General features: G+C 38.2%; 5 protein-coding genes across 15 annotated transcripts; 2 read left to right on the top strand and 3 right to left on the bottom strand.

Moving 5' to 3' along the window:
- Positions 1-664: 664 nt before the first annotated feature.
- tpte (transmembrane phosphatase with tensin homology) lies at positions 665-8,225 on the bottom strand. Of its 6 annotated transcripts, none has more exons than XM_017489080.3 (20): positions 7,898-8,225; positions 7,666-7,758; positions 7,461-7,543; positions 6,649-6,726; positions 6,490-6,537; positions 6,159-6,323; positions 5,441-5,560; positions 4,478-4,577; positions 4,307-4,370; positions 4,135-4,199; positions 3,955-4,015; positions 3,783-3,864; positions 3,604-3,692; positions 3,401-3,462; positions 3,204-3,284; positions 3,005-3,110; positions 2,816-2,913; positions 1,777-1,872; positions 1,605-1,675; positions 665-1,324 (listed from the first exon to the last, which is right to left on the bottom strand). In XM_017489080.3, exons 3-20 carry the CDS (start codon positions 7,508-7,510, stop codon positions 1,222-1,224), a joined length of 1,539 nt encoding a protein of 512 aa, XP_017344569.1. In that variant the 5' UTR covers positions 7,511-7,543; positions 7,666-7,758; positions 7,898-8,225; the 3' UTR covers positions 665-1,221. The 6 variants fall into 6 exon arrangements, with proteins under 6 accessions (XP_017344569.1, XP_017344570.1, XP_017344571.1 ...); XM_017489081.3 differs by having other exon boundaries at positions 8,066-8,225; XM_017489082.3 differs by lacking the exon at positions 7,461-7,543.
- A 6,439-nt stretch (positions 8,226-14,664) lies between these two features.
- On the top strand, positions 14,665-20,023 carry fgl1b (fibrinogen like 1B). The gene is made up of 7 exons (XM_017489091.3): positions 14,665-14,936; positions 16,159-16,360; positions 16,994-17,153; positions 17,683-17,780; positions 17,863-17,951; positions 18,081-18,271; positions 18,437-20,023. Exons 1-7 carry the CDS (start codon positions 14,877-14,879, stop codon positions 18,618-18,620), a joined length of 984 nt encoding a protein of 327 aa, XP_017344580.1. The 5' UTR covers positions 14,665-14,876; the 3' UTR covers positions 18,621-20,023.
- LOC108276938 (thrombospondin type-1 domain-containing protein 1) lies at positions 19,304-26,021 on the bottom strand. 4 transcript variants are annotated; one of them, XM_017489088.3, is made up of 6 exons: positions 25,654-26,020; positions 24,708-24,969; positions 24,296-24,457; positions 22,207-23,166; positions 21,871-22,032; positions 19,304-21,581 (listed from the first exon to the last, which is right to left on the bottom strand). In XM_017489088.3, exons 3-6 carry the CDS (start codon positions 24,354-24,356, stop codon positions 20,122-20,124), a joined length of 2,643 nt encoding a protein of 880 aa, XP_017344577.1. In that variant the 5' UTR covers positions 24,357-24,457; positions 24,708-24,969; positions 25,654-26,020; the 3' UTR covers positions 19,304-20,121. The 4 variants fall into 4 exon arrangements, with proteins under 4 accessions (XP_017344577.1, XP_017344579.1, XP_047016789.1 ...); XM_017489090.3 differs by having other exon boundaries at positions 21,871-22,029; positions 24,296-24,969; positions 25,654-26,021; XM_047160833.2 differs by having other exon boundaries at positions 22,207-24,969.
- Positions 26,022-27,006: 985 nt separating this feature from the next.
- On the bottom strand, positions 27,007-38,227 carry vps36 (vacuolar protein sorting 36 homolog). Its single transcript, XM_017489673.2, has 14 exons — positions 37,649-38,227; positions 37,154-37,222; positions 36,955-37,025; positions 35,551-35,665; positions 35,307-35,393; positions 34,324-34,410; positions 33,643-33,675; positions 33,479-33,556; positions 31,608-31,742; positions 31,229-31,294; positions 29,744-29,808; positions 29,373-29,457; positions 28,265-28,341; positions 27,007-28,161 (listed from the first exon to the last, which is right to left on the bottom strand). The coding sequence occupies exons 1-14, from the start codon at positions 37,742-37,744 to the stop codon at positions 28,080-28,082; spliced, it is 1,146 nt and encodes a 381-aa protein (XP_017345162.1). The 5' UTR covers positions 37,745-38,227; the 3' UTR covers positions 27,007-28,079.
- Positions 38,228-38,264: 37 nt separating this feature from the next.
- Positions 38,265-51,506, top strand: proser1 (proline and serine rich 1). Of its 3 annotated transcripts, none has more exons than XM_017489669.3 (12): positions 38,266-38,836; positions 38,975-39,040; positions 41,235-41,303; positions 41,398-41,492; positions 41,601-41,694; positions 43,309-43,437; positions 43,522-43,605; positions 43,733-43,811; positions 44,615-44,707; positions 47,548-48,835; positions 49,502-49,643; positions 49,846-51,506. In XM_017489669.3, the coding sequence occupies exons 1-12, from the start codon at positions 38,792-38,794 to the stop codon at positions 49,990-49,992; spliced, it is 2,331 nt and encodes a 776-aa protein (XP_017345158.1). In that variant the 5' UTR covers positions 38,266-38,791; the 3' UTR covers positions 49,993-51,506. The 3 variants fall into 3 exon arrangements, with proteins under 3 accessions (XP_017345160.1, XP_017345158.1, XP_017345159.1); XM_017489670.3 differs by having other exon boundaries at positions 38,267-38,836; positions 43,309-43,419; XM_017489671.3 differs by lacking the exon at positions 44,615-44,707 and having other exon boundaries at positions 38,265-38,836.
- Positions 51,507-55,088: the final 3,582 nt, after the last annotated feature.

Raw genomic sequence — 55,088 nt, 5'->3', positions numbered from 1 at the left:
TACAACATCAGTGGCTGACCTCAATCATGCACTTGTGGCTGAATGGGCAAATCTTCACAGCCATATTCCAAAATCTAGTGGAAAGCCTTCACAGAAAAATGGAGGTTATTACAGCAAAGGGGGACTAAATCTGGAATGGGATGTTCAAAATGCACATATGGGTATGAATGGTCAGGCATCCATAAACATTTGGCCACATAGTGTATCAATAGGGATAGTGACTGAAGGGACATCTGTATTTAGTTCACTGGGAAGGACAGTGTTGGGAATTCTGGTTGTGGCAGCCCAGCACCTTAAAAGGGCAATTTTTAAATAGTCTTTTTACCCCCAATGTCACCCATTTTCATCTGCACTAAGGGATTAGTTAACTAATATTAGAGGGTTCATTAATTCTTGATTGCCGGTTATGGTATCAAAGATAATTGATACAGTGAGTATTGCTGATGTGTATCTATACACATTTTAACTATTGCCTTAAATCATTGTCTCTTTTTTTTTTTTTAATTTCAATCAAATTGCAAGGGTGTTCAACTCCACTCTGTGTACACATAAACCCAATTTAACCCCTGTTTACAAAGTCCTTTTTTCAGATGTTTGCATTACAACAGCACATCTTCAGCTTTGCATATTCTCAATGTGGAAAAAATGAAGTCTGGAAGCAGGATTTATTTCCTCAGTTACTTTAATTTCTTTGTTACATCCAACATCCCTTTCCCCATGCTCTACCTCCTCCAGTGATATCAATCAATAATTTATTTAAATATCACTTCCATAGTGGATAAGGAGTGTTAACTGTTAGCTGAATTACACCATGTACACACCTAATGTAAAGTTTTACTACTTCACTGAAAACCCACAATGCTTAGTGAAACTTTGTATATTATACATACTGGAGCCTAATTTTTGGCTCAGACAAAATTCAATCTGAAACATAACATTGTGAAACTGGAGAGACAAATCCGATTCAAGTTCATAATTCTGCCAGTCAAGTACACACAGTGAGAACATTACAACATTTTGGAAACTTCTGTTCTGCCAAATAATCTTCCAGTCTGTGCTGCCAAATACTGTACCATTTTCTAAACTTTTCCCCTTTTACTTACATTTCCCCCTATTGAACAAGGAGTAAGCAGAACACACAACATTCTGGCCTAAATCCTAGGTATGGCTCAGTGACGATTCAGAGTAGGGGTACAGGAATGAGGTTAGTGTTAAATCTCTTCAGGGGTCACTGAATGACACCGTCACCCCAAAGTCCTCTTTATAGATGTCCCAGGTCTTGGATTTGTGTGGGTTGTCCAGCTCCTCCCTCGACAGGTACAGCCTGTATTGAGATCAGAACTTTAGAACTTATGAAGAAAACAACATCTTTAATAATAATAATAATAATAATAATAATAATAAACTTTATTTTTAATATCAAGAAAATAAAAAACAAAACATAAAAAAAAAAAAAAAAGACGAATACAAAATGGTAAAAGCCAATAAGAAAATGCTACGCTAAAATTTAAAAAAAATTTGTGGGGTTTAAACAGTTGTAATGCCTGAGAGCATCCAGTGGCAGAGGATTCTCATTTGTTTAGACTCTAGTGTAAATGTCCTACCTGTTGTTCTCTATAAATGAAGTGTTGAACCAGAAGAAAAATGGACAGTCTTCATATCCCTTTGGAAGGCCCTGGGCAGAGAGGAAAGTGACAAGCATGGTTAAATCTAAAAAAAAAAAAAAAAAAAAACATTTATTTTTACATATCTCATCAAAATTGACAGCTGACTTACAGCACTAGATTCAAACATAACTTTCACATCGCCACAAACCAGTGGGCCGTCCTGTAAACTGATCACCACTGTATTGTTTCCAACGTCAGGGAACAGCTGGGAAAATATATGAACGTCATATACAAATGACAAATCTGAAATAAAAAATACATTTGAAATATATCCAGTGCTAAAAAAAGAAAAGATTTTCCACAGCTGTAAAAGTGTAAAAGACTGATGCGTGTATGCGTCAAGTGAGCGACATCCAAAAAGGATTGGTAGATGTAGTGAATTGTAGAATTTGTTATCATTACTGCTTTCCATCTGACATTTCCTCACTGTCTGAGTTACCTACTCAAGGGTAGTCATAAATTCATTTTGATATTATTCAAGTTTTATTACAAACATTAAAAAGAAGGCCTCAAAAAGAAAGAGAACATGATGAAGTTGGAGACAGCATTATATTTAGAACTGTCTCAGGGTCACAGATAAGAGAAAAGGTCTATAATAAAACTAGCGTTAATGTTAGCATACAGAAGTAATCCCGAAAAGGCCAATCCCATGGCTTTAATAAATAAAAATATGTTGAGGTTTTGATCATAGGCCAGCAATTTAAAATTTATCTGACAAAATCCTCCCAATATGGCCAAACGTTTTTAATTAATTGTCTGTGTATTTTACAAAACAACAATTAAAAGATTAAAAACAAGTAACATTAAAACGAACGTTATAAATCAATAAATGTAAGGATTAACACTTTTTAGCAGTATCAATATGGACATTTTATTACAATGCTACAATATTTTCATTTGTGTGAATATATTTTAATTTAAGCTAAAACACATCTTTTCTAGCACCAGTACTACCTGATCAAACTGTAGCACTGTAAACATCTGAACGTGAACAAAGTGATCTTATTTGTGTCTAACATTTCTTAGACCATTTCTTGCACAGATAACAAGCGATTCCTATCAATCTGGCACACAGCTAGGAAAAATACCAAAACCCTTCACACCCAGAGCAATTTTTTAAATGCCATTCCTTTAGGGGGTTTTATTACCGCACAGTTCTCCTGTTTGGCACAGATGCACTGGAACACCTGCTCCTTCTTCACTATGATGCGTACTTTCAGATCACTGCCATTGCCCTTTCCAACACCTGCACAGCAAACACACAAGTACTACTAACTAATCTGGACTAAATCAAACATAAGGTCACATATGAGGAAATATAAATATCTAATGATTACCTGCGATTGAGTGAATGCGCAGACTCTTGATTTTCAAGGTTTTTGGTGGGGGCAGCTGACGGTTGTATTTGCTCTTCATGATCTCATAGTATCCAACATAACGGCTCTACAAAAAGTTACAAAAAGGCAGCCATTTAAACTAACTGCACTGTGAAAACAGTCTCAGCATGTACACAATGCTTGGCAAGGACCGACTGACCTGAGACGGAGTTTCGACACCCTGGAATTTTGAGCTCATGCTTTTATCCGTGCGCCTTTCACCAAAGAAGTCCAGGCTGTCCTGCCAAAACATGAAAGCAAGACGAAATTAAAGACACATTTTTAAAATTCCAAATAAACTTACTTTATATATAAAAAAAAAAAAAAAAAAAAAAAAAAAAAAAAAGAGTACGGTACCTGTGCACTTTCAAACTGATCACTGTCAATTAGCCACGTGCACACCATTGTCCCCGTACGCCCTGTCACAGCAGAAAAGACTACTCAACCTGACCTGCTACAACCACTCCATACATCATCAAGTACTAAATAAGATTGCTATCTCATATTATAGAGTTTTGTGATAGACTTAATGAAATGGACCACACAAAGTGTAGTGTCACCTTTCCCCCCTTTGCAATGGATAGCAATGGTGTTGCGTGAGTCTGCAGCCATCCACTCCCTAACACTGGCGGTGTATCTCAGCATGTCCCTGAGAACCACATAATACACACCAATTACCTCAAATGGTAGCTCCTCAAAGCAACAGGAGACATTTTAAACATCATGACTGAGTACTCACTCTAATGATGGCACGTTATGGTCATCAATCATTACACGTTCTACTCTGTAATGGAAATGTTTTGGATCGTAACCTTTCTCACCTGGAATAAGACAAACATTAGGCTTAATGTTGTTCATCACCACCCTTTAGTAAAATTTATATGCACAGTAGATTAATAAAACTCACTCACTGCAGAGATTGTAAACTTTGTAGTGATCCAGATGTTTAGTGTCCAGGAATCGGACAACTTCCTAAATGGTGCAGCCATGCCATTGATTAATTGGTATTTATGATACAACAATTTGCTCTATACCTTAACATCAGTCTATTATTTACTACTTTCATTACTTTCCTTCAACATTTTACTTACTCGGATGGGATTCCTGTACAGGGCTTGTTTTCCGGATGAGGGGAAGGACATAGCAATGACTCTGTCTGAAAAAGCAAAGAGCAAACATTATGAATGTTGGCAGACAAAAGCATAAATGGATCCAGTCTTTAAAAAAAATAATAAAAAATTACAGAAATAAATGAACATAAACCTGTGACGTATGTGAGATCCAAATCAAATCCATCCTTTTGGTACCGTCTTTTGTTCTCTGATACCTGAGAGGTTAACAAATATAAATGTTAGTTCACGCCGAACAGAGATCAGCTTGACAAAGTCTGAGCATGTGAATGAAAAACAGGCCTTTGCTAATTTAGATTCTCACCATTCTTCTAGTGACCTTCTCCATCTCTTTCTTCTGGGAGGCCAGTCGGAAGATACGCACTAGGATAATTATTCTCAAAGACCTCAGGAATGTCACTAACCTGTTGATAGTTGGCAGAGTGCAACACATTCATCAACATGCTCAACAGACTAACACAGCATTGTTGAATTCTTGAAACTGATGGGTCAGAAGGTGTGGATTAATTGTCTCTAACAGCAGCTCTGATAGTAGTGCCTGCTGCAAGATATATAATAATGCTCTTGTTCTAATACATTACTATTTCTATGGAAACAGCTAATTCACAGGGACCTGTAAGGTGAATATAAGTCAAAACAGCAAGTCAAAACAACTGTAAACAGGTTTAAAAACATGTTCTTACTTAGAGAAAAACATAATTGTTAATATGATTTAAGTTTTCTCTGAGACGTTTATTTAACATTTATGGAAGGACTCTCCAGTGTCAGAACTTTGTAACAGTCAGAGGTGGAGCTGTTCCACCACAGGAAATGGATCTCTGTAATATGACAAGCTAGATTATTTTGCCTTATTAACTTCAAGACAGAGCAAAAAGGAATGCTGATGAGGGAGTGACTGTTTACAGCTGTTAAGTGCAGCTGTATGTGATAACAGGAACTTGTTTTACAGATGTTCAAATTGCTGACAAATTACTGTGGTAAGAAAAATAAAACACTTTGGGGTGTGTTGTTATTGGAAAATAATACTTTTTATGGTGGTAACAACCACCCATTTCACACCACCCTGTCACTGATTATTTTCCAATAACTGCACACCCCAAAGCACTGACAAACTCACAAAAAACTTACACTGTACAGTACACAAATCATCAAGACATGAAAATCAAACTGATCCCTGGTAAATGTGACAGTCTCAATTGTCAAAGTCAGGACTCAAAAAGGTTCTGATAAAAATAAAACAGCAGAGTCTTTTTTTTTTTTTATGTACCTGGGAATAAGGCTTGCTCCTGAGAAATCAGAGAATGTGTAGATCATAGTGACAACCAGAGTGATGAGAACAATGCAGGCATCCATGATGTTCAGCTTGGAACTGAAGTACACCTTAAATCTGAAACATGAAGAGTAGTGCTTGAACACACATTAAAACTACGGCTGCTCCTAACGCCATACAGACTTCATATAAATCCATAATGAACTTTTTCACACTAACTGTTGTTACCCAGATGAGGATGGGTTCCCTTCTGAGTCGGGTTCCTCTCAAGGTTTCTTCCTCTTAAAACATCTTAGTAAGTTTTTCCTTGCCACCGTCGCCACTCAGTGGCTTGCTCAGTTGGGATAAATTCGCACCTTTAATATCTGTATACCATGTTGATATTTCTATAAAGCTGCTTTGAGACAATGTCTATTGTAAAAAGCGCTATACAAATAAAATTGAATTGAATTGAATTAAACTTGTATTTAAATTAAAATAGATTTGTAGTGATGAAAATGCTTTAACATTTCCCAACCTACTGCATAACCAGAGTCAGCAACGGACAGAGTTTCTTTCCGCATGATTTACTACAGTCAGGCAGGAAACAGCTGCCACAACACTTCCGGACTCCTTCTGACTTATCAGCACTCTTTTCTTTTCCTGAGATATCTTCATATGTGGAAAGTATTATGTAAAGCTAAGATATTTTCCCAGTTTGCTGTCACATACTAACCCTTCTACATAAATTCGCAGAAGCACATCAATGAGGAAGAAGAAGGAGATGACAAGTGAAATGGCCTCCAAAGTAGTCCCCACACTCTTACGGCTCTCAGGTGACAGTGAAAGGTCAACAATGACCAGAATAATGTCCACAAGGATGAGCACCAGGCCAAAGACACTAGAAACATCCACATTACAAAAGTGACATGAACAACATACAGTGAAAATAAGATTTTTAATAGCACAGTCAATTTCATAAAATGGTGGTGGATTTAAAATAGTACAAGGAGTTTGTCTGCAAAGTAGGGATACAGTGATGATATAAGAAGAATATAATCACTCACCGAAAACCAAAAGACATCACAAAAGGAGCTGTCGTTTTCCTACCACGGCTGCAAGACAATGAGCATACAGTGAGAAGCCAATGAGCAAAAGTAACAGAATCACACTCATTAGTCATCATTTTCTTCTTTGAACTGTATGATGGCAGGATAGGTTCTTACTAGTACATGGTGTTTGGTTCCTCACTCTCCTCTTTTCCGTCATCGATTTGAACCGCTGCCTCCTCCATCCCACTGTTCCTAACCAAAGAAAGAAACACAAACAGCAAGAGAGACTGTTACTAAACCATTAAATCCAACTTGTTACAGGTGGATCAGCACTGTGTTTCAGCACCGTTTATGATTTTCTGTGAAAAATCCCCTTAATTTAGTACTTGCATGAGTGTAATGTAGCACCTCAGTAACATGATTGACCCATAACTGTGTATTAGGGCTGCACAATATATCAGTTCTGCATCAACAATATTGTCCTTTGCAATACAAATACAAATTTGTAGCATGCAAATGACCCATTTAATAAACCACAATATTTTGTTGTGTGCTTGGGACACGACCTGACCAATCTCTCCAGATGAGAGCTCAAAATAATTCAGGACAATCTTTAACCCGGTTACATTAGGGGTTCATTTCAAAGCACACCAGAATTACTGATTGGAAAATATGACTGCAAAATTCTGTGCAGATTATGCAGCCCTATTGCGATTATAAAAGCTTTCAATTAAGGTTCAGCATTAGCCAGCTGGACTCTTAAAGTTAAGTGCACAGTGCATAGTGTTTACGTGGTCATTTAAGATCCCATTCCTGTGGCATCACTGATTGGGCTACATTACATTTTGTAATCACACTTTGTGCTGAGCAAAAACTTAGATTTAGAAGCGTGAAGTGTATTGGGTTTGAAAATGAGATGAGGGGAAGAGTAAAGGTCCAGTGTGGTGGTTAGGTTCAAGTTATTTCACTAAATGTTGTTCACTCACCCATTAACATCTTTGGAATCCAACCCGGGATTAAAATGCACAGATGTCATTTTTAAGAGATTTTTAAAAACGTGTCCCCTGTTCTGTTCCATAAGAAGAAACCAGTTGCATTTAAGTATGGGATAAGGTGTTATATTTAATACATTTTGAAGAAGCTATTACTGAAGAGAGGAAAACTTTGGGCAAACAAATACAAGACATTCACCTCAAAATGTGACCAGGTTGTCTTTCAAGAGCTCAGCAATACTGAGATTTAATAACCATGCATGCTCCCTCTTTACACTTGAATCTTTCAGGCCTATTCCAAAAGCAACAACAGATGGAAACAATTGAAGAGTTTAGCAAGTAAAACATCTCAAGTATGGCAGTAAACTTCTGATTTATATTCTAAAGGCATTTAAAAAAGCGGTGTAAATTCTAAAGTTGCTCTTTCTTACCAATTCAATTTCGATTCGTCAACAAAATTGGCAAAGCAAACAAATCCAAACCAAAGAGAAGCTGAAGGTTCCTCTTCGCTCCTTTTTGCTTTCTCTGCAATCCTCCTGGTTCTACTTCCCAAATTGCTGTAAAAGTAAAGCACAAAACCTTGGTGCTTGATGTCCTACCTTTTTGATGTTTTTCTTTACGGTGGCCTGACTATCCCGTGACAGAGGAAACGGTCCAAAGGTTTTTCCTTCCTCCAGTCCACATATTCCCATTTATCCGCCCATATTCTGTGCAAACACAGCGGAGAAACGTTCCCATACCTATGATGATGTGTCATTTGCAAACGAGTCGACTCCTCGAATCGACTCCTTTAGGTCAACGCTGGGAGATGACTCGCATTTCTAAAGAGCTGTTGTGGGTTTTTTTTTGTTTTTTTTTTTTTTTTTGGAAATAAGGACGAAATAAAAGCTTGTGACTTTCTCGCTAAGAATCAGTATTTTGAAAGCTAAGAAGATTTCATTGGAATGAGAATATAAAATATGTGTAAACAGGGTTCCCCCCCCTTGTGCAGTCATTCTCATAGGTTGTGTCAAAAACTTCACATTGTTAGTCACAGACTGGAATAAAGTTGGTTGGACGTTCGATATTCGCGGAAATGCGGAAATTAAGGGACCGTCTCTAAAGTTACATACGACATTCTTATACATTCTTATATAGCGTTTGAAGGGAATGATGTGCAGTCACAAAATTAACTGGAAAGTGTTCATTTAGGTGTCAGGTATGAGAAAAACCTTTTAGATTTTTGATATTTATCAAAATAAACTATTAAATCACATTTAAATTAGACATGAATTTCACTGGAGAATGGGCCCATACACAAAATATACCATTTTTTAAAGCTCAATAGCATTTGAAGGGAATGACATACAGTCACACAACCAACTGTAAAGTGTTCATCTAGGTGTCAGGTATGAGACACACCTTTTAGATTTTTGATATTAAACCCTACAATGCATGAACCAAAAAAACCCCCCCGTGAATGCATTAAGGGGGTTAAAATGACCTGTAATGAATTGAATGGTTTTCTTCAAAAAAAATAGATGTCTTATTAATGAAATAATTAAAAGAAATGATGATCAACAAATGTTTTAATATTTCAAACATTTTTATTTGTTTTCTTTTAATTTATTCATGTACATGTTTGAAGGAGTAAGCGGTAGAAGGTGGATGGATGGATGGATGGATGTTTAGATTGTGGATGGGAGCCAAAGGAATTCAAAATTATTTACATAGGCAGCACTTCCAGTCAACCTTTTGAGCCCTTTTGAACTGCTTCTCTGACATAGAAAGACATGCCACATGAAACCACCTGTTGCAGCAGTGACATTCAATGTGAAAAATGATCATAGTAATCTTATCAAATTGCTCAGTAATCAATTAGTTTCTCTCTCATTCTCTCACCCTCTCTCTCAGTCTCTCGCTTTCATTCACTCACTCTCTTACACACTCAACACACACTTTTAAACAAAATGGTGTGCCCATAAAAATGTTATAACCATTGCTACATTACCCACCCAAAATGTTTTTGCACCACCACCTGGAGATTTTGAGGCAGCACATAATGAGCAGTAATGTCCCCTCTTGAATACTGAAAACATGCAATTATATGTTAGCTCTGTTGGCAAATGGTACATACTGTAAATAGCATTACCATATGTTTACTACTTAATACTAATTCTTAGTATGATGTTACAACATGTGTGGTTTTTCTGTGATAAAAATCTATTCTTTATGCCATAGTCTAAATGACAGGCATTTTTGTTCAAGTAATAAATTACCTGAGGTTTTCAGAAGTTCCATTGCCATTTGTCAGTCGCAGATGTTCCATGCGCTCCTTGGATGAATTTATAGTCAAATGGCAAGGGATATTTGGAAATGCACCAACAAAACTTCTTTTGCCATCTACCTAAAACAAGATAAGGTAATGTTTTTTTATTGTCCATGGGAGATTGTTTCACCACAGCAGCCATACATACAAACAAACAAAACACATACATCTAAATCCATTAATCATATTCAATACACTATTTGCATAATCTACATTGAACAAACATTGAAGAGCCTGAACCTGAAATTACCCACTCCATTCTGGTTTGTTGTCTAGGTACACTCCAGGGTTCTTACAAGACTGAAGTAAATCATCATTCTGCTGCACAAATTCATAAGAACTGTGTCAGAGTTTATTATGAGATAAACTCTTTGTTTTTCTTTATGTCAAACAATTTAATGAGGAAATCCAACCTGCATGACAAACACTCCACATCTGTACCAGTCCTGTTTTGTGGAATGGTTAATTTGTCCTCCATTCCATTTTATGTCCACCCAGTCACATTTACTGAGACAGTTTCTTCTCATCTTGAAGTACTCTCTAGGCAGTGTAAATAAAGAAAATCATGGCCATTCTTCATGTAAAAACCTATTTATTTGTTAAATCTTTGTTGAGTCTAAATGTAGAGAAAGGTGACAAATCAATTGCTTCTCTCTTACTGTTAAGGGTTCGTTTCCCAGCTCATAGGGTATTTTCCCGATCACTCCCCCACTCTTCTATCCTATATTGCCTTGTCAATTCTCTACTATCCCTACCCCAATAAAGCAAAAAAGGCCCCAAAACCAATAAAAACACATTCTTGTGATTTAAACTACTTTAAGGTTCATCTTTTTAACCATATTTTTACCAAATGTTAGTACAAAATCCAAACACTAAAGGTTGTTGTGAATCTTTTTTTTATTTAAGAGACCCACTTTGTTAGTCAATTTAAACGAATGTTCTGTATTGTGCTCTCCATTCTCTTTACAGGCCATATACATTAAGGATATTATTAGAAAGGCAACATTATCCATTTTCCTTACGTGCTTAAAACACAAAATGTTTGGAAAAAAGTGTGTTAAGCGAATCAGAATGATTGACAGGATAACATTAAGCATTAAAACATTATTACTATTACTACTAATTTTCTATATATGTAGTATATGGTAATTATTGTGTTTACATATCTCACTCACGTGACACTAAAAGTTAATAAGTAAAATCATTGTAAGGATTTGACAGCATTTTTTACAAAAAAAAAAACCTTATGAGAAGACTAGTATACTTACACAATGTAAAAGACTTGAAGCTTGTCATTTTATTCTTATGAAAATAATTGTTAAGGATCCAGAGATCTGCAAGAGCTATGCCAAGTCTCTGGAACACCAACAGGAGGGATAGAACATAATTTTTTCAAAATATATTTCTAAATTTTTACAATTTCAAGATGATACTGGAGAGCGATGACAGTTTGGTCCAAAATCAAATTTTTTGTTTAATTTACTAAATATCCAGTGATAGAAAAGGACACAAGGACACAGCATATCATTCACTGTTCAATACCCTGTGACAAGAAAACACATCAAAAAGAAGTAGGCCTTTTCTCACAGTCAGGCTTTTTTTTTTTCTAATTTGTAACTCATCTTTGTAAGTACAGTATATAACAAGCTAAAAATATTACTGAAATCTAGTGGCTGCATGCATGGATTTTGCTTCTTCATCATGTCCCTCTGGGTCTACCATAAACACCTGGCTGGATGCTGCATGGAGATACTGTGCAAGATAAAATATATATATATATATATATATATATATATATATATATATATATATATATATATATATATAGATGAAACTAGAATGAAACTACAAAACAAAGTTTTGTAGAAAAACTTTGAGGTTGGTTTGGAAAAGTCTGGCCTGAAAGTTAAAATTATGTATTGATTGATGGATTAATGAATTCATTCATTCATACATTCAACTATTCCAGACCCTTGTGTGTGGTGTAGACACAGTGAAAAGCATATGGCCTTGTATGGGTTAGTCCATCCATCCATCCATCCATCTTCTATACTGCTTTATCCTTTTCAGGGTCATGGGAAACCTGGAGCCTCTCCCAGGGAGCATGGGGCACAAGGCGGGGTACACCCTGGACAGGGTACCAATCCATCACAGGGCACACTCACATACACATTCACACACCCATTCATACACTACGGACACTTTGGACATGCCAATCAGCCTACCATGCATGTCTCTGGACTGGGGCAGGAAACCGGAATACCCGGAGGAAACCCCCGCAGCTACGGGTTAGTTTTTTTTTTGAATTTTGATGGCTGGTGTTTGAATAGTCTTGGCTCATCTGAACATTTATTCAATGTGATTTTTCAAGACAACCAAATTATGAACATCCTTTATAGAATAGAGTAATATAACAGTGTCTCATGTATATTAAAAAAGTACTATAAAATGTGTTCACCTAAAATATAGAATGATTCCCGTTGACATTCAGGAAACTTATCATTCCCTCGTAGTCATCAAAGTCCACCTGAAATAAAATAAAAAAAATTAATAAAATAAAACACTTATGACATTTCGTTGTTATGTAACTGCCTTAAACTATTATGGATAAATTCACACACTTAAAATCTGTATGCTGTGTTTGTTTCTGTAAAGCTGCTTTGAGACACTGTCCATTGTTAAAAGCGCTATACAAATAAAATTTAATTCAATTCAATTATTAAAGATAATTAAAGATAATCTTTACCTTTGAGAGACTGTTTCTCCGTACTTCATCTCGTTCTCCATGAAGTATAACACTTGCTGTGTAGTGATCTAGTATAAAAATCTTGTGTCCCTGGTCTCTGTTATTCACCACCACTTGTAAATAGCATTGGATTGTCTAAGAACAAAAGATAAAAAATAAATTATAATGACCTCACCCAGTGTTTCATTAACATTTATTCAATATACTCAACAATGGCTTAATATTGTCATTTTTACATAAGTTAATATATTCCTCTATGTTCACAGATTATTTTTCAATTGTCATAAGAGCAATGCATTTCCCAAAGGTATGAATTTTTTTTTTCTTACTTCCCCCACCAGCCATTTATGTGGATGGAGTGTTTTCAGCTCTGAATGATGCAGGATATAAGACCTTTTTTGTCCTTTGACTGTGTGACGGCAATGATTATCTCACATGCTTTCTTAGACCACAGAGCTTGGATCTGCAATGGGATATTTGAATATAATATAAAAGGTGGTATAAATTAATGTGAACAAAAGCTTTATGACATGATTGCATAATACCTGGGCTGATGTGTCCTCAGAATGATCCTCAGATATTTGCTTTGTCTTGTGTCTTTTTGGTTGGGGCACTGCTTTTAGTGGATCAAAATACTTTGAACGATGCTTTGCTGGTCTTTGAGTTTGTGATCTCTTGGCCTATTGCTCTTCTTGTTAATTTTGTGACTGTAAGTCATTCCCTTCAAATGCTATTGAGCTTTTAAAAATGGTATATTTTGTGTATGGGCCCATTCTGCAGTGAAATTCAAGTCTAATTTACACATGACAAAAATATAAAAGGTGTGTCTCATACCTGACACCTAGATGAACACTTTTCAGTTGGTTTTGTGACTGTATGTCATTCCCTTCAAATGCTATTGAGCTTTAAAATATGGTATATTTTGTGTATGGGCCCATGCAGTGTTAAAATACATGACAAATTTATATATGATCTAATAGTATATTTTGATAAATATCAAAAATCTAAGAGGTGCGCATTATAGCTGACACCTAGATGAACACTTTACAGTTGGTTATATGACTGTAAGACATTCCCTTCGAATGCTATTGAAGTTAGAATCGTGTTTAACAATCTCGTATGTAACTTTAGAGACGGTCCCTTAATTTCCGCATTTCCGCGAATATCGAACGTCCAACCAACTTTATTACAGTTTTTTTTTTTTACATTGCTTACATTTTTATTACTGATTGTAGCTATCAAACATTGACCAGGTATAGTCCCACAAGCACCTTCACTCCTGACTTTAAAAAAAACAAAAACAAAACTGCTCATTGTCCAAACCACAGTACCATGCACATTTTGGTAGGATTTGCAGTTCATATAAGTCCTCAAAAGCCTCTCCATAGAAATGATAGGTGAAGGGGGTTAATTATGAGTATGTTATCAGTATAAATACGATTTGATGTAAACTCCAGATATAGTTCATTAATGTTTATTTAGATACGTAATGCATGCAAACCAAACAGTATGTTTTGAGTTGTTAGCAGGCGTATAGCTAGACATTTTACAGTGGGTTGACCAAGTTAAACCTAAAGTCTTTATTGGGGTGGCAGTCTAGGGTTGGGCCAAAATATTAATCTGCATCCATAGAAAAGGACAAAATGACTAGCCCTACTTGTGCATGGCCTGAATAGGTTCACCATCAGACATAAAAGTTGTACACCCTAACAACATGTGTTTGTCATCTCTAGCAAATTACTAGAAGGTCGTAGCATATCATAACTAGCATATCATATCATGCTAGGAAGTTATGACACATGCTAGCACAACAAATCCAACATTATTCGCCAACGGTAGTGCTATGTAAGCAAAATTGAATTTAATTGAATTGAAAACACAAATTAACAGAACTCGTGAAATATATGTGCGTTTTTTCAGAATGTGAATCTTCGTACTTATATTTTAAAAACTATTTCAGTGACTGTAATAGTAATAGAATTTGACAATTCAAATTCATAAGTTCACAGTATCCATTTTAGTTTGTTTTTCAGAGAAAAAAGGGCCAGTGGAATGTAAGGAATGGAAAAGTGGTGTAACACTTTCTCTGGATTTAATGTAGACCATGCGGAACGAACCGATCCTATAAATAATAGAAATAAAAGCGTGGAAGGTCTTCACTCCTGAGGAATCAGCATGTGGAGTACAGCTCCTGGAAATGAAGCTAGCAGTACGCATATTAAAAACAGTCTACTGTTTCTACTGCCATTGGAGTCTTGACTATCTTAAAGGAACTACATTTAACCTTTTAAAAAACCATTAAAATTGTGGCAGAACTTCCTTAGTTTTGAAATTGGAGTTTTCTGATTTCGTGGTCATGTCAGCTGTGATTCTCCTTTTGATGGTGTTCTTTGGAACTCTTCCATCAGGTGGCTCGGTAAGAAATATTGTTTTTTGGTTGCTGCTTTTGCTCTGACAAAATGGCTATATCAAGTGTTATTCCAAAAGGGTAAAATTAGGTAAATTGGACTATTTTTTGCCAATCATCTATGACTTTCAAATGTATGTTGATATTAAGCTGGGTCTATGCTGAAAATAGTTAATAACATAAATTTAAATAAATTTAAACACTAAATCTAATTTTAGAATCATAGATGATATCACAGTCCAGGACAAGCCTACTATGATCTAGTAAAATGGGCCATCTGTTCAGTGACAAATCCATCATTCTGAATAATGCAACGCATATTCTTTATTTCTTTATTTTTTAGTTTGAGTTGACATTAACATAACAAGAAATTGTGTTTAAATGAAATATACTTGTGGTGCTTTATATGAATGAAGAATGTGGATTTGGGGGGAGTTAAAACCATTCAACAGAATCACCTATAAACAAGTGAATAGAAATAAAATTAGACAGCCATTATATTAAAACCAATAAAAACTAAATATAACCTAAATAAAATAATTTGACATATCCAGGTTTGTATTTTTAATGTTTTAATATTTGAATAAGTCTTAATAACAAGAACCATAAAAATACATACCAACTAACTTAAGTGAGGTGGCTAATCTTAGCTCAAACAAATACATCTATCATATGTTTATTTTTTTATTTTTATCAGTATACTTTTTCATCAATATATCAGTCATATAACTAAGAAATAGCCTAATATTTGAATAGTTTTACTAACATTAAGTGAGATGGCTCATCTTATCTAAAACGAATATACTGGTAAGTATGTGTATATATATTTTTTTATCTGGGCTATTTTACTTGATGGCCCAATTTACATGACTTCACTCTAGACATATGCAGAAACTAATGTTTCTGCCATGAGGAAAACTAAACAAGGTTTCCCCAATGATTCTTTGTATAGTTAAGGGTTCCAGGCTTCCCAATAGGGATCTCTTTGGCACCCTCTATAAAAAGAAAACTCTCTGTTTAATATTTAGCATAGAACCTTTAAGGGTTCCCTCATTTGATAAACCAAAGAAACCTTTAGGGTTGTAAATTAAACCTGTTCCTTTATGTATCTATTGTTTTAAATCTATTATAATATGTATGTGTGCATAGAAATTAAGTTTCAGAAAATTCAATATATTTAGTAATTAGAGAAATTACGAAATGTCCATAATCCATTTTTTGGTTAATTGAGACAGGGGATGAATGTCCTTTGGAGTTGTTGGAGCTGAAAAAGAGCATTCAGAAACTTAATTATGAGCTGATAATCGGGGACTGGAAACTGATGTACCTGCGTACGCACCACCGCTTCAGACCTGCAGCAGAATCAAAACGGGACAACACGGCCCTACCAACCCTGCCAAGCACGGGAGGAAACCTCCTGGTTCATGATAGAGGTGTTATGCTTACCCATTGTTTTTTGCCTCTTTTGTATTTCTATACTGCATGAAGCTTTCAGAGAGTGGTACAAGCCCAAGTATAGGTTATACAATGATATCAATCTTAGCTATCTGCATGTAATATATAAGAGGGCAATCAACCCTCACTGGTACTGATTACAAGTAACAAAGTCACTAAATAGTAACATTAAAGTAATATTAAAGTAAAAAAGTCAACAATCAAGGTGCTGAATAAAGGGAAAAGATGACAGATGGGGTCAATGCTATCTCAAGTGGTGTGCAGGGCCTAGGCCAATGTTTTTGTGGCATGTTCAGGGATAAATGAACGTGGCTAACATCTGTGGTGCGGACATACAATTAAACTATAGAAACAAACATAACCAGCGTTTGAGGAATAGAAGAGTGCTCTATAACAGTGACAATAAAATAATGAGTTAAAAATTATTTCAATTCGTGGTAGTGCTCTAGCATTTTTCTTGCTGATTGCAGAATGATTGCTATAAATTTATGGCAGACTACAGTACCTTTTCACCCATCCTGTGAGATGGCCCTGGATGGGGTATAGTGTAGAATCAGACTACTGTAATTATACAAGGGAGTTATGTACTTTGGTGGTGTTTTTTTCTCCAGACTGCTCTGAGCTGTTTGACAGGCTCAGACCTGAGAGCGGGTTCTACCGGATCAAACCAGATACAACTCTCGAGCCTTTTCTTGTGTACTGCGACATGGAAGATGGAGGAGGCTGGACCGTGGTACAGAAACGTTGCAACGGTAAAGTGGATTTCAATAGGTAGGCTATGACACTTCTTCACCATTAATGGGAATTTGGTGAAGGGGTTGACGAACAAGAATTTCAAATGTTTTTCATTCATTCATTCTTTCAGTTTTCCATCTTCAGTATCCACTTTATCCTGAACTGGGTTGTGGCCGTTCTGGAGCCTTGAATACTTAGAAGCCAGGAACACTTAGTGTAAGGCAGAAAGATGCCAGTCCATCACATTGCACCATACGCACATACATTTGGACATTCATTTACATCTAGGAGCAATTTAGCATTGCCAATCCACCTACTCAGGTGCTTTAGGGTGGTGGGAGGAAAACAGAGAACATTATAACATTGGAGGAATAAGTATCTTCCTCAGAAATTGTGCCTGACTGGGCATTTTGAAACAGTCCAGCGGATGAAACTTGGCTGTCTTTGGGAGAAGGATTTCAATTCAAAGTACTAAATTATAATACAGCGTGACGATTGGATGTGTTCATGCAACATAACACATAACAGTAACTATTAACCAATTACTGGAATGCATTCTTTCCAGAGACTGGGAGGAATATAAGAATGGTTTTGGTCATTTCAAATCAAGAAAAGATGAGTTCTGGCTGGGCAATGATCACATTCACTCCTTGCTTTACAGAGGTAGGTTGCTGTTGGTTAATCTTTAAAACATTTTATCCCATGTTCATGGAAAAGATTCAGGTTATGTGTATATTCCATGAAGGTGAGAAGGTAATGAAGATTGATCTGATGGACTGGAATGGAGAAAAATCATATGCGATGTATGACAACTTCAAAGTGGCAGATGAAAAGGTAAGCCTTCATATCCTGTTGTCATTATCAAAAAAACAAAACATATAATACTTATAATAACATTGCATTTGTAGTGTGTGCAGTCCCTAAAATAGTGTTATCTCAAATTTTTTTACCATCTACACACAGGATAAGTACAGGCTATACTTTGGCGTGTACAGTGGCCGGGCTGGAGATGCCTTGTCTGGCGGGAGCAGTATGGTGGAGCAGTGGTCTGCCTCCCACAGTGGCATGCAGTTTAGCACAAAAAAACAGGATAATGATCGCTACCTGCAAGGAAACTGTGCTGTAGAGAACATGGGAGGCTGGTGGTACAACAGGTAAGGTACAAAAAGCATACGATCTTGTATAACAGTTGCAGGTACATATTCATACTTATTCTCCATTACAGTTTCATTACAGGTTCAGAACGTTACTTGCCGATGGTGCATATTCATACTAATTATTCATTAATAGCACTTCCAGAATTATTTGCTCTTCTTTAGGTGTCATGCTGCCAACTTGAATGGAAAGTTTTATCAAGGAGGGAAGTACACAGCAAAGCATGACAATGGGGTGGTGTGGAGCACCTGGCGAGGGTTCTGGTACTCCCTCAGAAACACAAGCATGAAGGTGCGACCTACAGCATTTATGGACAGCCTAGGAAGTGGAGCAGAACCCAACATCTAAAACATTGCACTTTTTTTTTTTTTTTTTTTTTAATGTGTCATGAGAAGTGAATTTATGCTGCACCATTATGCAATCCAAACATTTAGCAAAAGCAGAGATTGCAGTAGAGCATTCAGTATAACCTACAGTTAGCATGCATGTGGATCATAGATATACTACAGCATTCTTTTGCTTTTTGAAGTCTAAAATGATCTTGTAAACAAGCTGCCTGTATGAAATGCCATTTATGATAAAAATGTACCTTTCCATGCATATATACTTTATCTGAACAGTACCAGAACAGTCACGCACACGTCATACTATCATTATGGATACCTTCTGTTCACACAATTCTTAATACAGCTAATTAACAATATTTATATCTATAGCTAACCCTACCCCTAACCTCAGTAAGCAAAAGCAAAACATTTGGCTCTTTTAGGTTTTTTTTTTCTTCTTTTTAAAAATGTTTTTTTTTTTTTTTTTAAATAAAAGCTGCAGTTTTTTTTAAAAAAAAAGAAAAGATTTCCTCATGGGGACCAGCTAAATGTCAGATATATCCAAGGACATTTGGATCACATGATATACATACACCCCCCTACATTCGAACACTGCACTTTCTAGTTTTAAAAACCACACATTTACATTTACATCTACATTTACGTGTAGAACAACAGAGATAAAAATTTAACAAATATACAGACTGATAAACATGAAAGAAATTTATTTACAATGCATACAGAACATTGCTTGCCTGGGTATGAGCAGAGACATTGTTCCAGTGTAAAGAGACTCCCACAGTTTAAACTACTCTGAATTAGACTACAGCCAGATTGATTACATTCTTTTAATCTGGATACACTAAAACAAAATTAATATGCAGTAATCCTGCAAAATTTCCAAAAAAAAAAAAAGATATTAAAATAGCTTATTTTCCATTTACAAACAAATATAAAAGCATTTATTCTTAGATTAAATATTGCTTATATATTGTAATTTAGAGGGATTTAAAGACTAATCAAGTTGCTGCAATATACTACTTAATGCAGTGAAAAATTGAATAACCCTAGTTTTTTTTGTTGATTGTTTACCCATTTATTTGATAAACCCAGCTTGTTGTTTTATACAGTATCTGTTAAAATGTTCAACATGATTTTATGGCAGCATTAAAGTAACAATACTTACATTTACTGCTTATTTACATCAGGTGCCAATAACACTAAATATCTTCAAAGCACAGTGAATGTTCCGAAAATAAAATTTCTACACTGCACATTTGATATGATTTGTGATGTTAATAGATTACTAAGGAACATAAAATGAAATTCAATCACAAAATTAATAAATGATTCATTATTCAGCTAATCATAAAACTTGTTCCCAAAATGGTCATTCCCAAATAAAGGCTCTAAAAAAAAAAGAGGCTCTTGTAGTTTTAAAATGCAAACCACAACAACTAGAGAAACATTCAATTGGGGGAATTCAGCTCTGGAGTTTTTGATCTGGACATTCTTGGATATTATCAGGTGAGTCTGAGGTCTTTCATTATTCCTGTCCCGTCCTCTTCTCCCAGATATCCAGAAATGTCCATCATTCGTTGCTCATCCTCAGTCAGACCATAGGAGGAGCTGCTGTAGTCCGCAGAGAGTGGGAGGCTTCGGAATCGGCCCCTGCTCTGATCAGAGCTAGAAAAGGTGGAACTTCTCTGTCTGTGGTTGTTGGTTGATGAATTCGCTTCTCGCAACTTCCTTGCCAAAATGTTCCTCTGGATGGGTGATGGACCTCTCCTATTCCAATTTTGTTCTGCCCTTTCTACTCGATCCATCCCAACAGATGGGGCCCAGCCCACTCCATGACTGTCTGTTACTCGATTTTTTGTTGGTATTGAAGACCCTGAATGAACCATTGTGGGTTTGGATTTCGAGAAGGAAGGCATATCTACCCAGGGTTGCTGCCTGTGGTCACTAGAACTGTCAGGTATCCTATATTTAGTCTGAGACCAGTCCTCCAGCTCAGGTATTGGATGCTCCCAGTTTCTGGTTCTACAGCTGCCCTCTGGGTGCTGGCGAGGGGTCACCTGAGTCATGCTCCGCTCCCTAAAAGGCTGTGGCTTAGGTAAGTGCTGCAGGTTGCTCTCATTGAAGCTAGATGTCCTCCTGAAGATCGGATTCTTAGAAAAATTGAGTCTGTTTCGTTCCACCATTGCCACCCAGTCTGCAGTGCGTTCTTGCCGTCTGTCCCGATCACTAAACATAGCTTTTGGTGTGGCCAACATAAGGTCCACCTTTGGGCTCAGTCTGTCAGGCAGAGTGGCAGAGTTTCTGTGAGGCCATGTGGGCTCTGTGAAAGGGGATTTGCGGAGGTGACTGATATTGACATCTTCTTGACTTTCCAGGTCCTGAGGCACTGGTGTAAGAGCAGCAGATGTTGAGGCTGTGGCCTCCACCATGGTGTCATCAACAGGACTCTGGGAGACAAGATAGACTCGTGTATCCTCTTTAAGTCCCTTCTTCTTCATTTCCTTAAGCTGTTGCTGTGCCAAACGGTACCCAAAAATGGGGGGAAGAATCTTTTGACCAGAGGGGGACAGCCGGTCAGGATCCTGGGGTAAGGGCATGGGGAGGAGGAAACTCTGCTGACAGGCCAGTACCCCCTTGTCTGACGCTGCTCGAATAGACACAGGACATGTTTGGCCTTTCTGAAGTGCAGTTGCCACCATACTCTCTGAGAAACTAGGCCTCTGCACGCTGCGTCCACAAATAGAAGCCTCATCTGAATTCTTCCATCCACCGGGAGAATGCATAGAGTCAGGCCGTGCTGAGCTACACTTTGGGGCATGGCACACTTTCCTCCACACGGTAATGAGGATAGTGACCAGGATGACAGCTAGACAGAGCGAGATACCAGCCAACACAACTAGGTTTCCTCCGAGAAAGGAGTCCACAGCTGGAGGAGGCGAGACAGAAACGGGAGGCAGGACGTCTAGAGACAAGACAATAGGACTGGTTTAGACTTCCAGAAATTAATGTACTACAAATACAAATTGCAGCTTCTGAAGACTGCAGAAGAATAAAGACATGGGACTGAAGAAATACATCATCACATATTATAAGCACATTAATGATATGGCTACTCTGCGATGGGACTGGCACCCTGTCCAGGGTGTACCCCACCTTGTGCCCGATGCTCCCTGGGATAGGCTCCAGGTTCCCCCGTGACCCTGAAGAAGGAGTAAGCGGTAGAAGATGGATGGATGGATGATATGGCTTACCAGTGCAGTCCTCCAGGGAGCAGAGTGACTGCTCTCTCACCATGCCAGTGCACTGCACACCACCACCAGGGGGCAGCAAGCACTCACGCACACGCTCTCGCACCCCTTCTCCACAGGTGACACTGCATCCGCTCCATGTTTGCCATGGGACCCACATGTCTACTAATAAAAATCACACATACATGTTATGCAGAACTGATTATGCATGCCAGCAGAAATACTGCAATGGATATAATGCTGTTGGTGTTGGCATATCAGCATTATTGTATTATAACAGAAATACACTTCTATTCATTTAGATGACCTGCTGAAAACTCTTAACAAAAAAAATCTCACCAGCATTTCTTTGCACAATGATGCATGTGTGTGCCAAACTGGAGGACTGACTGTAGATGCGTGCATAATGAAAGCAGTACTTTTTCTGGCCGACATCAAACTGCGAGCAATTAAACTCGGTCTCATTCTCCCCTCCGGTGAGAAAGTGAAAGGCAAGCTGAGAGAGATTTTCCTGCTTTGGAGCAGCACTGGCCTCCTTATACAGCAACACTTTCCCTGTCGTGACTGTGCAGGGTGGAGAGAGCAGGCGGACAGACACTGTGCCCTCACAACCACTCTTGTAGATGTTCTCAACCAGAAGCTTGTAGGAGAAGATGCGAGACAGATAGAGTGGTCCTGAGGATTTGATGTCCTGTTGGGTATAATGGGACTTGAGAGCTACTTGGATGAAGCCAGCCTCAGTCAGCAGGGAGGCACACTGGAGGTCCACATGCTGGGACTTCACAACCTGGATGTTGTGTGTCGTTCGTTTCTGCACCTTGTTGATGGTGTTCTTCCCAATCTGGTTGTGCTCCATGTAGCTGACCTCTAGGTAGAGGGATGAGTTGCTGTTCAGGCAGACATGGAAGTCAAGGTTGGTAGACACAGAAACCTGAAATGCCCCGGAGTTGTGGTTGTTGTTAGCACGTTCCACTCCAAAGTGGAAAGTGGGCCACTGGATGCGTAGTACTGGGCTCCACCAGCTGGAGGTACTTTTCAGTGCACCCTGGTGCCCCATTTGGTCTAATCTAAAGCTGAAGTTCCCAGCATATAGGAAGTATGTGCAGTCAAACTCTAGAATGCCCGCTGACTGGTTGAATGGCAGAGGTCTAGTTAGCACAGTTACATTTTTATCAAGGTCAACCAAATCCATGGACAGTTCACTGTCTGTCATGTTGCTGTCTGCATTGTAAGTGACAAAAACACTGGCATTGCTTAGAGCAACATGTACCGACGGCCACAGATGTAGACCAGCCATTGCTGAAAATGGAAAACAACACACAAAAAAAAACACAAAGTGAAAGGATGAGTGCAAAAAATGAAAAAGGACACAGCTCATAAATTAAACCAATTGATACAGAATGATGAAAATATGCAGTCTAATTTACTGACATTTACAGTCTAAGTTATAAAACATTTAAGATGTTTGATTGTTGAACTATTATTTCCTTATGAACTTTCCTTAAATTGATATCTCCAGAAGGTATAATTCAGTTATACCTTACCTTAACCCTAACCTTATCCTTTAGTCGTACCCTTGCTTCAGTGGATCTCACCTTTATACAATGGACTTGTACATAAGAACTGCTGCTGTGATCATGAAGACTGTCCTGTGCCAGGTCACATTTACATTGTGCCCATACTGAACATCCTTTCAACACACTTAGCACTGGTGGATTTATAGTATACATATGTATAAGAGTAATGATCTATAATCCCACAATCTGATGTCACCCAACAGAGGATCGGTTTACTTTTCAGTCTGGTTCTTCAGTCTGGTTCCGTTTCTTCCTCATGTCATCTCAGGGAACTCTTCCTTGCCAGTGTCACCTCCAGCTAGCTCATTATTAGGGCTCTAAATCTACATTCATTTCTGTAAAGTTGCTTTGTTACAATGTCTATTGTTAAAAGCACTACTGAATTGAACTGAACTGCTTTAATACATCTACCATAAACAGGAAGGTATATTTGCCTATTCAACACTTATTGCCACATATTGTATGTACTCTATATCCCACACCTCCCTTCCAAAACACTCAGTGTTTAGACAATAGGCTCTGAGACCCTACATTCACTTGAGCAAGTCATTGTGATTTACGAATGCCACTACACACAGGTCACTTCCCAAGAAAAAAAAAAAATATACCAACGGAAAAGCAGGCAGGAAAAACACTCCCTCCCTTCTCTTCCTATCTAAGCTTGCTCTACTAAAGAACACTGAGGACTGCTTATCCTGGACAAATATGTGATATCAGGTTGCATAATTATATACCTAGAAATAAATGATTATGCACAATGAATTTATATAGGCATGGATAAAGGAATTACAGCTAAACTTAATTTTGGATATTATTACAATCCTTATTTAAATCTTAGTGGGTCTACTTACCAAACCCCATAAGAAGGAGCTGGAGCAAAAATTGCATGAGTGGGGTGAAACCCTGTGTCATTCCGATGCATGTGTCCTCTTTCTTGCTTGCTTAACATCACTTTTTTTTTTTTTTTTTTTTTTTTTTTTTTTTGATATTCAAACAGCCCTGTAAGTTACATACTATTCCAACAGAAAGCAGACATTAGCAACAGTTTTACAAGATGCTTTATTTCAGTTTTTGCTATTACCATCTCAAGACACGCACAGATAAAAAGAGTCTCCTTAATAATATTGTCAAAAATGCACTAATAGACAAAGAAAATATCAGTGAAGCTAGTAAATAGGATAAATAATTCAACAAGTCCTTATAAAGAGCATGATCTTTTTAGATTAACAGTCTCTGCTACAGTTTTCTCCACTTTGTACTTACGTAAATATCTACATCCAGCCCAAGTGGTTTGATTCATGCGTTGAAAACTCTGTTGCTCTTTTTCCACTTGACTCAGCACCAGTCCTCATATTTTGGGGGTTCCTTGTGATCCATATACTTGATACTTTCTGAACAATTCTGGCCTCAGGAATGAACGCATCAGAGTCAGGTTTGTTCCCCAAACCAGTGATTCCAATTTTCCAGCTTGTCCGATGTCCAGTGAAAATACACAACCGTCAGCTCTCCATCTCCAGTGTTCCATCTACCACACACACACACACACACACACACACACACACACAATGTAGATGTTTATGTGAATCAGTTCACCATGAACAAATGCCCTTACAAAACATATATTGTACAGGAGATCCAGAAATGGATTATATTACTCTATGCAAGGATAGTCTCATTATGCTTTATTTATACATTTGGAGACTGAGCCTTTTTACTCTTCTGTCTTTAAAAGAGATGGATTCTACTTTAGACTTAACTCCCTTGTTAGTGAGCTCATAAAGTGTATATTTATAACTCGAGTCAACCGCAGGAGTACTGCTTAATTTGATTTAAAGTTGTGGTTTAGAGTTGTGCTGTTTAAATTGATAGCTTATACGCCCATTCAAATGTCTGAAGCCTGTGAAGGCACCCTCAACATAAACGGGTAGTACTGTAATACTAAAATATAAAATAATAATAATAAATAAATATTTTGATACAAAGAAAAAAATTACACACAAAGAATTTTTAAAAAAATCTCTGAACTCAAGTTCACTTGCCCAGCTTTCACGTTTAACCGAGTTCATATGATGTTTTTTTTTCTTTTTTCCCAGTGTGTACCCAAACCGATACTCACTGACGACCACACTTCATTCTAATCTCAACATGAAAAGCAGTTATTCCAACAAACAGCCTACATGGTGCAAAAGATAAAATGTTGTTTACTTACAGCATCGGTGTGTGGAACAGAAACAGGAGCTGAGGGAATCAGACGACATGTTTATCCGCTGTACTGACGCCTACGGATCCGGGAGAGTCTCTCACACTGCTGCCAGACTGGGCGGGTTTTCATTGGATTGTACAGAGTAAAATGTGTTTGTTTGGGCGAGTGGACAGAATTTGGGCTTTTAAAAATACCAAAATCATAAATTCACTGCTTTCTCATGCAACTAAATCGCCTACACTTTCAGGCCACTTTAATAGGAACACCTGTATCCCTGCATAGTCATGCAATTATCCAATCAGCCAATCATGTGGCACAGGCGCAATGTACACACACAATCATGCAGATACAGGTCAAAAGCTTGAGTTATTGTTCACATCCTACCTCTGAAAATATGGAAATAGGAAAATGGGCTCTCAGTGACTTTGACCATGGCAAAGTTGTTGGTGGGAAATGGGCTGATTTGAGCATTTCCGAAACTGCCCCTCAACTGGGATATTCGCACACAAAAGTCTCCAGAGTTTACACAGAATACTGTGAATATCCAGTTCTGCCTTGTCAACAAGCAAGGTAAGTGGAGAATGGCCAGACTGGTTCGAGTGGACAGAAAAAAACCCTACAGTAACTTAAATAACCACTCTTTACGACCACGATGAGCACAAAAGCATCTCAGAAGGCACATTATGTAAAAACTTGAGGCTTCGACAGCAGAAGACCACATTGGGTTCCACTCCTGTCAGCAAAGAACAGGAAAATGAGACTCAAGCAAGCACAGGCTCACCAAAACTTTACAGTTGAAGATTGACAAAAAGTTGCCTGATCTTTTTGTAGTGTATATTCTTAAAACGCCGACTAACATCCTTATTACGCTTTGTCATGTTGAGAGAAGGTGAATGTTTTTACACAATTATAGCATACACAGTGGTGTTATTAGCATTGCATTAAAAGTAAAATATTTCAATAACGTGAGTTTAATCATCCATTCATCTACAGTAAGTACTTTATCCTAGTGAAGGTTGTGGTGGATCCAGAGCCAGTTCCGGAACAGTGGGGGCACGGTGGCAGAATTCACCCTGTATGGGACGCCAGTCACAGGGCACCATACACATACATTTACAAACTCATTCACACCTGTGGGAAATTTAGAATAGCCAACCTGCCTGCCTGCATGTTTGGATAGTGGGTGGAAACCAACGTACACGGACGAAACCCACAGGAACACAGGAGAATACATAAAACTCCATACAGACAGTAACTTGGGCTCAGGATCAAATCCAGGACCTCAGGGTTTAAGTCACATTTCATCACTCTCATAATCATCTGATAAAAACATTAAAGAAAGCAAATAACAGGATGATATTAATGTAAAGGGTCTTTTTATTTAATTTATAGTGAGATGTAGGATTAAACGTACACTACTATATATGATCCAAAGGTTTGTTGACACATGACCATCACACCCATACGTAGGCCTTCCCCAAACTGTTGCCACAAAATTGGAAGCACACAATGGTGTAGAATGTCTTTGTATGCTGTAGCATTACGATTTCCCTTCACTTGAATTAAGAGGCCCAAGCATGTTCCAGCATTACAATGCCTCTGTGCACAATGCATGTTCCATTAAGAAATGGTTTGCCAAGGTTGGTTAGGAAGAACTCAAATGTCCTGCACAGAGCCCCGACCTCAACCCTACTGAACACCTTTAGGATGAGCTGGAACCCCAACTGTGCCCCAGGCCTCCTCACACATCAGTGCCTGACCTCACTAATGCTCTTGTGGCTGAAAGAGCACAAATACCCATAGACAAAAGGTCCAAAATCTAGTGGGCAGCATTACTAGAACACTGGGGGTTATTATAGCAGCAAAGGGGGATTAAATCTGGAATGGAATGTTCAAAGGCATATAAATGGGTGGGAATGTCAGGTGTCCACATACTTTTGGCCATAGTGTATAACCAACCCATGTGCAGTAACAGTTTCAAGAGCATTTTCTATGAACTGGAACTTGTCTCATGGATACCTGCATGCTGAACTCCAAACCTGAAACTTATATATGCCTTTGGTTTAATTAGTGAGGCTCTCCATCATGGCCTTGCTGATCAGGGGTAGGTTTATAATTACTGTGAAGTAATAGTACTTAAGATATTATACAATACCTAATTCAGGGGGTTTTATAGTTACAGTTTACAGATCTGTATGAACCAAAGCAATAAAAAAGTATGACTCCTCCGAACCCTTTCCCACATATAAAGAACCAAGTACAGTAAAATTAGAATCAAAACCAACATTCACCAATAACACTGCTCACTGTTATTACACAGTTGAGAATTGAGCATCCTGCAGTTCAGTTCCAGTCTACAAAGTGAACAGTGTGATCGTCAGAAAACAAGTCCAGTAGAAAAATTAGACTATTCCCGATTGTCAGTTTGGACATCAGAACAAGTTGGGATAAAAACGCAAGCCTTCCACAGAGTCGTCTCTGCATAGATGCCCCATTTTCTCAGCCAGCAGCAGTCTGTAAGAAATGAATACACTGAGAGTTAAAGAGAAAGAGGCAAGTTGACAATGCTGATACAACAAAATATAATAGAATATACAGCATGTAAATCCAGCAATACCTCTCTTTTGCAAGAAGAACAGACAGTCCTAAAAGTTTAGCAAACTCCTCTGCTGTTAAGGAGCCCTTCTCAGACACCTGGGAAACAGGAACAAAGTCCCATTAAATGCCAATGAGACATACTTCACGAATAACGTGTCTTCACACCATGGCAGAACAAACCAGATGTTTGTCATTCAACATTCATAGTTCTACCTTAGCAACTTCTGTACATTTTTGAGATCTTAATTGAATAGAACAGTGCAAAAATAAAATATATTTATACTATGCATATACTATATACACTATACTAAAGGCTAACAACTGCTGTCTGACCTAGTGTGCCTTTTTTTTTAATGCCCAATATCTAAAAATCTGTCAGGCTGATCCGACATGCCTTTGGTTCTTTGATCTAAAACACAGGTCAAAAATGCAGTCACACATCTGCTGTTAGTCTCCTGTCTACATTCAACCTCTTCTATACAATGTTTGAATCTGAAAAATAAAAAAAATCTAAACATTAAGTATTACATTTGGCTGATATATTAAATTGGCAATACTGATAAAGAGAAAATATAACAGATTAATGGGGGGGGGGGGGGGGGACTTTTGCCTAATAAATGATGTTGAGTCTGGTACATGTTCCACATTTAGTCAGCGGCTGAGTGGTTTAGTAACAACAACAAACCTATTGTAATTATGCTAATACTGCTTGTGGCTATCTACAAAGCTGCACACAACCACACAAAATAGTACACATCCTATGGTATTCGGTTGTCTGGCTCTTTTGATTTTGGTTCTGCTCTTAATAATATTCGCATAACAGTAATCAACGAAAACACCAAACGATTAATAATTTCTTCTGATAGTTTTGCAGAAACATTTGTGCAAAAACATGCCTACTGTTAAGCAGTTTCCTGAGACACTAACTCTGTGTGGACTGAGGGTCACATTCCCTCATTGAGGGAATGAGGAAGAAGTTTGCAGCGCACAGCTGTGGTTGATGCATAGCTCCAAGTTCCGCTCTCCCAAACCCCCAATTAAACATGATGTATAGTAAGGGGATGAGGTATGGATGGCTACCTCCAAGTGATTTAACAGGAGAAACATGATGGAGGCTTGACACTCACATTATCGATAGCAGATGTAATCATCTCTTCTTCACTGTGAGATTGAAGCTGAACCACCATTACGCCACTGTCGAACACTCGCAACCTGAGAGAAAGACAAACAATAATGTACTGACTTCCACTGAGAACCACAAGTGCAGCAACAATAAAATAAATTAGACCAAGCTCCTTGAAGCACTATCCAACCAATACACCACATCTCAATTTAGGTTGGTAATATTAGTGGGACTGGGAAAGCAAACGGATGTTTTCTTTTGAAAGATGAAAAGCAAAGAGGCCTTTAAGAACAGGAAGTCAGACAGGAAATGGCTGCTGATTCCTCCTTTGGCTTGCATCCCCTTACTCACATACACATGCACACACACACTCACCTGAGAGGGAGTTTCAGAGACTCGAACAATTTGCAGGCATTGACCATGTCCTCAGGAGAAAGAAGCTATAGTTCAGAAAGAAGAGTTTCAGTTTCTTGCTACTGCATAAATAATTTGAAATTCATTGTTTTTTTTTTTTTGTTTTTTTAAACAAACACACACACACAAAAAACAACCTTTGTATGTTTGCTAACTTTCAGGAAATAAGTACAATATCTGTGTTCCACCACTCCTTCAAAGTTTATACAGCCTATTATTTTGATTTGATCTATTCATGTTAGCTGTATAATTAAACATAATAACTGTATAGTTAAACATAATGTTTAACCTGTGGGAAGCAACAAACACAATGCTGGGAGTGCACCTGATATATTCAAGCTTATAGATTTTTATATATTTTTATTGGTGTGTTTTTATATATCTATATATATATCTATATATATATATATATATATATATATATATATATATATATATATATATCTATATATATATATATATATCTATATATATATATATATATATCTATATATATATATATATCTATATATATATATATATATCTATATATATATATATATATCTATATATATATATATATATATATATATATTATAAAGACAATATAGACCCACGTCCAATTCCAGGTCGATTCATAACATTTCCAGTTGACTGGAATTCTTAATTATTGTCCTGATGGTGGAAATGGGCATTTTCAATGCTTGTGCAATTTACTTATAGCCACTTCCCATTTTGTGAAGCTCAACAACCTTTTGCCGCACATGTATAGAAGGTATACTGGGCCATTCTCCATTATTCACTATTGTAATTAGTGTTCACTGTTGATACTAGCATTGCCTGGGAAATGAGGTCTCCCCTCCTTGGACACCCTATATTTTAGCATTTTTGTTTATATAATCTAATTTTAAATACTCTAAAATTAAATACTGGAAAATCTAAGCACAAGTTAAACAAGAAATGTTTATTATTAAACTATTCAAATATTAAGAAAAACAAAAGCCCACATTATGACTGTAATTAGGCAGTTCTAGCCCTCCACATATAGTTTATATACAGTATACTTATATTAAAAATATATATATATATATATATATATATATATATATATATATATATATATATATATATATATATATAAAAATATACAATTCATAGACTCAGACAATAGACAACTCATAGACAAATATATATACAGGTGTAATCAAAATTATTCAATCCCCATTGCAAATGAGGTTTATTGTCAAAATTTACAGACTTTCAGCTGCTTGCAATGAACAAATCAAAGAAAATCAATTGAAATAATTCAACACAACGAATGCTTCAAGTGGTTTCCCTAAATTCAACATACCTCACTGTTTGGGGGAAAGCACTAGATAATAGTTTTATTTTGTTCAGGCTGCATTATAAAATAAATAAATAAAATGGAATATGCCAACATAGGTGTAACATCGCATACAAGTTTACCTCCATCCCTCGTGCTCGGTTTACTAGACAGTAGACCTCCGTGAGGGCCATCATACCCCCTCGCTCCTGTACAGAGCACCAGCATTGGAACAATAAGACAAACTGCACTATAGAGAGCTGTACTATATTAGTATATAAGTACATTAATTTGATGGTCTAAACAAACAGCATTTCCTAGAAAGTGTTTCAAAGTCTGCAAATAATAATAAAAAAACATTACAGGTCAGTCTCAGTCTTGCAAGGAACCACAACTCATTGGTCATATAATTTAAAAGAGAGATAACTGATAATTGTATACAATGAAAACACTTAGTTCCAATGTGTTGCTTGTTTCATAACTTCAAAACTCAAACACAAAGACATTCACATAGAATCTTACCTCCAGTGGTGCCAGCAGTATGTCTCCCAGCTGTTTAGCAAGCTGCATGTGGTAGTGTGTGCCTGAGCCGTGTGTTTCCCTGGTTACGGGGTTGGCGATGCCCATGCTCAACAAATACGACTTGAAGCGGATAGTCTACAAAAGGCAGAGGTAACATCAGAACATTGCACCATCGACTGAAATAATATCGGTGACCCCCCCCTTATTTATTAATTAATTATTTATTATTATTTTTTTGCAGAGATTGCTTATAATGTACTGTGTAAGCATTTCCAGGCAGTCTTTTTGGTTTCAGTTATTCACTTAGTTACAGTTGACAACAGTGTGTTTCCTGGGCCTAATTAACCCCATGAACAATTAAACAAAATTTACATAGTCAATAATACCGTACAAGAGTATAATTCAATATTTCACTCATAATTTAACAATTTCACTCTCCATGTCTACATGTCACTCTGAAAGGAGGTCTACAAGGGTTTTGGCTATGTAAAACAAGGGGCTTGCATGTGTCCCACAGAGCTACAGCCCTTAACCAAATTAAGCCATTAAAAACATTCAGCATGCTTCACATTATCCATTTAATGCTGCTTTCAGGAGACAACCTCTGATATCCGACCTTCCAAGAGTTTTGTGTATTTGCACAAGTAGAAAATGCTTCCACTTTTTGAATATTTACATCCATCTTTTATAGAAATGATTCACTAGAACACTGGTGAGTCAGTCAAAACTCAGTCTTGCTTGGTTAAAGGCTCGGACTGCCTGACTCGATGCTTTGGGTAAAATCATCATGCAAATAATATGTAAGGATAATACGGGTGTACTGACACACTGAATGCAATGTACAGAATAAAAGTGGTCCAATTTGTAACAAAAGCATAGTGAAGTCATCCTGCAAAAATCCACTTTCAACTACCTACAAAAATCTCCAAAGTGTGAATATGTAAAGCTGACTTCAGATAATCACCTCAGTTATACATATGAGAATTACATTTACATTTCCAGCATTTAGCAGACACCCTTATCCAGAGCAACTCACAGAAGTGCTTTGTAGTCTCTATCAAAAACATCCTCATGCTAGTTCACTAGGTCAGGGACTAAGGTGGTTTTCACACTGGGCACGTTTGCTGTGGTCTGAATCAGAGTGTGATTGTTCCCGGTGCCCCGCACAGCACTGGTCTAGTTTCAGACTCACTTGATTCTATCGAACACCAGTGCATCTTATGTCATCACAATCTTGCATGGAGAACAAAACGTGACTCACCATATTAATTTTTTTTTTCCTCAATTGTTTTGGTGCTTTGCGCAGCAGATATCCCACAACATCCAACAATGTTCCCCTGCCACTCATGGTACACATGTGCTGTGAAAACGAATGTCGTCATCATCGGCTAAAACACATGCAGGTTGCTTTACTTCCTGAACAAGTGCAGAGCTGAGTACAAGCTCTGTTCACATTAATGGGAATCACAGCACAGTTCCAATGCAACCGAACTCAGACCACCTCCTACAGGTAGTCTCAGGTTCAGAACCGCGGTGCACTTCTTGGTCCGCACAACAGCTTACACATTATCAATTTTTCATGCAAACCGTGCTCTGTTTCGCACTAAACCGCCAGTGTGAAAGCCCCCTAATAGAACCATCAGTCTAAAAAGCCTGTTGGAGGTGTTGGTACAGTATGAAAAAAAAAAAAAAAAGACAAATTTCTTTCTTCTTTTTTTTTTTTTATATAAATAGTATCCTTGTGCATATATAATTTTGAATGCTATGTTGTGTTCTTGTTGGTGAATATATTGTGATAAACGTCTATATTTTTGTTTGTCTACAGTGTATCTTCACATTTTTTTACACTGTAACTATATCTTCTGCCTCACCTCGTCCTCAGTGATGTCCCCTTGTTTGTCTTTGATTTTGTTAGCAATGGATCTGGAAAGCTCAACCATCTCTTTAGCCTGAGGGAGAAATGGACAAAGGCAGGTCACCATGAGGTCACATTGTACCTACAGAAAGAGCATGGCATAAGGAAAGAGTGCCTGACCTTCTCCATAAGCTTGCTGAGATCTTCAAACGCCTGGCGGAGACAAAGAGGGGAAGAGAGGAGGATTAGAACAGGTCCTCAGCTGACAGTAGCCCACACTGGCACTAAATCAACACAGAAATACGTCCCAGATCCACCACAACAGCTAACTGATACTGGTATTAATGATACATTTACAATATAAAATAATAAAGCTGTAGTATATTTAATACTGACTGGCTTACTTCACTGATATGTGATGTAATAAACCTTTTTCACATAAGGGAGGAGAATATGATTCATTCTGTTTCCTTTATATTTTAAAGCTATAGTTCGCTATTGTGTATGTCCCTGTCTATAAGAGGGAGGGCCATGGCAGTTAAATCAGTGGGCAGGGTTTCAATTCGGTTCCTGGCTGGGTGAGCTCTTATCTCTACTTTTAGCCAGGACAGGAAGCCTTTTAAGTCCCATTGCATGGCGTCACACAGCCACACAAACAAGGCTGTGTTCTACTCCATCATTACAAAAAAAAAACAAAAAAAAAAACAAGAACAGAAAGGGATATAATCGTCCTGCAGTGGTGTAACACAAACCCATCATAAGCCCTCTCTGCCACTGCCTTCATCTTCCCAATCCATCATTTAGTTAATTCTGTCCAACTTGATAGCTTTTGCAGAGACCTATCACTGTAAACTGACTCACCTCTGAAATGTTTTTGTCTGTCTCTTTCCTCTTCTCCTCCAGCTTCCGCTCAATGCCAACAATCCCAACTGCGCGTGTTCTTCCTGTCTACGGAAGCACAAAAAATGGGAAAAAAATATTAGCCCTTCTTGCTCTCACGCAAAACCACATTCTCACACACACCTCCACCATCACCAACAAGCACAACATGCACAAACATAACCCTCTTCCAAAAAAACAACAAAGGGAGAGGAAGGAAAGGGTAAGGCCTCATTGTCCTAACTATAAAACTACATAGTGCAAAAAAGCTAGACTACAATTATATCTCAAGTTTAGCAGAACAATGATGAGAGTACCATACAGAAGAGATCTGTCTATCCTAAACCATATTAAAACAATACCACCTAGAGGCAGTATGAGATACTGAATCACAGCGATTATTGACAACAGTAAAAAAAATATATTAGGGTGCTTCCCAAAACTCTAATGGATGCCTCCTTGATTCCTCAATTCAACCTCCTTCAGCTCCTGACCCAGAAACTAATTTAAGGATGTACTAATTCTTAAAATGCAGTCAGAGGAATCAAGACATAGGAGTCTTGAAGAGTGAGGATACACAGGCACTGTGTACAAGCATTATTTGGTGTAGCATTTAATATGAGCTTATAGTCTAAATGCTCCACCTCCCCATAACAAATGACCAAATAATACGACCAATAAATATACAAAATGATTGTTCTTAATTAGGACAAATAATACAACTAGGGACCATGGCATTGACAGGTGACAAATATGTTTCTTCTGGATTCCTCATGGCCTTTTTAAAAAATTTATTTACTTTCCTTGCAGTCCTTACTCACTTTCTCAGAAGGAGGAGCTAACAAGTGAGAAAGGGAAACAAGGAAATGAAATGAGGAGGCACAATTTAAGAAATGAGAAGCACCCTTATTTTTCTTTTCTCTGAATGCCACAGAATTTTACAGACAGGAAAGCTTCAGGCAGACCTTTAGTCCTGCTGGTGTTATGGGCTGGGACACTGGCGTATTCTCCCACCTCCTCTGTGTAATTTCCTCTGTGAGACGTCTGTAAAACTGCACACGGCTAAACATTACTATAAATCTGTTTATCATGCTATAAACTAAACTAAATCTTTGACTGTGCATAAGACATGTAGTCATTCACAACATTTAGATCCAAATGTTTTTCAAGATTTTTTTTTTAAACACACAGATCACTTTACTCACATACCTCAATTTGCCCATGTTCCTTAAAGGATAATTTAATGTAGGAGAACTTGCTGTTCTGGTATGGCCCAGGCTCTCTATTAGCAGGAGCTGGATGCAGGTGAATGACTATCTTGGCACTAGAAGAATTTGGGATACCATAAAACTTAACAATGCAGAAGCTGTGAAAAACTGTATTTATTGTTTAACCTTTTGAACGTTTGTTAAAAAAAAAATCACAAAAATACTCTGCTCTCATTGATATCAAACAATTACAAAAACACAAACAATTTAATCAACAAAAAAAATCTTAAATATAGGTGTGCAAGAATTATTAGCACTCCTATGAATTCATATATGAACAAATATATTTGAAGTATATTCCCATTGATATTTTATTTTTTTTAATACATCTCGGTGACTAGGAACAGGAAATTGTTCAACCATGACTTCCTGTTTCATAGGGGTATAAATATGAGGTAACACATAGACCAAATTCCCTTAGTCATTCATAACAATGGGTAAGACCAAGCAATATAGCTGTGATGTGCGGCAAAAGGTTGTTGAGCTTCACAAAAAGAGAAGTGGCTATAAGAAAATAGCACAAGCATTAAAAAAAACACTTCAGTTTGCCAGACACTATGGAACTTCAGATGGTATCGCGTTCTATGGTCACATGAAACCAAAATAGAGCTTTCTGGCAATAAACACCAGAGGTGGTTTTGGTGCACACAGAGAGGTAGCCATATGGAAAAGTATCTCATGCCCACGGTTAAATATGGTGGTGGCTCTTTAATGTTTTGGGGCTGTTTTTCTGCCAGAGGACCTGGACATTTTGTTAGGATACATGGCATCATGGACTCTATCAAATATTAACAGATATTAAATGAAAACCTGACTGCCTCTTCCAGAAAACTTAAAATGGGCCGTGTTTGGATCTTCCAGCAGGACAATCATCCAAAACATACATCAAAATCAACACAAAAATGGTTTACTGTCCACAAAATCAAGGTCCTGCCAAAGTCCCCTGACTTGAAACCCCTAGAAAACCTGTGGGATGAACTGAAGAGGAGAGTCCACTATTGTGGACCTCGAAATTTGAGAGATTTTGTATTCATCAGGCATTATAGGAGAATACTCAAAACTGTTATCTTGGCAAAGGGAGTTAGCACAAAGTATTGACCAAAAGGGTACCAATAATTGTTGCACACCTATCTATCTATCTATCTATCTATCTATCTATCTATATATAAACAAACCTGCGCTTTGTTTACAATTTTTTGATATCTATGAGTGTTTTTGTGATTTATATATATATATATATATATATATATATATATATATATATATATATATATATATATATATATATATATATATATATACACACACACACACACACATGAAATCAAACAGTGCAAATCCATACCTCTTCCCAATTCCTGCAGCCTGCTCCTCAAAGAATATGATCTGAGACAACGGTATACATATACAGCACTCCTACATATTCAAACACAGTGGAGAGACATGCATTTAACTTTGAAGTGTGACTATAATTAGTGCACATTTGTATATAACAATGAGGAACTTCAGTTCAGTGTAGAAAATGACACTGGAGATGGTCATACATGATTCTTTTGATCCCTCCAAATTAACCGATGTGTGCTCAAGAGGACCACTCCTACATCGAGCTTCGCCTGCAAAATACAACAAAACCTGTTTTTTTTTCCCTCAGAAAGGAGACAATTTTCGGCTAGTTTGATCTCTTTCTTTAAAAAATTAACATATAAAGTTTTTTTTACATAATAGTTTTTTATAGTAACAAGTTAAATATTTACGGCTATTAATTGAAAAAATAACCAACTCGTTATTTCCTCCACAAATTAATTTAACTGTCATTTCCTACGGTTCGCCACAAGCCCACCATGTAGCTAGCAAGAGAAATGGCGGAATCGCAAACAAGACACTATTTTATATATAGTGCACTACAGAGAACATATAAGCAATTGTTTACTGTGCTTTGTAGTGCACTTACATAAAGACAAGAGTGTAATTTAGGATTCGGCCAATGCCACTGTAATCTGACTAGCTGCTCTGAAGTCTGTGCAAAGTTAGGTAGATACCTTGTCGTCTCCGTCATATAATCTGACACCCCTCTGATGGATTACTAAAGTTTCATTCATTTCAAGGAGTCCGTTGGTCCACATGAATCGATCCATTTTTTTTTATTACAAATAATTACGTCGACATATACATTTAGATTAATACATTTCCTCTGTGAAGTTTCTTAACTAGCAAATGTTTACTTCCGGTATGGTGCCCAACACGCTGCCTGTGTACAATAGCGATATCAGGGTTAATTTTGTATACGGTTTCCACACGAATAATGAGATAAAACTAATTTATTTTTTATTCTAAGCTCTCCCTTAAAAATATCAGTTTGTGTTTTCCAGTCCTTCCACAGTCAAACCGCTCTGAACACTGTATATTGATACTACAATTTAAGAAAAAAACCGCAAAACATCTTCACAACAAGCTCTGGAGAAGGTTACACATAAATTCACTCTGTTCAAATCATTTGAAATACATGTAAATATCTTAACATGTAGTTATATTCGGGACAAAATCTTTTAAAACAATTAACGAGTTAGTAATAAGTAATAATAATTAGTAACAGTGTGTGCGTGCGTTGCGTGCAGCCAGAAAGGGGTCCTTCCACAGGAAGTCGTTACACACTCGGACCTCCTGCGAGCGAGAGGCTAGACAGCTAGCATAGCTAACAACAGATACGAAACAAACAAGCGCGAAAAGTATGCTTCTTTAATTCTGCTGTTTTGTGCAGCAGCGCAAATGCATCCGGCGATATTCATATGATTATATGCGTACAAGAGAACACCACAATTATGTTTTTGTACGACTTACAGTCATGTTATCAAGCTAGCTAGTTAACCAAGAAATCAATAACTAGCTAGCTGACAAGGCAGCTAGCAAAATAAACGGTCGTTTTGCCAAAATGAACTTGCCGAGCTAATTAGATGAATGGGTTGGTTATTATGCGTGTAATGTATTAATGAATTACTCTTGTAGTAATCTATCGGTTTTGATGACTCCCCCCCCATTAATTGCTGCTATAATGCAATAGCAGATCTTAATGTGTGTGTGTTGTTTTTTTTTTTTTTTTTAAATTTGCATTCACTTAAATATTAAATCAGCAACCTCGAAGCTAACTTTAAATTGACCACCTTGTGACTGAGAAGCTCTTTAAGATGGATAAGAAATCGTTTGACATCGTTTTGGATGAAATAAGAAAGGTAAAAGCACACTTTTACGCTATACGCTTACCCCTAAAATGTGAGGAAGTATGCTAAATGCATGAAACCTGTTAAGTTTGTATTGTAAGTAGTACAAAACAAAAGGGGGTGTTTTAATACAAGCTGTTTCTTTTTTAGTGTGTTTTGACAGATCAGCGGATTAAAGCAATCGAGCAGGTTCATGGATATTTCTCCAGTGAACAGGTACAGCTGTGGAGCATTTCTGAAGTGCAGTGTTCCTCCAGGTCATATGCTGGAGGTTTTAATAATTTCCCTGCTCAAAAAAACCTAATGAAAAACAGTCTGATTCACAAGTAAATTACCAGAATTACTTGATATATGTTAGGTCCTATCAGAAAAAATGATGCACCTGCTGTCTTGTGGTCCTCATTAGAACATGCGTGCAAGTACTGCAAAGCTGTTGGATGTCCCATTTCTCATTTATCTGGTTCAGAAGAGAGTTCACTAATTCCCTGTATACGATCTTAACACTTATGTTTTGTTTCGGTTGAAACCTTTTTACCAATCCTTTTAAAAACATTAAAAAGTCTAAGTCAGTGACTACGTTTACATGGACAGCAATAATCTAATTATTGACCTTATTCTTAATAAGACAATATTGTGATTAAGGTGTTTACATGAGTTGCTTTTAGAATATTCCTTTCATGTTCTCGTTTTACATGTTGTAGAACAGAGTTCGATTAATGGCACACATCGTTATGTCCCCATGCCACGCCGTCCGACAATCCCTCCAGAATTTCACGCATCAACGTATAGTTCATCTTCGTTATGGTACCATATACAGTTTTGCCTGTTTCACTTTTAATTTTACGAAAGCTTCAAGTGTAGTTAATTATTTGTCATTCTATATGTGCTAATAGACGACTGCCTGATACCATGGGTTGCGTCCGAAACCGCGTACTTACGCAGCCAGGCTCTCTTGTTTGCTGTCAAGCGGTTGAGCACTGCCGTGTGTGTACGTGTCCTGTCGCAAAATGCTGTGAAAACTCCCACACAGCGTTAATAGTGTGATTAAGGTGTGTACATGTCTGTAATGCGCGTCGATAATGCAAATAAAATAGAAATACTCCACACGTCTTAATTCGATTTGTGTTTACTTTGAGTATGATTTTAATCAGATTAAGGTAATTAAAAATTGCTGTTTACATGGTAGTTTCCTAATCAGAGTATTGTCTTAATCAGGTTAATGTTGGATTATTGTTACCCATGTAAACCTACTGAGTGTTATTTTATCCCTGCAGTAGTCAGGGGCGTAACCTGGCCTTGGTATTCAAGACTGCAGCCCTGAAGATTTTTTCTTTATCCCCTAATAATTCTCCACTTGGAGCAGTTTGTTACTACGTAACTGAACGTCAGTAAAAGAAGATGGTGGTGTTGTAATTTTCTGTCTTCACTGAACTGAAGCAAGACCAATCAGACAGGAAAATACGTCTAAATACTCGTGTCTTTTTGGCTGACAGCTCTCAATTCTGCCAAACGCTAGCTCACCCAGTCAGTTAATGTGAGGGGGAAAATAGAGATATGCAGATTTTTATTTATTTGCCAGTAAAGCGATTGAAACTGAAACACTAATGTACTCATGTTGAGCAGGAAAACAAAGTGTGCAAATGTCTGAGATCCAAGTTACGTGAACATGATATGAGCAGAGCATAAGGACAGCTAACGTATTTTGCGTGGCACTGTAACAGCTAAACCCATACAATGATTGTTTAGTTGTGCCTCACCTCCCCTTGCCTAGCAACACCAAAGTAGCCTAGTCTCATGTTAGATAGCCAGAATGTTTGATATTTTATCAGTCTGCTAGTCCTGCAAACAGTTATCAAACCCGGGGCATTTTTTTATGACAAATCCAACTTTTTGTCTAATTTTCAATTTTTTTTAAGCAATTAGCTCTCACATGCAAGAAAGAAAATGCACGGAAACAGTCTATTTAGAAGTATGTTTTTAAATGTTTTTGATGGAGAAGAATCTTGGGTCAGCCCCGGATGATTTACTGTCCAGCTAACGCCTTGACTGTAGTAAGGTGAAATAAAATGAAATGCGAAACACTAAGGTAAAGTTGCTAACTACTCCATTCCTTCGCTTCTACTCCTGCCTGTACATGCACACCTGCAGTTGGGAGAAAAAGGACTTATTGGATATTTTAAAATGACTGCGCAATATTATATGTCATGAAGGCTTGAGAACTGTCCAAAATGTGGATTGAAACGGATTAGGGTGCTATTTGGGGCAGGGCGTTAGAGTAGGGAAAACTCAAAACTCTCCAGGAGAGTCCCGCCGTCCTGAAGTAGAATTAGGAAATGCTGCTGTAGTGATTTGGCGTATGATTTATTGTGAAACTAGTGCTGATAACATGACTTGTCTTCATCATCTTTAGGTGATCGACATTCTGAAATACTTCTCCTGGGCAGAGCCTCAGGTGAAGGCAGTGAAAGCGTTTCAACATGTAAGTGCAACATGTTAATATCTTAACAAAATATGTGAGATGTCCTTGTACAATGCAGTGCAACGATACCTGGAATCTGTTTTGTTTTGTGCAGAAAATGGTGGCCATCCCTACAACCAAGGTTGCAAACATCTTGAACACTTTCACATTCTCGAAAGACAAGCTCGTAGTGCTGGAGCTTATAGCTCTGTAAGTGATTTAATGAAATAAAATACAACATATTAAATATTTGTCAAATACATTGTTTATCATCAAATGCAACGATCCGTTTTTAATAGTAGTACTCTGTCATGACAGGAATATATCTGATGCCCATAATTACGTACCAGTGGAGGAACAGTTCCGCACTCACGTGGCAGAGAAGAAACGTGCACGACGTATTCTCGAGCAGGTAAAATGTGCATTCTGCTAGAACTTATATGCTGTTAGGTTTGTACCTATCCCATGTTTCCATTTTTAAATGGAACTGTAACTATGCCAGCATTGCTGTGGCTACTGTAGTTTTAGCTGAAATGTTTTTGCAGGCCTAAAGGCAGAAATAATGATGAAGAGTAATGATAAAGAAATAATGATAAAGAGAGTGATCCGAACATTTGACCAGCTGATATAAATTATTATATTCAATCACTTTCTTTGATCATTTAGGAAGGTCATAGTTTTGCTAGGCCTGTCATGATAACTACTTTTGTTGGACGATATATTGCCCTATAAATAATTGCAATAAACAATAATATGGCCATTTTAAGACCATTTTATGCTTCTGATGTAATGATAATGTAATAGCATGGTAATGCAAATACATTCTTTCAAAGAGCAATGAACTTTTAATTCCTAAGAATATTCAGACATTGGAATTGAAAAGTCAAAAAATCTATTTTGTCTTCTGATGAAAATATCCTTTAAATTGAGTTAATATTTTGTTATGTCTTATTTATTCATTTCAATCAATTATGACTAAAATAGCATCGAGTATTAGTCAACAGCATTTTAGTTGATGAGAAAATGCAAAAATTAAACCACATATTCACACATTTTATATATTAATTTAATCATGTGTCAACAAAAACACGTGAAAACTGCCCTTATTATGAAACTCTGATTTCCTGAAATATTACAGTGAGGACGCTGTTGTAATAGAATATTGTGAATCTTTATCCTTTAGTTATTCATTGTCCGTGTTTTAGAGCGTTGTTACAGAAAGAGTGTATTCACAACATGACTTACCACTCTACCTAGCGTTCTACTTATGTTCATGTTCACCTGTGATAAGTCGACATTTACATCATTTTATGCAGAAGCAAGTTGTAATATTATGTTTATGTTGTGTATGTGTCTGATTAATCTCGTGTGTAGGATGCGTTTTCGTGAGTTAATTAAGCCGCTAGTAAAGCGCTTCAGTTTACTGGTGATCATTCACTGTTCAGCTTCAGCTCACGCAGCTTAAGTAGGTCAATCCCTGACATTATTGACTATGACTGGATTATTTAAAACACTAGAACTATTCTTTCTAGATTTTTCTTCAAAAAAAATTGTTAGTGTATAATCTTGCATGTTATTTTTTTTGGCAGTATGCTTGAATTAAAAAAAGTGCTAGTGCTTGTTATACATCTTAAATTCAAATGCAAAAATTGTGCATTTTATATTTCATATGCATTTTTATCTTAAATTCGACGAGTATTCAAAGTTCGGCTTTAAATTTGACAGCCCTAGAGCAGGCAAGAGGACAGGAGCAGTGCGAAAGGCTAAAATGTTGGTGACTTTCATTCTTATGTAAACAAACATGCATGTAAACACAACGGGCAATATCGAGGTGAGCAGAAATGATAGAGTTCATGTCCATATTTCGTACGATAAGTTGACAACGTAATTCTCGTGACGGGCACAGGTTTTGTAGTTGTGTTCCTTTCAGCTTGTTCATACAGTATGTAATAACTAACTTTGCTCGAAAAATGTGAACCTACGTGTACTCAGTAAATACAATTGTGGTATGAAACTCTCTGTTCAGGTGTGTAAGGTTGGATGTAAAGCCCCGGTAGCAATGGTTTCCTCCTGTGGAATGATCCCTGGGAACCCTTATCCTAAAGGCAAACCCAGCCAGGTCACTGGAAGCTTTCCTGTGAGTGCTACTATCAAGGTGTTTAGACTTCTTGTGTCTTTGAAGTGTAGAGATTGCAAGAACAAAACCCATGTATATGCAATGCTTTCTGCAAATTTTCAGGGATTGCCTCCTAGAAAGGAAGGAGAGGAGGTGAGTACAGAAGGAAAAGGGATCGCAAACCGCATCATTGGACCCAGCAAACCAGTGAGTCGCTTCTCTCAGGCACTTAGTTTCTCATTAGTGCTGTTCTTTTGTTGTCACTATGATATTTCCTTTAATTGCTTGAAAGACATAAGCAGTCTATGTACTTGTGGTTTTATTTTTTTAACAGTCTCCATCGTCCTACAATCCGCACAGGCCTATACCTTACCCGATTCCTCCCTGCAGGCCGCACGCCACCATTGCACCAAGTAAGTTTTTTTAACAGAGCCAAACAAATGTCCTTGCACAGATAGACAGCAAGTGTAACTTGCAGGAGAGGGAGGTGACCATAGAGCAGGGATGGGCAATCTTATCCGGAAAGGGCCGGTGTGGATGCAGGTTTTCATTCCAACCAAGCAGGAGCCACACCTGATTCCACCTGTTTAATCAGTTGATCTTGGCTTTCAATATATTCAGGTGTGCCTTCTGCTGGGTTGGAATGAAAACCTGCACCCACACCGGCCCTTTCTGTATAACATTGCCCACCCCTGCCATAGAGCATAGAGAGATAAGACAATACTGTATTGCTCCTAAGTAAGAAATTGACAGGAGGTTGTACTTTAGCTGCACAGATATAGTGACAGTAATTAGAGAGAAACAGAATGAGAACCAGTGAGATTAAGCATGAAGCAGGAGGTGGGTAAAATCTAACTGACTTCTTTGATTAAGCAAATGTAAGCAAAATATATAGACAGTTCTCTTTCTTGAGGGGGAAAACAGTACAACAGGGAGCACTCTTTCCAAAGAGAGAGAAAACAGTTCCACTGTCCAGAGAGTGAGAGAGACCTAAAGAAATGTGGCTGAAGAGACGACAGTTCACCTCTTCTTTCTAGAAAGACAGACAGGAGTCATCTTATTAAACAGTGAAGGTGAGGTGATGTAGTGAATGATAGTAGAGTTGTTCGTTTTGAGAGTGAGTGTGTGAGCTGATCTGTATGTGTTAAACTTGGTGGCAAGATGATATCTTGGAATGGTGTACCCAGAATCCAGTAGGTTCTGTTCCCCTGCTCAGGTGCGTACAACAACGCAGGCCTGATGTCAGTGGGTGGGGTCATTACAGCAAATGTGCCCCCTCCACCCTACACTGCCACTCCAAAGTCAGCAGGTATGATAACTGCTGCTGCTACTGCAATCACCGCCGCTCAGTGACATGCTAACTTGCCCTCTGCTAACTGCGCCTGTGCTAACTGCACCTACCCTTTTCTAGCACGCAGTCCTTGCTTCCTGCACTCAGCATGCTGCTTAATAGACCTGAATGATTTAATCAGACTAATTTGAAAGAGTACATTTTTAATTGCTATAGCTGGGATTTTAATAATAATCTACATTAATAATGTTTAACATGTTGTGTACATCACAATCACAACCCACCTGACATAAGGGATCTGATCTAATTATGGCTGCTAGTTTGACCAGTATCCACAGTGCACCATACACTGTGGTTGGGTGATTTGTGCAAAATGTTTTCCTCAATATTTTTTTTTATGAAAATTAAGAAAATCCTATTGCTTTTCAGTATTTTTTTCTTAAATGATTTATCATAGCGCTTGTATTAATCATTGAAATGTTTAAAATTGAAATTGGTACTAGCACTGCATTATTTGATTCTTTTCTTGTGGGAACACAGTGTTTGTGTTTATGCTTGATAGATCTATACTGCTAAAACAGGTGTTTAGATTATTATATCTTAATAGAAAATAAAGACAACTTAAAACACAATCAACATTGGCCATAAAATTGGATTAATTCTAATGATAAGAACTCTCACCAGTTAAATGTATGATTTGGCAGTTGTAAGGTATTTAACCTTAGGGTTAAATACCTGGGAAGTATGTATTTGGGTGGAGTTTACATTGAAGGTTTTGGTTGAATTAGTAATCTAATTAAAATTCACTTGGATAGTTTTTCATACTTTGTAAGTGCTAGCAGTAAATTGACATAAATACTTGTTAACCTGACTAAAGGAATTGTGTCACATGGGGGCACTGTAGTCAGTACAGGGGGCAATTTCAGTACAAACTTTGACTTGAAACACACACTGACTTTCTGGCTTGATTTTCTGGTTTCTGTATATACAGTCATGTAAAAAAAAAAAATAAGTACACCACATGGAAATTGTTGGCTTTTTTGATGTATTTGGACAAGCAAAAATTTGATCTTCTTTGAAGCAGTGCTTATTAATAAAGTTTATGCATTCTATCAAATGACACATAAAATTGTTTTGTAGTAATTTTCACAATTTAAATGAACAAAAAACAAATCCGTCACATGGAAAAAGTAAGTACACCCCATACATTTAAAATACATCATTCCACTGTAAGGACAATTGATGCAGATTTTAAACAACTGCCAATTTGTCCAGGACTGGCAGTCCCAGCAAATTCAGCCCAAGAGCAGACCTTCTGATGCAAAAAAAAGTCTCCAAGAACTCTGAAATTTCATCACAGGATCTGCAAGGAACTGCATGATTTTACAATCTGAAAGAGATTGCACAAATTTGACCTGCATGTGGGGTGTGACAGGAAAAATCCTTTGCAAGACTACAGTTTGGCCATGAACATATAGGCAACGACCAGGTCTTTTAGAATAATGTGGTCTGGAGAGACGAATCAAAGATAGAGTTGTTTGGCCATAGTAACAGCAGACATGTTTGGTGCAGACCAAAGACAGCTTTTGAGGAAAAGCACCTCATAGCTTATAGCAGTGGTTCCCAAACTTTTCTAGGGCAAGGCCCCCCAAATGGCTTTAACATTTGACTGAGGCCCCCCTTTTGCAAGATGTCTTTAAAACACATTAAAAATATAGACTTCTGAATATATCTTTTTTTTTTTTTTTTTTTTTTTTTTTTAATAATTACATCTTGCATCTTTACATTACATTAGGAATTGATTGTGTGTGTCCTTGTCTGAGAGTGAGAAAGAGAAAATCATGTATTTATTTATTTTTCACAAAAAATCGTTGGGGCCCCCCACTTTGAAAACCACTGGCTTATAGCAAGGATGAAGCACAGTGGTGGAAATGTTATGGTTGAGGTTGCTTTGCTGCCTTGGGGACTGCACAGCTTGCATTCATTGATTCAACTGTGAATTTTTTATCATATCAAAGAGTTCTTGAAGATAATGTGAGGCCATCTGTCTGAAAGTTGAAGTTGAACTGAAAGTGGACCTTTCAACAGGTTAATGATCCTAAGCACACTAGCAAATCCACCAAGGAATGTCTCAAAAAGAAGAAATGGATGGTTATGGAATGGCCTCATCAAAGCCCAGGTTTGAATCCCATTGACATGTTGTGGGGGGATGTGAAACTGGCAGTACATGCAAGAAAACCCTCAAACATCTTATAACTGAAAGAATACTGCATGGAAGAGTGGTCAAAAATTCCACCAAGCCAGTGTTAGAGGTTATTATGCAATTATGAAAAATATTTACAAGAAGTTATTTCTGCTAAAGGGGACAATACTAGCTTCTCAGGCCGAAGGTATAATTTTTCTCCACAGAAGAATATTACATCTATTGATATTTCTGTGGAATAAATAATTGAAAAAGCTAATTTTCCTTGTGGTTTTGTTCAAGCATATTAACATATTAATAGGCACTGTTTCAAAGATGATCAAATGTTTGCTTGTACAAATATGTCATAAAAACCAACAATTTCCATGGGGTATACTTATTTTTTCACTTGACTGTATACTATGGTTTTGCTAAGTAGGACAAGATTTTCTTTGCTATTAACATTGGTTCCTTTTTCAGCCTGTAGGTTTAAAAAAAAATCTGTGATCCTTTAGGTGGTGGCTTTTAAAAAGAGGGGGTATACTGTGGTCAACTAAAAAAGCATTTATTTTAAAGCTTTGCATGTAGTGCCTGCGGCAATAGACCTCAACAAATGGATCTTTAGTATCATAATCTCTCTGTCTTGCCAGTAATAATTTCCTCATATTTATTCCAGCTTATGCTCGACCTGCCAGTCTACAGAATACTGCCTCCGGTCTCTGTGCTGCCTCAACTGTCTCACCTACCAGTTCGGCTCCTCCTACCCCCGTCAGCTCACAGCCTCAACCCACCACTCCAGTTACCCCCGTTTTCCCTGGTGTGGTCTCTTCTCAGAGTCCTGTTACCCCATCTTTCTCAGTTATCAAAAGCCCTCCTTTGCCTGCTGGCTCTCCTCAGGTTACACCAAACCCCACTGATCATAGCACTCCCTCTGGCCTACCACCTTCTGGCAGGAACACTCCCTCAGTTATCCGATCTCACACCCCTTCCGGCACACCCGGTATACCCCCGCCACCTTATGGGACGTCCCGCTCGGGAACACCTTCAGGCATTCTCACTCCCAAGGGGGCAGCAGATCCTTCTCAGAGTTTAGCACTTTCCTCCTCCAAGGGCTTTCTGCCTTCTGTTGAGCCCCAGTCAACTCCTAATAATCCAAAATGCTCCAACAATTCGGTCATTCGCAGTTACACAACCGGAGGAGCACCACCTGGACGTTCCACTCCTATACAGGTAATGGGTACACCCAGTCCGAAACCATCCTCTGGCACATCCCAGACTAGCACAGCTAACCCTGCCTTGTATAGCGACCAAACCTTAAGCTCAGCGGTCCAGCACGGTGGAGGGAGTGGCAGTAACAGTCCAGTCCCCTCTGCCTTCAAAGGGCCATCATCCAGGTCGGGCACACCCTCACTCAGCTCACTAATGATGCCCAACACTGCTGCCCTGGCTCGCTCACTGGGTCTGAGCCACAGTGCAGCCTCTCCTCTGGGCAGTCTAGCCTCCCAGTCTGGAGGCAGTCCTGCAACGCCATTCCAAGGCATCTCTCCCTTTCCTACACTGTCCACAGCATCACCTCTAACTGGAGCTCAATCATCCATGCACTCTTCAGTTTCTTCTGCTCCACCAACGCCTTCCATTGCATACTGTGACCCCACTGGGGCCTCCTCTCCTTCCCCCTTTGGCCTTGGACTCACCACATCCCCCTCCATGATCCCAGGCTTGGCCCCAGGGCAGAGCCATGCCTTCCCTGGGTTTGGGGGTTCTGGTCCTCCAGCAGCAGGCAGTCCTGTGCTTTCTTCTTTTATGGGGCTCCCATGTGCCTCTTCCTCAGTGGCCACAGTGGCTCCTCTCCAAGCAGCTGCAGTGGCAGCAGCAGCAGGTGTCCCCTCCACCTCACCTGTGCTTCCTGGCTTTGCCTCTGCATTTAGCTCTAACTTCAACCCCACATTGGTGGGCCAACCAGGGTAAGTGTGTGCAAGTTTTCCACATAATTTAAGAAAACTTCCAAATGACATCTTAGCAGTCTGTTACACTTGAACTGACAATAAAAGTCAAAATAAAATCAGGCAAATTGGTGAAAAAGCTACTTGAACATGAAAGGACTTGGAGCATGTCATGTAGTGCTGATTTTACATTCCAAGATGTTTAAGAATTAACTGGAAATGTTTATTGTTCTGTTTGACAGGCGAGAGCATTATTCTCTCTTGGAGTCCCAGTTTATTTGGGTTTCTAATTTGCCATTCATGGGCAAATGGGGAAAATAGACACATGTGCAATCTCATGTTCTTACAAAACACCAAGTCTAGTTAGGTTGCCAGAGATATATACAACCTCTCACTATCAACGCTGAGTATAATATGGTGGGTTGAAATTGGTGGGGAAAGTAGTGAACACCAAAGCTATAAATTGATCGATAATCTAATTACTGCACGGCAGAAGAGACATTCCTCATATGAGGCCAAAGTGCAGCTCCAAGCTTTCATGTTTTAGTTTGATCGAATGTATTCTTGGGCATATAGGGGGAAAAATATAAATTTACCCCTGTACCTAATTTTACAGTTTACAAAGGATTGGTTGGATTAAAAGCATGTACTTATCTCTGAAATTTATAAACTTTGGTCTGTGTTCAGTGGTGCTCTTCAGGCCCCAGGAGGGGCTGCCTTCCCTGGATTGTTGTCATTTCCTGCAGGAGTTCCTGGTTTTTCCTCCGCTGCGTCTCCTGCAGCTCTCTCAGGCCTCCATAACCCGGCTGTACAGTCGGCTTTGCTGCAGGTACCAATGACCTATATGACTATATATCACCTATGTATCATTTCAGCAGTTTACAGCAAATCTGCTTCATTTTACTCCGGATATTCCTGACAATCACACACTGACCGTGATGACGTTTTTCTATGACATTTTACAAAATCTTTTTCTGTAGTGTGTAATGGTACACTGGTCTTATTCTAAATATGCGTGTTTTGATGTTTAGGCTCATTCTGCATCAGCGTTGGAAAGCTTTCCTCCTCAACCTAATGGTTTTGGCAGCTATCCTGCAGGGACTCCATTCCCCCCTCCAGCTGCAGGAACCCCCTTTCCCCTTCAGCCCGGTCTGCACCCGCAGCTGGGGTGGCAATAATCGGTTATATTCACAGTAATATCATGGATACTTCAAAAAGCAGCATTGCATGCAATAACAAACGTAACTTAAAATTATTACCCTAGTATTAAAAAAAATAATTTTTGTGATAAGCAGTGTAATACCAGGTGAAAAGTGCCAACCAGTACCAAGTTCAAGAACAAGGATAACAAAAAGCTTGCGGTTACCCTCAAAGGAAAACTCAACCCTGAAACATATTACAAATGTAATGTCCCTGAGTGCAATGCAGCTATAAGACAGTTGTGTTGAGTTACTGAAGATACATGGTTCAGCTAGTAGGTGACCCACAAGACAAGCATGATAGTGTTGATAGCGGTATTAGCATGAAAGTTGAAACATTGGGAGCTGATCTGTTTAATAAGAGTGTACAGATAAGGAGGTGAGGGCTGGATAGACTTACATGATTAAAACGGTCTTTAGGAAAAGATGAAGCAAGGGCTAATTCCCACTGGCAATGGCATACCGGGTAATCTAGAAAATTGACCAACATGCTGACAGAAAATTAATTATTTAACAAAGTTAATTCAGCATTTCATTATAGATAATTCTTGGATGCCATTGAAGATCATGTTGGTCATCTAAGATTAACATACAAGTCATTCAAGTTGGTTTATTCCTTTAACAAGGACACAATGTTTTAAACAAAGATTTAAATAAAAGTGCAGTTTTCATGATATGGAATCTAAATACTGTTACGAGCTCTGAGAAAAGGAAGCACTCAGAGTGAGAATACCTCATTGTGCTGAGTGAGTGGGTGGAAGGGTGCAAGGGTGCATGAAATACAGAGTCTGACACAAGGAGCTTTCTCAGAATTAATGTGGTCTTTAGTGAGTCAGTGAGAGTGTAGAGGGTGGTTTTTGAAAAGAAAAACAACCAATATTCAGAGCTACCAGAGAGTGAAAGGGAGTAAACAAATTGAAATGCCTTTGTTGATCTTCAGCTCTCTTAGATATGTGCATTCCTGTTGAAGTCTGAAAGCTAAACAAAGCAATGATATAATGATTTGAACAGATATCAGGACTGTATGGAATTAATACTACAGTATTGTGTGGTGTTAATTTTTTTGCGTGTTTGTGTGGGTTTTTAAAAAGATATAATTATATTCAGAAGTAGGACTACCGAACTATGAGGAAAATTGGTGGGTGCACAGCATAGATAAACTGTGAAGAGGATTATCTTTATAGTTTCCTCACATTTACCTAAAATTCTGCGCTGTACACTGTATGTGTAAATACCCTTGAGAAACAGAAGCAGCTGTTAAATGTGTGATGTGTGAAATGTGTTGGGGTTATGATTTTTTATTTTAAACTTATTTTTCTTTTCTTTTAATACATGTGTCTGTATAGAATGAATTGGGTAAATAAGATTCCCGGGACTAGGCATGGATTTACACATGTTTGTAGATGAAGTTGATGACTATCAAATACTGTACTAGACAGAACAGTAGGTGTAGGCTGCTTTATTTCATATGAAATAAATAATTTTTTTCTACATGCCTGCTTTTCAGTTCAAACTGTTTAGGTTTTGTACAATTTTAGCAGTACACAGTGCAACAAGGGGACACGGTGGCTTAGTGCCTCGGTGCCTCGCACCTCTGGCGCTGGGGATTTGAATTCCGCTTCCACCCTGTGTGTGCTGAGTTTGAATGCTCTCCCCGTGCTTCGGAGGAGGTGTGTGATCGTGTCCTGTGATGTGTTGGCATCCCGTCCAGGGTGTCCCCCGCTTTGTGCCCTGACTTCACTAGGCTCCAGGCTCTCTGTGACCTGGTACAGAAAAGTAATGGATGGTTGGACAGTGTAACAGACAGCAAATAATCACTAAATATATTTAATTGGAGTTTTATTAAACCACACTTGACATGAGGTGAATTGTGAACCAGCTCTAATCAAACATTCACTTCTTGTGAATGTTGGATGGTTTTATTCTATTTATATTTGTGTCTTTTTATGGCATACATGGCGATGTGTGTTCAGGTTGTCCATGTGTATGTCTATCTGGGATTCTTGTTACTGCAATATCTTAAGAACTAGTGGTTGAATTTTATATTATAGGATTATATGGATGTATCACTGTAACCAACTAATGACATGATTTAGGCTTAGGAATTGATCCAGAAAATATCAGCATCACAGTAAGGTCAAAAGTCTGAAATAGTTTTTCCTCAATAGCTTCTGTCTTCTTTGTCATACCGAGATATGACTTACACGTTCAGGAACTCAATTCCCATTTTTAGCAGTAGAGGCATCCCCGATGGCACCATTGGTGTTGAGTTGTACTTGTTTCATATTCTTTTAACCATGATTAAAAAAAATCATACTCATAGTCTATCAATTTTTGCAACAGCTCCTCAGAAATATTCAGAATGACAGGCTTTGAATTATTTCAGCTGAAATGTTTTATTGTAACCACAATATGTTAGATTGAGCCATGCCATTTCTGTGTAAGAGGTGGTGAGCGTTTGGGCTAGTAACTGCAGAGCGCTTTATCACTTTATAGGAATGGCAAAAGCCTGGCTTGTTCACACAAAACCAGTTTTTTCCCTTCTTAGAAATATATGCTGGCTGAAACATACATGCCAAGGTACTAAATGTCACTAAAAGTAGATTTTAAAATAGATTTTAATAGATAGATCTCTTAAAATAGATTTTAAGTTTATTTAATAAAATGAGCCCTGTGGGGGATAGATATTGATAAGGTATGTTATACTGTTGGAGTTTGATTAAAATGGTATCTGTATGGTATATCTGTAAATTAAAAAATGAAGACTAAAGAAATCCAGGCGCACGGTGGCTTAGTAGTTAGCACCTCTAGGGTCCGGGGTTCGACTCCCGCCCGGGCCCTGTGTATGCGGAGTTTGCATGTTCTCCCCGTGCTGCGGGGGTTTCCTCTGGGTTCTCCGGTTTCCTCCCCCAGTTCAAAGACATGCATGGTAGGCTGATTGGCGTGTCTAAAATGTCTGTAGTGTATGAATGGGTGTGTGAGTGTGTATGTGATTGTGCCCTGCGATGGACTGGCACCCTGTCCAGGGTGTATCCCGCCTTGTGCTCGATGCTTCCTGTGATAGGCTCCAGGTTCCCCGTGACCCTAAAAAGGAGTAAGCGGTAGAAGATGGATGTCTAAAGAAATGACTAAAGAAACTTGAAAATCATTCTTTAGAGGCAGGCAGTGATGGAGATTTGAATGTAAAGAATGTTTAATTTTTATTTTGGTATTGATTGTACAACAGAAATACATTACCTACAGTGTATCCGGAAAGTATTCACAGCGCTTCACTTTTTCCACATTTTGTTATGTTACAGCCTTATTCCAAAATGGATTAAATTCATTATTTTCCTCAAAATTCTGCAAACAATACCCCATAATGACAACGTGAAAGAAGTTTGTTTGAAATCTTTGCAAATTTATTAAAAATAAAAACAAAAGAGTACATGTACATAAGTATTCACAGCCTTTGCTCAATACTTTTGTTGAAGCACCTTTGGCACCAATTACAGCCTCAAGTCTTTTTGAGTATGATGCTACAAGCTTGGCACACCTATTTTTGGGCAGTTTCTCTCATTCTTCTTTGCAGGACCTCTCAAGCTTCATCAGGTTGGATGGGGAGCGTCGGTGCATAGGCGTTTTCAGATCTTTCCAGAGATGTTCAATCGGGTTCAAGTCTGGGCTCTGGCTGGGCCACTCAAAGATATTCACAGAGTTGTCCTGTAGCCACTCCTTTGTTATCTTGGCTGTGTGCTTAGGGTCGTTGTCCTGTTGGAAGATGAACCTTCACCCCAGTCTGAGGTCCAGAGCGCTCTGGAGCAGGGTTTCATCACGGGTGTCTCTGTACACTGCTGCATTCATCTTTCCCTCGATCCTGACTAGTCTCCAGTCCCTGCCGCTGAAAAACATCCCCACAGCATGATGCTGCCACCACCATGCTTCACTGTAGGGATGGTATTGGCGAGGTGATGAGTGGTGCCTGATTTCCTCCAGACATGACGCTTGCCATTCAGGCCAAACAGTTCAAGCTTTGTTTCATCAGACCAGAGAATTTTGTTTCTCATGGTCTGAGAGTCCTCTAGGCGAGCTTTCATGTGCCTTTTACTGAGAAGTGGCTTCTGTCTGGCCACGCTACCATACAGGCCTGATTGGTGGAGTGCTGCAGAAATGGTTGTTCTTCTGGAAGGTTCTCCTCTCTCCACAGAGACATGCTGGAGCTCTGTCAGAGTGACCCTGATTAAAGCCCTTCTCCCAGATTGCTCAGTTTGGCCAGGCGGTCAGCTCTAGGAAGAGTCCTGGTGGTTCCAAACTTCTTTCATTTACGGATGATGGAGGCCACTGTGTTCATTGGGACCTTCAATGCTGCAGAAATGTTTCTGTACCCTTCTGCAGATCTGTGCCTCGATACAATCCTGTCTTGGAGGTCTACAGACAATTCCTTGGACTTCATGGCTTGGTTTGTGCTCTGACATGCATTGTTTTCTGTGGGACCTTTATATACACAGGCGTGTGCCTTTCCAAATCATGTCCGATCAACTGAATTTACCACAGGTGGACTCCAATCGAGTTGTAGAAACATCTCAAGGATGATCAGTGGAAACAGGATGCACCTGAGCTCAATTTTGAGTGTCATGGCAAAGGCTGTGAATACTTATGTAGATGTGCTTTTTTTTTTATTTTTTATTTTTAATAAATTTGCAAAGATTTCAAACAAACTTCTTTCACGTTGTCATTACGGGGTATTGCTTGTAGAATTTTGAGGAAAATAATGAATTGAATCCATTTTGGAATAAGGCTGTAACATAACAAAATGTGGAAAAAGTGAAGCGCTGTGAATACTTTCCGGATGCACTGTATCTTGAGAACCAAACCTGATCTGCTTAATATTGAGTGTTGAAGGCTGGTAGTAATTCTGCTGCTGGCTTTACAAAGTTGGAAAGAGACATAAATGGGCTGGAAAAATGAGCCAGTGCTGAACAGTTGAAATACACAGAAGTAAACTGAAGATTGAGCAGGTGTTCATGCGTTAATGTTTGCTCCAGTAAACAATACAGATCCTTACCACAACCTTCTGATTGAGCTTTCTGTTTAAC

Source organism: Ictalurus punctatus, chromosome 16, assembly GCF_001660625.3.
Source record: "Ictalurus punctatus breed USDA103 chromosome 16, Coco_2.0, whole genome shotgun sequence".
NCBI classification, from domain to species: domain Eukaryota; kingdom Metazoa; phylum Chordata; class Actinopteri; order Siluriformes; family Ictaluridae; genus Ictalurus; species Ictalurus punctatus.
Note: the sequence above shows the minus strand (reverse complement) of the source record. Positions and strands in the feature narration are given on the sequence as shown.

What these genes read in the sequence shown, in the direction of transcription:
- vps36 (XM_017489673.2), bottom strand. Translation starts at nt 37,744, where the DNA reads ATGGATCGATTCATGTGGACCAACGGACTCCTTGAAATGAATGAAACT. An exon ending in GCTGCAGGAATTGGGAAGAG is followed by an intron (nt 35,666 to 36,954) that starts GTATGGATTTGC and finishes AAATTCTTCTAG; the next exon opens with TGCCAAGATAGTCATTCACC. An exon ending in GGGACATCACTGAGGACGAG is followed by an intron (nt 31,743 to 33,478) that starts GTGAGGCAGAAG and finishes TGCCTTTTGTAG; the next exon opens with ACTATCCGCTTCAAGTCGTA.
- proser1 (XM_017489669.3), top strand. Translation starts at nt 38,792, where the DNA reads ATGGATAAGAAATCGTTTGACATCGTTTTGGATGAAATAAGAAAG. An exon ending in GTGCTGGAGCTTATAGCTCT is followed by an intron (nt 41,493 to 41,600) that starts GTAAGTGATTTA and finishes CTGTCATGACAG; the next exon opens with GAATATATCTGATGCCCATA. An exon ending in TCATTGGACCCAGCAAACCA is followed by an intron (nt 43,606 to 43,732) that starts GTGAGTCGCTTC and finishes TTTTTTTAACAG; the next exon opens with TCTCCATCGTCCTACAATCC.
- LOC108276938 (XM_047160833.2), bottom strand. Translation starts at nt 23,245, where the DNA reads ATGAGCTGTGTCCTTTTTCATTTTTTGCACTCATCCTTTCACTTTGTG. An exon ending in CATTGTGCAAAGAAATGCTG is followed by an intron (nt 22,033 to 22,206) that starts GTGAGATTTTTT and finishes GATTTTTATTAG; the next exon opens with TAGACATGTGGGTCCCATGG. An exon ending in CTCCCTGGAGGACTGCACTG is followed by an intron (nt 21,582 to 21,870) that starts GTAAGCCATATC and finishes TCTTGTCTCTAG; the next exon opens with ACGTCCTGCCTCCCGTTTCT.
- fgl1b (XM_017489091.3), top strand. Translation starts at nt 14,877, where the DNA reads ATGTCAGCTGTGATTCTCCTTTTGATGGTGTTCTTTGGAACTCTTCCA. An exon ending in CTCTTCCATCAGGTGGCTCG is followed by an intron (nt 14,937 to 16,158) that starts GTAAGAAATATT and finishes TGGTTAATTGAG; the next exon opens with ACAGGGGATGAATGTCCTTT. An exon ending in TCACTCCTTGCTTTACAGAG is followed by an intron (nt 17,781 to 17,862) that starts GTAGGTTGCTGT and finishes TATTCCATGAAG; the next exon opens with GTGAGAAGGTAATGAAGATT.
- tpte (XM_017489080.3), bottom strand. Translation starts at nt 7,510, where the DNA reads ATGACATCTGTGCATTTTAATCCCGGGTTGGATTCCAAAGATGTTAAT. An exon ending in CCATTGCAAAGGGGGGAAAG is followed by an intron (nt 3,463 to 3,603) that starts GTGACACTACAC and finishes CTGCTGTGACAG; the next exon opens with GGCGTACGGGGACAATGGTG. An exon ending in CCAAACAGGAGAACTGTGCG is followed by an intron (nt 1,873 to 2,815) that starts GTAATAAAACCC and finishes ATATTTTCCCAG; the next exon opens with CTGTTCCCTGACGTTGGAAA.